The sequence below is a fragment of the Cucumis sativus genome, chromosome 3 (assembly GCF_000004075.3).
Source record: "Cucumis sativus cultivar 9930 chromosome 3, Cucumber_9930_V3, whole genome shotgun sequence".
Classification (NCBI taxonomy): Eukaryota; Viridiplantae; Streptophyta; class Magnoliopsida; order Cucurbitales; family Cucurbitaceae; genus Cucumis; species Cucumis sativus.
In genome coordinates, this window is record NC_026657.2 from 19,013,113 (window position 1) to 19,085,201 (window position 72,089).

Consider the following 72,089-nt stretch of genomic DNA (forward strand, 5'->3'; position numbering starts at 1 on the left):
ATATGGAAAGGAAAAGTATTATAAAAGTCCATGTTATATGGAAAGGAAACATTATAAGGGATGCAATCTTGTCGAGTGCTGATGTGCATACATCGTCGTGCATGACTGTGCACGGTGAGAACGCAGTGAAGCATTCAACGTACACTGTCCCTTCACTTTCTCTTGCCAACCCATTGAAATATTGAATGATGGTGTCAGGAATAGGAGCAATTGCTGTGAGGGTTGTTCTCTGTCAGGAATAGTCCAAGTGGGAGTTTGTTGGTATTTATGTTCTAAAACTCGTAGATTGTAAATATAATCCATTGACCGTTGTTAATAAAGTGTTATTACGGTAATAATTGTTATTGATTATATTATTAGTTTTGTCTTAATAACCTAAATCCAATAAATTAACATCCTAAGTTGTTTGATGAGTCTTGAACAGTAAACTATCATATTTAGATAGACACTCAAGTTTTGCTACTTCGACGTTAAACATGTTTTGAATTCTTTGAACAAGCACGAGTTGACTCTCTATTTTATATGAGCTTTTTCTAATGCATATTGCATATGTTTTTCTTTTTTTATAGCTCTTGATTGTCTCAATTTTTTATGTTTTGCTTTTACAAGTCACTCTTTTCATTCTTTGGTATGCATTGTAGTAACTAGGTCTTGCTAGAATCGGTGGGTTAACCGTTCTATGGTTCTACACTTTAATTTCTCAGTTTGACTGCTCCCTTCGAAGTGACAATAAGCTTTGTTAATGCCCGCCTATTTTCTAAAGGGATCTAGTTCATTGTGTCTAGACAATAGGCTCCTAACTCATATTTCACAAGACAAAAGTGCTAAAACCGTCTCAACTTCTAAAGAACACCTCTAATCTTTTTTGAACTTTATCTAGGCTAGATTTGGACTAAGTACATGTATATACTCATTTCGAAGACAACTGACTAAAACTACAACCATAAACCATTGTGAACAAAATGATATAACAAAAAATGAATGATACTGATCACAAAGAATGTAGCCAATTCATCCAATCACATGTTATTTTGATAAAAAGTAGGATGCTGAAATGCTTAAAATTCAATATAATAAATATTTGCTCTCAAATAGATTGTCCTTCATGTAAAGAGAAATAAAATGCATGGACAACAATAGAGGGAACAAAAAGCCTTCCCTGAGATTAGACTAAATGAATGCAAATGAAAATGATGAATACCATTTTATGAAGTCAAAAATCAAACCCATTAAATAAAAAAATAAATCAAATTTCATAAAATTCAAATTAAAATTTTAAAACACTTATGAAATGTATTGTGAGGGGGTTTGCCGCCCTTGATTCGGGCGCCGTTAGGGCTAGGAGAAGAAGATGGCGGTGGATCAGTTAGATGGATATCTCGAAAGATAAGGTTTATTGGCTGCAAAAAGTGCTTCAATTTAGAGAATGGAAATTGAAAGATAAGAAGGGTGAAGATTTTAAGGAAGACGAAGGAACATTAAGAGAGCGAGAGAGAAGGGGAGGATGAGAGAGAGACAACTTGTTTAATAAATGTTCAAGGCCTTCTCCAAATTACATTTTTTTTTATTTTAATTCAAAATTTATAGGATGAAAAATAGAGCTAATTTAAAAGAATTACAAATGTAGTAATTAAAATCAAAATATTAATATGTACATATATAACCATATTTAGCTAAATTATAAAAGAATACTCTTCAATTTTGTAGTTTGAGTACAAAATAAATCTAAATTTTTAAGAGTTTCAAAAATATTCTTAAACTCTTAAAAGTGATTAAAAAACACTCTTCCTGTTAGTTTTGAATGGTTAAAGTTTTGTTTCAAAAATAACATTGAACTTAAAATTCAAGAATATTCTCATTAATAAAAAATTTATACCAATTTTCTCGCTAACTAAAATAAAAACTTAAATTTTAAGTTAAAATCATAGTGTCAGTGTATATTTGGTTGAGACTTTGAAGTGTATAATTTTGTCAAAAAAAACTATTTTGAAAAAATTTGCAATGTTTGACAAATTAGAATAATGCAATTTTTAGTTCATTTATAAAATAATTCATTTTAGAGAAATCATTAAAAACCAAATTTTTAGAAAATAAAGTTTAGATGATTGATCGGAAAATTGACATTTTTTTCTATATTTGTGAAAAATTACAAAACTACCCTCTATACACGCTCTCCAATCTTATTATATTATCTTCTTGAAAGAAATAAAGTATTGTTAAAAAAATATCTCACTTTTTTCTCTCTTTTATTTTGAATAATTACTGAAACAATACAACAAGTCAAATAAATATTTTGATTATGAATTTAAATATTAATATACTTCTAATTTTAAAATAAAACTATCTAAACAATTTAATATGAAAAAAAGATAATGATTTTAGTTCTAACTTTACTAATTTCAAAATTTTAAAACAATTTTTTACAAGATGTAGTGTCGTTAATTTCAAAGCATATTTCTTTTAAAAGAATTAAAATATATGTTTTTTTTTTTTTTTATCAAATTAGGTCATAGTGAGTTTAGTAATCATTCACGTTAAGTATAAACATTTTTATATCTGACAAACTAAACAAAATTCACATATTTACATTGATAAAAAAAGTCTAACCAAACATTTAAGTGTTTAAATTTAGACTCATTTTTAAGAAATTAAATTATTTAAAATGAAATGTATTCTTCAAAAACATTTTGTTCTTAATTATCCAAACGAACCCTTAATTTTATTTGAATATTAACACACAGTGATTGATCGCAAACACAACCAAATTTTATAGTCATTATTGTAATCAACACAGTTAATTGTCAAATAAAAAATGTATTTGACTATTAACCTTTTTTTGTTTGCTAAATATAGAATGTTCTAAGGATAAATTTTCGTTTTAGAACTTTGTAAAATATGGTGGATTCTTATGTTTTAACCAAGGTTTAAAATATTGATATTGATGGATATATCAAAGTCTTGATTTTTCGCTTTTCATGGATATTTTTTTTTAAAAAAATATTTAAGAATTTCAAAATATAAAACAACTTCATTAAATAATTTTTTTATTATTTTCAAATAAGTAAACATGTTTATTATTTATATTATATTTACATTAGTATCATTTAAGGTTTATTTTATGTGGTCGTATATTTTTTTAGGATGCATTGAAAATATCGATTCACCCCTTTTATCAAATCCATGAGAATGTGAAAATATAGACATATCGATGAAAATTTAAAAGTACAATTTTAGTTTTAAAAAATTTGTTTTAATTATAAGTGTAAAAAAAATTAGTGTAAGAATTGGATCAATGAACAATTTTTTGAAATTTTTTTAAGCTTAAAGGATATTTATGGAATTTTCAATAATTCATCAATATTTTTTAAACAAAACTTTTTAATATTTGAAAACTATTTTTTAAACAAAACTTTAGTGATTTTCATCCAAAACAAAAAAACATGATATTTTTGAATCATTTTCGAAAGTTTAAGGGCATCTTTCAACTTTTAAAAATTTAGAGACATTTCTGACTCAAACTACTAGAAGAAGTATTCTAACATCGATAACACTAACAACCTAGACTACTCATCCCAAATTTTGAATATTATTACAAATTATATTTTTTAACTTGTGGATATGTTGAGTTTTAATATTATGAAACTTTAGTAATTGATACGTTTGGTAAACAAATTTAAGTATTTAAGTTAATCAAGAATACATCCATTTACAAGGAGTCCAAATAGATATTAGTTGTGTTTGAAAAATTATGAAACGATTAACTTTATAAATCAACCGCTAATATACGATTGATTATTGCTTCCACAAATATGATAATTATAAATAATCAATTATAACAATTTTCATCCAATCTTTCATAACTTTCGTAAAAGAATTAACAAAATAACATCACCTAAAAAATCAGCCAAATTTAGAGTATCTCCCTCCTACTCCTTTATAAACTAAATTCATTTAGAAATTGGAATTTTTTTTTCTCTTTAAATAGCTTAATTTCCTATTAAATTATTCAAAACGTGCAACGTACAATTTACATGTATTTCAGCCAAAATTAAGATATCACTTGAGAGGGTGTGACTAAATTAAGATTTAGGAATTAGTCATAAATTTTTTCAAACAATTGAACAAAGTCATTTTTTTTAAAAAAAAGTACAATTAAGTGTTAAATTTCACAACATAGTTAATAAGATAACACAATATTATTTACACATATATACATATATATACTAGTGATTAATCTAAAATTAGATTTGATATGTGATTAATCTAAAATTAGATTTGAATGTAAATTTAAGCTAAGGTTATGCTATTCAACTAGATTAATAAAATAATTAAAGAGCTCGACAAAACAATAAATGTATTGGTACTTTGACATCAGATGCTCAACCATATAAAGGAAAGTTTCAAAACCATTAATAGAAGGAAAATGATACTAAAACACAAAGAAAACGAGAGGATATATTTTTATTGTGTTCCATTATCTAAAAGTGGAATGCAAAGGAAGCAATGTAAAAGCACCCTTCAACACATCTAACTCATTTATACAAAGGGTAAATAAGACACCAATACAATTCTAAACCTTCTCCAAAACATGATGCAACATACACTCCATTAATGAATAGTGTGATGTTATGAAGGCTAAAGTATCAAACTTGATTGGCCATTAAGTTTTGCTATCAATGATCATTGGTTCTGCCCCTTGCTTTCCACCTGATTTCTGCAAAATCCTATAATTACAATGTCTTATTTCCAAAAGGGTTCGTTTTAGAATAGAATAAGATTGAGAAATTAGCTATTTGGTTTTGTAATCTACACCAGACTCAACATGCTTCAATTTGTTCATTTTTGCTAAAATGTTGCTGTAAAACTGTGCATCTCTCTTGGTGTATTCCCTCACTTTCTCTTTTAGTTGTTTGTATTCAATCTTCACATCCCTGCATTGACAGTATAATGATACACGCATGAGCACTGTGCCAGACCTCCAATTGTGTTGCAATATAGTAGAAGAAAGAAGAAAGATAAAAGCCAGCAAGAGTGAAATTTGTCTTCCACTCTATGTCCCTAGTTATCCACTCGGTCTTACTCCTGAAATGGAAAGTATGTTGGGCAATGAATTGTCCTTACCTATACAAATCTAAGAACAATCTCGAGTAATCAAAATTTCATAATTAGCTCATGAATAGGATCGAGTTACCTATGTCATTGAAATAATTAGTTTTAATCGATCATCCATGTTATAAAGTAAAAGTGATTATTGAGATTACTCTATTTGTACTAACTACAATGTACGCCGTATCTATAGTGTTCCTATATTATAGATCATTTAGACTATCACTCGACCTTGATTCACGTTTATGTCTCTCCACATAGAGTTCAAGTACTTATATCATGGTAAAGGAATCTTGTTTGTTAGATTATGAGTTTTATCGTATGCAAGTCTCTTAATTCAATAACAACTAATTGAACAATACTTAAATAATTTTATTGAATAATATAATAGTTTAACACATTAATTTACTCAAATTATAAGTTCACGTTATATTGATCGCATACCCTAGGGTTTTAAACAGTGACATTTATAAAAATTCAAGGTATCAATTGATACAAATATTAGTTTAATTATAGATTTTGATTGAGCAATTCTCCTAGTTTAAGGGTAAAATTTGATTCTCACCCTAAGAAATATAATCAATTTATACCCTTGAATTTTTGGTCGTACAGTTATTTTTGGCAAATATCAATTTATATCTCTAAATTTTAGGTTGTGTCAACTTAAACACTGAACCAATAATTGTATTAATTTGAAACATAAACTATAACTATTGTATCAAGAATTGTATTAATTTGAAACATAAACTATAACTATTGTATCAAGAATTGTATTAATTTGAAACATAAACTATAACTATTGTATCAAGTTATGTCTATTTTACATTTTGTTCGACCATTATGATATGAAACTTTTAATTTGAGTCAATTAAATCTCATTGTTTTACAAATCAATCAATTTAGACCATTCATTATAATTACATTAGTTAATAACTGATCATCAATGTATTGGCCTTATCAAACGTGTACAGTTTTCTTTAAAGTTTTCCTTAAGTATCAATTTTTCAAAATGAATTATTAGAGTAAATGGTGAAAATTTTAGATGGAATTTTGTTGTTTAAAATTTGTTAATCTACTAACGTCTTAGGGGATTAATTGATACATAGTTTCTTATGAATCTAACCCTAATAGGATATGTAAATTGATACACTTAGCAAATTACTACCATCAAGTTGCAAATCCAAAATGATATAATTACTACCATCATAATAAATACCAAAAAAAAAAAAAAACTTGAACAATGAGTAGGTTTTTGCATAAGCCCAACTAGGAATAACCCCAAGACCACAAATACTGATGTAGAGAGCACTTTTAATCCTAAATTTTGGAACATCTTTAGATTAATAACCCAATATTGAAAGGTTGTATTTTGTGTGTTTTCATTTGGTGGAATCATTCGAAATGGAGGACCAAATCAAGCATGGGTGTTATTTATTGGAGAATTCATATCTCACTTATTAACCATTCTTCACCATATATAACTCTAAGTCTCTAACACTCTAACCCATTATTGAAATATATTATTAAGAAAAAGAACTCCATCCATTAAAGTTTGTACTTGTTCATCTCTAAGTTGTTCACAATATCTAATATATCTTTGATGCTTCAATTTTGTGTTTAATTTGGCATATATTATAGATTTTAAAGGAAAACATTTATAAAATTTATTGTATATAAATAATTTCACGTGACAAAAAAAATCTAAATTTCATTCATTTTCTTCCATTTTTTTTCTCCCAAGTTTCTTACATTTCCTTATTTTAGATTTCAATCAAAAAAAGCCCAAAACAAAAAATCTTAAAATTTCTCAAATATTTGAATATATATAATTTATTTATGAATCTTATTCATACTATTATTATTTAAATCATACTCAAATATTTACTTCTCTCGTCAAATCTTTATATTATAATGTATCAAATACATTATATTAATTGTATCATATACAATTTATTCTCTTTAATCAATTTGAACCATTTAAATTTAAACCAAAATAAATTTGATTCTCATTTATTTTTATTGAGCTAATAAGGGGATCGTATGAACCTACGAATTGTGATATGAAATTAATTAATTAAACTCTTTAATTAAATTAATCTTCATTCATTCATTTTCAGTTGTTCCACTAAAGACTAACAATTGCACTTTTCTTATTGTACATATATTTTTGTGTTCATTAGATATAACCAATCAACAGTGCAATGATCTTTCACAAATTGCTCGTAAGTACAGCTAGGTCAAAACCTACCATTTTGCTCCTATAGTTACATCTAACTCCTTAAGTATTATTGATTCCTCAAATGAACAACAAGTTATAGTCTCACTATAACTGAACTCCTCTCAGGCCAAGAGAGAGTGTGGTGCCACATTGTTCAAGCCCTGGAATCAACTCTTAAGAGAGCGATAATTTCTTCTACTTACTCTATCTGTAGAGAATGAGTCAATTTCTTTTTGTGTAGTTGTGTTTCCAGCTCCCTAATCAGATGAATCCCTAAAATGGTAGGCATATTGAGTCGGCGAATAGGCCACTCTCACTCATGCAAATCAAATTAAGGATGACCTTCATAGACATTAGTTCACAACTCACTCAGGATTCAGGTCAAGTCACTTATGGTCATATTCTTGTGAGATTATGTAGTCTCAACTAGTAAGGGTGTTAATAAGAGAAACTATTCATTTCATGGTCCAATCTTATACAAATTCTTTATATAGAATACCCTCACTCTAATGTCTCAACATGAATGATTATGATCAAATCATTTGTAGCACTTTAGAATAATTGTAACAACTACAAAACAAATCGTATTTGTAGTGTTTCCAACCTTATCCATCAACTAGATATGATTTAGGAAGTCACCTAGAACAATTATATATAATTAGTTTGGTTTAAAGATTTAAGGTTTATGTTTCCCTCAAAGGAAAGGAAACATAAAAAAAGTAAGAGGGCGATGTATAATTAAAAATGAAAAAAAAAACATAAACACTTACCAAAATAACAAGAGAGCTTGTTTAAGATTGGCTACAAAATTGTAAGGAATTACAAGAGAGCTTAAGGGAAAATAAGTGAGTGAGAAGTTGGAGAAAAATGAGATGAAAGTGGAAAAAAGCAGACTTCACATTTTATTTTTTAAAATTTGTATGTAAGGGCTTTATGAACATTCTACATCCTCATTTGTCCTTAAACTCAAATTTCAAAAAACAATCCCAAAACTCATTACATCCTCTAATTTTGTCTTATTTTTGACAATTTTCCCTCTTCATGTTGAAAATTCAAAATCGGTACTAACAAAAAAGAAAGAAAAAGCAAAAGAAAAACCTCATTTTCTTACATATATATTTCCTAAAGAATATGTTGGGAAGTGTCATGTGAGATTTGTTGTTGTTGTATTACCAACAAAGAAGTTCCAGTGTTGATGTCACTTGAGGCGATCAAATCTCCCAAATGTCCAAGCTCTGGAAACTCATTCCATTCGTTGAGACCATCAGTTTGAGGTGTTTCCAATCCATCTCTTCTTCCAACTATCATTAGATCAAACATATCTACTACTTTTCTAAGTACGAATGCTGTTTCTTGTCCATCTCTACAAACCTCTTCTTCATATACAACTCTCTCATCTCCCAAACATTTTCCTTTAAAATCTTTAACAACTTCTTCATCCATTATATATTCCCAACTGTTACGTAACATTGATCTATTTTGATAATCTTGTGGCGCCTTCAGTCGAAGCACAGTTAGCTCCACTCTCAGGTCCTTTACCATGCGTTTAGCATATGATAGTGCCTCCCTATCATCCTTCCCTCCCAGGAAAATAACACACACCGAGTAACTACTTCTCTTTCTTGCTTTGATATGTTCTAATTTTCCTCGGTCAGCAAAGATGCCTACTGAACAAGGAGCCCTCTTGAGGACGTTGTAGTTCAATGTCCTCACATTGTTGTCAACTCTTTCGATGTAACCATCCATGGTCCACGTTATATGGAAAGGAAGTATTATAAACGATGTAGTCTTGTCAAGTGCCAATGTGCATACATCGTTGTGCATGACTGTGCATGGTGAGACAGCAGTGAAGCATTCCACATACACTGTCCCATCATTTTCTCTCTCAAACCTATCAAAGGCATGAATGATGTGTCGGGAGTAGGAGCGCTTGTCGAAGGGGTTGTTCTGCCGCTTGTGCGAAATGAAGATGGGAGCAAATCGACCAGGTAACTCGATGAGATGGAATAAATGAACAATGATTGGGTTCTCGATTGTAGGGCACGAGAGATTCAAAAGATGAATAATGGCATTGACGTTTTCATGTTGATGAATGCAAGCGAGGAGTTGAAGCTCGTCATTGAAGCGATTCAAATGCATGATGTTTCTATTTTGATAGCCAGCATATTTCCTTGAAGGATCATACAACCCTTTCACTGCAATTGGCACTATGGTTGCAAACAACAATATGTAAACAATGAAGCATCCAAAAAGCTCATTGTCAACAACCTGCATTAATTATTGGCACATTTTGAAAGTAAGAAACAGAGTACAAAGAAATGAAGAATGAAAGAAATAGTATACACACATACATTGTAGTCTACGGACATTGTGTAGGAAATCAATTCCACAGGACCTTTGGAGCACATAATAAGAGAAAGTGCCAAAGCATCCTTGAAGGGCAACTGGCAATACTTAGAAGACGAAACAGAAGCTACAAATTTGACAGTACAGGCCAAACAAAGCATTGTTATGTTCAATTTAGTGAAAACAACATCAAATGTAGTGGCTGAAATCTTTGACAAATCAGCTCTCAAAGCACAGGTGGTGACAAAAATAGGCATAAAAATATTTTCAACAAGGCACTCAATTTTGTTCACAAGTGTTGATGCTAAAGGAGCTCCAGCAGGAATGGCCAACCCCAAAACATAAGCTCCTATAATGCAAGCATGACCTGTAAAAGTCTCCAAAACAGTGTACAAAAGAGTTACAAAAATAACTCCTTCAATGTAACAGTTCTTCACAGGCATTCCTTGAGGGGTGTGTTTGATAATCCAAAGCATTGTAGGTCTTAGCACAAACAAAGCCACAAGTATGAGCATTATATAGACACATATTTCAGTCGAGATTAGTGAGGGGTTTATACGGTATTGTAGGATTTGCCCTTTTATGATCATAATGAATGTACCAAAAATGTCACTGACTAAGGCAGATGAAAGACCTAAACGCCCCAATTCTGAGTTCATAATATGAAGCTCTTTTACAAGTGAAGCAACAACAGGAAATGAAGTTGTTGCATGAAAGCTAATCAACAAGGGGAGGGATTCTATTTGTATCTCTGTTAATTCCCACTCTTCAACAACCATACTTTCAACCAACGTCTGTATGATTAGAGGGAGTAACAAGGCTGACATTCCAATGATTAATGATGATCTTCCTGTTCCCATTATCATTTTTAAATCATATTTTGCTACAGTTAGTAATATGTACAATGTGTACCCAAAATTTGCTAGTAACACTAGCACATCTTGACTCCCCACATTCAAATGCTTTAGTTTTGCCTCCTCCTCTTCATTCCATGACCACCCGAATGCCAACCCGACCTAATTCATGGCAATGGTTAGCATTTTTAGGACTAATATTTAACTGTGTATAACAATATTTTTAAAAAATTGCAAATATAACAAGATAGACATTATTGGTGATAGATGGATGTACATTTTATTATAATATATACAAATTATTTTGTATTCTTGTGCATCCTCATTGGTCTCTTAAATTAAACCTTTTAACATAAGAAAATTAAAAAGGAAAATTATTTGAAAGTTGTGTTACTTACAAGAATTTGACAGGAAAGCTTGGAGATCCCAAAACGCTTGAGAAAGAAGTATGTAATTGCCAAGGAGAAGCATAACACAATCAACTGAAACTCAAGAAGAGGTAAAGAAGGATTCAACCACCATTCAGAGTCATCAAATTCAACCCACAAACCTTTAGAATTTACATAAGGTGGAATATCTATACAAATTGTAGCTGTCATATTTGGATTCAACTGTATCTCTTCTCCCATCACAATCAATAACCAAAAAACAGAATTTATGGTTTTGCTTCCAAAATAATATATTCAACACGTCTCTCTTTTTGGGTTATATAATTTGTTTTTTTCTTTCTCTTTGACCAAATATAAAAATTCAAGGAACACTAAAAAAGACCCTTCTAAAAAGGGATTTGACAGTTATTTTTATTTTGAAATTGACAGCAAAAAGGGGTTTTCTCTCATATATCTGATTTTAACAAATTTCATTAAGAAATACAGCAAAACATAAGGATTTGCTGTTTTGTTTTTATCCCTTTGTTTTTGAGAATGTAATTGTTAGAAGGCCAATCTGTTGTATGATATTTGAAACGATCAAGTAGGGGAGTTTCTATTGCCACACACTACAACGTATTCGCCATCTTTAAGAAAGAACACTATATGATCTTTTTTTTAAATCCTACTAAATGCTACCACCAATGGTTGCTATCAACTCTTACTGATACTTGTAATCACTAATCTGTTTAAATTTAAGAAATTGTTTCACACATTTTTTCTTGATTTTCTTACGTACAAAGCTATCATCAATTCATACTATCACTAATAACTTTCTATTTACTATTATAAGTTGCTCTCATCGATAGATGCTATCCATGATAGATTTCAATTTTAAAAATGTACTCTTATTAATTGTTATTATTAATAGTGTCTGTCACTAATAATGATAGTCATGAAGGGTAGACTTGACATTTTAAAAAACTAACTAGCCAACAGATGCTATTTATGCAAATATTTTATCCTTGTGTTATACTTTTAGTTTATTTCCTAAATTGTACTATTTGCTATCATTTTTCGTTATATAATTTATATTTACAAATCCTAAACTACACGATAATGAGATTTATGATACTAAATTCAACAATATAATCTATTGACCCAAAATTTAAGTGAATACAAATTTAATTATATATCACCTAACATTTCCTCTCAATGTATCCAAAAGCTGACGAAGATCTAACAAGTGAAAATCAATTTTAAATTGAAAGGAATAACATTGCAAGAGCTTGAGTGGTACCATGTTAATTCACCAATTGACCCAAAAGTTTAAGTTTAGTTGATGAAAACAAATTTAATTATATATCATATTCAAACGTATGCAGTAAAATTGGAGTATTAAGATATGGCAAAACAACTAAAAAAATCGTCATTCATCTTAGCTTGAATTAAAACAAATGAAATAATGAATGAATTTATAAGAATGTAAATACAAATTAAATATGGAAACTTAGCTTTACTAAAACAAATTAGCTGTAGTTGATACATATATCTTTCTTTTCTTTGAGGTTAGAAATTCAAATCATTCATTCATCTGTGTTTTACTAACAAAAATGAAAAAGAAAATTCTCTCCTTTAAAAAAAAATATCATTTTTTGATTTCTTTACCATTTCAAATCTTAAATTTCCAACATTTTACAATTTTTAATTTAAACTATCAACTAAATTTAATTGATTGATTGATTTATAATTAATTTTTTCAAATTCCCACTTTCCTGTCTAACTTATTATTTAAGAAATGAAGATGTTAAAATATGAAAAGTTATCATGTATACTATAATTTTCAAAATTTATAAGTATATATTAAGGATGAGATTCAAAATAGTTTTGTAATTTTTATCTTCTACAATTATATAAAGAAATCTCTTCAATCTTTTTTATAAATACTTGGGTTTGTTTTTCTTATTCTTTTTACTCACTATGTTTTGTTTCTCTATTACTTCGTTTAAATTTATATATATACTTTTTTGTGTTATTACAATTGCAATAGATTAATTGTGAAACTTAAAGGAAGACTTGAAGAACACATGTAAGGGGTACAAAATTGAAACAATGCCCGTTGTGAAATTCAAGTCCAAGAATTCTAAGTTCTTTTTATATATAATTATTATATAGCAATAAGTGCTTTGAATTAGTGTTTTGAGTTAAAGTGTACAAACATTCTTTCTTATGATATATTTAGCTTCTTTTAAATAATAATTACAATAAACTAATGAACTTTTCTAAGTTGTATGAATTCTTCAAAAAAACCGCACATGATTATAATCTTGATTTCTCGAGAAAGTAATCATCTTATTTTTATCCTTTTAAAATGTTTTAGGTAGGTAATTAGTATCTACCTTTTTTTAAAAAAAACAAAAAGTTGATATAAGTTGAAAAGTTGCTTGTAACGTGGAAAAAAAATGGTAACATTTTTAGTTTATAATAAAGAGAGAAGTTAGAAAGGCACCCACATATACCCACGTATGGCCAAGTAAACAATGTGAGTGAATAATATTTTTATAAATCATTTAATTAAAACATTTAACACTACAAAATATAAGTTGATAAGTTATTTGTAACATGAGGAAGAAAAATATTTGTAACATGATTTCAATATCTATACTAAAAATGATAATAAGCCCACTACTATAAATTTAGTCTTCTTTGACATGTAAAGCACGTCAAAAGAATGTCTACCTTGATGGTCCACTACAAGAAATTGAGACTCTTCCGATGCAAAAAAAGGTGTCGACAAAAGCAACGTCGGAACAAAGGTTCATCCTCGACGCATAAAATGCACATTGGTCGAGACAAGTATTCCTGACGCCGTAGTTCAAGACATCGGGAGAAGGTAAATAAATATTTAATTCTCACATTTATTTTTCGATGTCTCTTTGCATAACGTCGAGAAAAGTTCATACATTTCTGGTGTCATAAATAAAACGTCGGAAGAGGTGAAAACTATTTCTGACATTTTACTTATGACGTCGGAAATAGGGGGTGTCTCTTGATGTTTTCGATGTGCGTTGAGAATTCTCGTATAAAAAATCACTTTAGTTTTGTAATTCACATAATTGAAACGAGAAGGCTGAGAGAGTCGAGAAAGAGACCGAGAAGGAGAGATCAGATCCATGCTGCCGCTCGCCGTCGTCCTTGTCCAACCGTCCATCGTCATCTATCGCTATCACTCTTCATTACGGTATGTGGTTTGGTTTAGTTATTGTTTTGTTTTAGTTAATTAGTTTTAGTATTTAGATTTCAAATTAGTTTTAGGTTTTAGATTTCAAATTAGTTTTAGTATTTAGATTTTGAATTAGTTGTAGATTTTAGTATTGAATTCGAATTTGAAGGTGTTGTTAGGATTTAAAATTGAAGTTGAGATTGAAGTTGAGTTTGAATTCCTATTTGAATTTAGGAATTATATTGAATTCGAGGAGGGTAATATTGAATTGGGGGTAAGGGGGGTTATATATTGTTGATTGTAGACCACGTTGCCCTAAATAATTTGTACGTGGATGAATGTTGTTGGTGAATGTTATTGTTGTGTACATTTTAGTTAAAGTTTGGTTGAAAAGTGTTACAATTAACTTTTATAATTTATAATTAGTTTGTGATTGAATTGGATTTATATTTGATTTTGTAGTTAGGAGTGGTTGAATTAGACTTAGTTTATGGATGAATGTTGTGGAATGTTGTTATTGGTGTGAGATGTTGTTGTATCCATATTTGTTGTTCAACTTGCTACTAAGACTACTACTTAGTTGATAAGTTAGTATTTTTGTTTAGTAATAAACTTCTTCAAGTTGTAAGCTTTTTAGTTCTTTTTCGTTTATGTATATCTTTTATCTTTCGAGCTTCATATTTCCATCAATACTAACTCATTTTATGCATATGACCACTTGATTTGATACGTTTTTTTCATGATCTTTACATATATTATCATAAAGTTAGCATTTTATTGACGTATCTTGACATTAAATTCTCTTCAAAATTACATAAAACTATATTTAAACTTTTGAAGTCCATAACGTTGAGCATAGTTTCCAAATTGGGATTTTTTTTTTATTCCATGTAACTTTTCGAGATCTACATCCTTGGTTGCTTATGCCTCCTTCATCCCAAAAACATCCGTTTTGGCCTCTAAATTGGGTTACACAATGTTTTTCATCAAAGATTCGGTTTTTTGAATTTTGAAACTAATACCTTAAAGTTCCTCTATTGTATCTTCTTTCTTCTACATGTAGTAACAACATCTGGCCACATCCACGTTCCATTACAGCTAGGTCATAAATACTTGATTTGATTTGAAATTACTCATTGATATTGATGAAATTGATTTGCTACAAGATATTGGATACACTGAGATTGTTTAAATGTTTGAATATTTGGATGCTTGATGTTTGAATGCATATGGGTTAATGAACAAGCATTTTATGAAAAATGTTATATTTTAACCAACAATATTTTCATCTTAGGTTTAAAGAATTATAGATGTTGATGAACGAGAAAGTCCATACGACATAAAAGAATTACAATATCCCTGTAAGGTAATTCTTTTGCCCTTCAATTGATGTGAACTTGATTTTAATAATGAAAGATCTTGTAGTTGTATTTGCTCTTTTATTTCCTTAATTATCATTTTATTTATTTATTTATTTATTTTTAAAATATAATGTTGAGGGCAATTTAATAAAAGTTTTGTACTATTTGTATACAAGTCTAAGGGTGATGTATATACCTTCCATTATTAAATAAAAAAAATAGAGGCACAATATTCAGTGTCGGGAGTTTCTAGACATCTCACGACGTTAGTTTAACAGCGTCTTCGACATTCATACAACATCGGGAGATGTCTAAGAACTTCTGACATTGAATGTTGTGCGTTGGGAGTTTCTCTCCTGACACATTTTTTCCAAATTGTATCCCGATGAATATTTATGCGTCGGAAAAGACTTTTCCGACACTTTTTGTATATCTTCTGACGATTTTGTGCATTGGAAGAGCCCCCTTTCTTGTAGTGGTCTTTGCCCATTAAGTAGCCAGACATCAAGAAAGCCCGACCATCAAGAAAACTAGTGGTCAAAACATGTCATCAAAAACTCTTTCTTGTTTTTTGCCCATTAAGAAAACTGAAAAATCCATCAAGAAAATAGTTTTCTTGATAGCCAAAATATGTAATAAAAAACTTTTTTCCTATTTTATGAAAAAAATAGATTTCCTTTTATTTTCTCACACCCACTTTAGGTTTGTGCTAATTGGCTTCTTCATGATCTTGATTTCTTCCTCACTGTTACATTGATATCCAAATAAACAGCTTCTACAGATTTTTAATGGACAAGATATATACAAGTGTCGCAAAGCTCATGTTCTACAACTTCTACAAATTTTAAAAGCCCTAAATTACAAACTTTCAATTCAACTCATTAAAATTGGACACAATAACTAATTTAATTTTGATAAAGTCGTTTATTTCAATCTAATTATAATTACAATAGTTAACTTTTAAAAAAGTATTATTGTATTATTGATGTATAGACACTAATAATTGGAAAGAAAAAAAAGTAAAGCTTTAAGAATATTATTGATGAATATTGTATTTTCTAAGCCCGTTAATGAGGGTTTGAATTCCGTGCTTCGTAGAAATAGTTTTCTCTTAATGGGCAATGCTCATCAAGATATCATTTTTCATGAGTCTTGCCTATGATCTTATCCTAAACCCAGAATTATATTTTTTTTTTCTCTGATATCATTTTTCTTGATGACCTGGCCCATGATTTTTTATTTTTTGTCGTTGTCCATGAAGAAACCCTAGAACCATAAAGAAAATTCCAAACTCATCAAGAAATCCAAAACAAATATATTAATTTTTTCGATGATGGTCATTGTAAATCAAGAAAATTCATTTCTTGATAGGTCTCGTCATCAAGAAAACATGTCTAACTTGATGAGCATTGCTAGTCAACATTTATTATCTTTGATGTTTAATATTCATCGATAAATAGCTTTTTTGACGTTGATGGACCATCAACAAAACTAAGAGAACTTTGTCCATCAAGGATGTCGCGACGTGATCGCTATGCGAAGCGGCTGACCTCCCTATTTATTTAATTTAATAAATAAATAGTTTTGGAGTCGCCACCAACCATATTAAGGTGTGATTGGTCATCCAAAAAAAAGAAAAAAATGGTCTGCGTAAATTTATGAGATTTAAGTTCGGGAGTCAGTTGTGGGAGTCAGTTGTGTGTAGGGAAGGTGTTAGCATCCTACAACACCCCTAAAATGGTTACCCAATTTTATTTTAAAAGAAATTATAGATGTTCACAAAACAAAGTTTTTATTTAGGTTTTATTAAAATGTCCCAAGTTTATCAATTCACATCAAAGAAAATAAAACCCAAGCATGAATTGATAATTATGAGTGGCATAGGAGCCATTAAAAAATGAAGTTTATTTTTGTTTTAAAAGTTTTTTTTATTCATCTTAAAAATATTAAGATACCAAAATTTGATATTTTAATCTCTATCATAGGTGTTTAATGAGAAATTTCATGTATATAAGAATTAATAAATTCATGGAAAACACTACTCAGCGTCATTTAAAATATGAAATGTGTTTATTTAAAAACAATCTATTAATTAAATTTCAAATGGAAAATTTTCATATATTCATGGAATTTAAATTATAAAATCCATAAAAAGCAATACTTTTTATCCAATTTACATTTTTATATTTAATTGAAAATGAATAATAACAATGACAAAACATTATGAATTTGAAAAATACTTGAAGGATAATATGCTGAGATAAAATAAATACATGGATAATATAAGCAAAATGCAAAATGTACAAGAGGATTAATTAATGTAGGATGCAAGATAATTAATTAATACAACACATGCAAGATAATTAATTAATGTATGAGAATGCAAAATAATTAATTAATTCAAAATGATGCAAAATAATTAATTAATGCAGAACGTGAAATAATTGATTAATGGCAAAAGAGGCAAAATAATTTATTAATGCATAAAGATGCAAAATAATTAATCAAGCTAGGCCAGAGTAATGAATAATTAGACAATGATGCCAAATGGATATCAAATAATAATTAATTGTAGAATGACAAAGTAGGTTTAACGTAATATGCAAATAAATAATCACCGTAGTCAAATGAATGTCAAATAATTATAGCAAGATGCATTAATTAATTAATACATCATGCAAATAATTAGAATGAGTGAGTGCCAAAATAATTAAACAAAATTAAAACGGTCAAATGAATAATTATTTTCAAATGCATAATTAACACATATGTCAAATGGATAATTATTAACTCAAGATACCAAATGGATACAAGCAATTAACACAGAATGTAAAACGAGTGCCTAAATAATTAAAAAAGATAGCAAATAATTAAATCAGCATGTCAAATGGGTGTCAAATGGGTGCTAAATAATTAGGACATCAATCAAATAATTAACAGATCATTTAATTAATTAACCAAATGAAATAATTAACATAGCACCCAAATGAGTGTCAAATAATTAATCCAGAATACACTAATTTAATTAATTAAAGCAGTAGCCAAATGGACGTGAGATGGGTGTCAAATAATTAAAATGATGCAAATAATTAAAAGATGTCAAATGGGTGCCAAATGATTAACTGATTAATGAGTGATTTAAATGAATAATTAAAGACAGGACCCAAATGTTGGGTGCCAAATAATTAAGTCAGTATCATCAAGCATGAATAAAAAAAGAACTTACAGGTTCTGTGTTGATCCTCTTTACCTCTCCCCAAAAAAATTTCTTTTACATGTCCCCCTTCTCTATCAAATAATCCTCCCACCAAAAAATCTCTTCCTCAATTGAATCTTCTCCTTCTCTTTATAAAGGGCAATGTCTCGTTAGATAGTGAAGTAGAGTAGTTTTAGATTGAGAAGTGGAGCTAGAGAATGTGAGAGATTGAGAGAGTGGAAGCGTGGTGATCAAGAAAAACGGGGATGGTTGAGAAAAATAGGGAGAAGAAAAAAAAAACTTTTACTTTTAAATTTTAAATATGTTTTTATTTTTATTTTTGTTTTAAAACATAAATTTAAAATTTAAGAATTAAGATTTAAATTTTAAATTTTAAATTCAAATTCAAATTCAAATTCTTTTAAAAAACAATAAATAAAAAAAACAAATAAATAAGGCATGACAAAATAAGGTATGTACAAAGGAAATAAAAAATTTATATTTTTTACGTTATTTTATATTTCTTCAACAAAATAAGGAGATTTTTCTTGACGTACATGACGTCATGATAAACATTGTATCAAAAAAATGTTTTTTTGATGGTCCTTTGTCATGACCATCAAGAAATCAAAATTTGTGTGCGTCAAGAAAGACCAAATTTGTAGTAGTGGTTGTCGCCCACAAAATGATTAAAGCAATATGGTAGATTTGATGGTGAACACGCATTTGTATTATATCAATCATTGATTTTTTTAATAAAAAATCATGTCTTAAACAAATTTTAGATTTACCATAGTTTATTTAAACTATTATATGGTTACTAATACATTGTGGTAAATTTGTATGATGGTGAATATTCTAATAGAAAATTTGAAACTTTTTAAAATACTTTGAATTTCAATAAGGAAGTTGAAATATATAAAACAAAAAATGAAGAAGTCGTTCATGTTTTGAAAGTCATTAATTATAATTAAAACGACAACCATACATTTCATATTTATTTATTGTTTATAATTTAATAAATTAAGTTACTTAAATTACCGTGAAAGTAGATTTTTTTTTACTCACTCTTTTAGTCTATTAATAATCAATACATATATACAAAATCCAAACTTTAGTTTAAAAAAATTTATAGAGTTTTGTCCACCTTGATTCTATTATTGATTGCACAACATTGTAAGTTAGAGTTAAATTTAAGTTCATGCAATTCATTAAATTAATTTTATTGTTTTTTTGGTTTTAATGCAACTTAATTTTACAAACATCATTAACAAATACTTAAAACACAAACAATACTATATATATTGAAATTTATCTTTCTACTGGATAATTATAGGTATATAGTGTGATCTTAATGATAAAAAAAAACATTTGTTAAATTCAAATGTTGAAAATTTAATCCAAAAAAAAGTTTTAACTCATTTTATTATTATCTTCTCTCACTTTTATAACAAGTTGTCACCATGAGTTTCTACCCTTCTGAAGATTTTGTAAAAATTGGTATTGATTAATATTAATGACTCGTGGGAATTTTCTTCATAATCTTTTAGGCATTTAGAATTTCGTTCAAATATTGTGAGTATTTCAATTTTTGGAGTTTTGTCATAAGTATGTATTTGGTGTATCATAATTGATCTTCTCATCACCATCACTCATCTTTTTTTAATTTAAACATGGAATTAAAAGAAGGTGGGTACTTTACTTCAATCATATAGGTAACTTATGTGTTTGCAAATTGATTGTTAAAACGTATTTGATATTAAATTTTACATTTCATCTAATCAAATTGTAAAACTCATATAACGTTTTATGTGAGCATTATTAACTAAAATCTTGAGTTGTGGCTTAAAAGACATTTATGAATTCTTTCCATAATAAGAAGTTGAAAGTTAACGGTTGTCACCTGGTGGACCAAGTAGGTGGTAGGCTCAATAGTGGTCTCTTACCAGCTATTTTATATACTCACTCTTTCGGGAAAGACAAGGTAAAATAAAGCTGACGAATAAAAAGTTGTGACAGTTAAGGACGAATGAAATGAGTTGTCACATGATATACTCACCCTTAAGGACTCGTGACTGTGCCACTGGGATTATTATGATGATGTTTCTACTACCTATTTATTTTGTAGGGTGCCTAATAAATTAATTCTTTATCGGTTTTTAATGTATTTTGCTAAACATTTAGTGATTTTTAATGTATTTTGCTAAATATTTGGATTTCTACCTAGATTGTTTTATTTTTATTCTTCATTTAATAAAATAAGTTAAACTTGGTATGGTTTTGGATTTTAAAATGTTACTTTTATATTAGTGACCTCATCTTAAGTTTAAAAGTTAGGTCGTTACAATGATTATTAGTCTTAACCGTTTTCTACCATTAGATGTACGAGAGAAAAGTATGCAAAGATTTTATATGTGGTGGGTATTAGTATTAGAAAGCATGCAGATTTTTCTAATCCACATCAACAGTTGTTACGAGACAATTACATTGTGACATCAACGGTCTCATTGAATAATTTGTCATTTTTGGTACATTAAATTAATCAAAATGCAGTGATGTTGAAAAAAATAAATGCTCTCCACAGACAGGATAAACTTTCCTTTCAGTAAATTATAAGATGTATACAAAGTTAGCACACCACTGCAAAAAAAAAAATGGATCATGAACTTAGGAGGGGGGATCCAAAAGAAGACTTGAGCTGTCACATGATATATATACATCTAGAAAGGTTTAATGTATATTAAGATTATGAGTAATGTTACTTCTGTTGCTGTATTACCAAGACAGAAGTTCTTGTATTGATATCTAGTGATGCAATCAAGTCCCCAAGAACTCCAAGCTCTGGAAATTCATTCCATTCACTAAGACCAGAAGTTTGAGGTGATGATTCCATTCCTTTTCTTCTTCCTACAATCATAAGATCAAAATCATTTACCAATTCTCTAAGTCTCAATGCTGTTTGAGGTCCATCTTCACTCACTTCCTCTAAAAATTTCACTCTCCCATCTCCCAAACATGTCATTTTGAAATCTTTAATAACTTCTGAATCAAGCATTTTCTCCCATTTACTTGTCCCATTATCCTCCACAGAACTCCCAAGTTTCAATACTGTTAGTTCAATCTTTATGTCCTTGGCTAAGCGCTTTGCAAATGAAATTGCTTCTCTATCGTCACTCCCTCCCAAGTATATCACACACACCGTATACTCACATCTCACTCCTGAAGATGCCATTGAAGCAATGCTCCCTAAATGCCCTTTATCTGCTAAGATGGCTACTGAACAAGGAGCTTTCTCGATCACACTGCAATTCAAATTCCTCATTGTGTTGTCTTCTTGGTCTACAAGTCCATCACTTGTCCATGTTATGTGGAAAGGCAATATTATGAGAGATGTGATCTTGTCCATTGCTAATTTGCATATTTCATTGTGCATGAACTTGTGTGGTGAGATTGAAGTGAAGCATTCAGCATATACTGACCCTGAATTCTCCTTCTCAAAGTGGTCAAAGGAAAGTAGCATATTTTCGGAGTAAGTTTGGTCTCCAATTGGCTTGTTTTCTATTCTATGAGAAATGAAAACCGGAGCCGTTCGCCCCACCAACTCGATCAGATGGAGAGCATAAACCGCAACCGGATTTTCTTGTGTTGGACATGAGATGTTGAGAAGATGAATGAAGCCATAGATGTTCTCATTCGTGTGAACACAAGCAAGGACTCTTAACTCTGAGTTTTGGCTCAAATGCATGATGTTCCTGTTCTGATTGCTAGCTTGTAACTTTGAAATATCATTCAAGAATTTCAACACCATTGGCACAAAGGTTGCAATTAGTAATAAGAATACTGTGAACCATGCTAGAATCCCCCGACTTAAAATCTGCAAACAGAACAAAAAAGCACAAGAAGGTTTTAACACTATTAACAACTAAAAGAAAATATAATTAGAACTTAGGAATATAATTTTTCTAATAAGTCTCTAGACTTGTAATTAACTGCGGTGAGAGAAAGATGGAAAAATGAAAGGAGAGGAAGAGAGAATACATTGTATTCAGTGAAAAGTGTGCAGAAGGACAATTCAACAACTCCTTTGGAACTGAGAATGAGAGATAGCATCAAGGATTCTCTAAAGCTCAACTGGCAATACAATGAAGTAAGAAAGGTGCAGACGAATTTGGTAACATAAGTTACAAATGCAAGAATGATGTTAACTCTTGTATAATTATCCAGAGCTGCAACTAATAATATCCGGGACAGATCAACCTGTAAAGCACAAGTAATCACAAAAACAGGCATGAAAAAATCTGAAACAAAGCATTCCAATTTCTCAATAAGAGAGAATCCCGTTGGTCCTCCATCAGTAAGTGACAATCCCAACAAATAAGGTCCAACAATTGCTGGCTGTCCCAATAAAGTAGATGTAACAGCAGAAAGAAGAACCACAAGAAACACTGTTTGAGTTGTACCGCGACTCACTGGCTTCCCTTCTGTTGTTTGTTTCATAATCCAAAGAACTACAGGCCTAAACAAAAATGATACCAAAAACACTTGCACACATAATCCTCCAATTGAATAATACCCTTTTGCAGCATTCTTTCTTGATATTCTTATTTGGTTTGCAATGGCTACTGCACATTGGCTGAACATATCTGCAACTAATGCTGAGGACAGCCCTAAACGACCGAGTTCTGTGCTTACAATCTTTAGTTCATTAAGAAGACAAGCAATGACTGGAAATGAGATCATACTTTGCATTGAAACCATTAAAGGTAGCTTCCTTATCTCTGAAATTGTTAGCCCCTCTAGCAGAAAAGAACTCACCAAAAGACCACAAGTTAGAGGCAAAAGAATTGAAGGTAGTCCAATTATCCATGCTCTTTTCCCTGTTTTCAATGTCATGCTCACATCCATTTTCACTGCTGTTATGAACATAAACAGCATGTATGCAAAATATGAAAACAATCCTAAGATCTCTTCACTCTCTACTCTAAAAAGTTCGAATTTTCCTTTGTTCAACTTGCCCCATGAACAGCCAAATATCAAACCAGTCTGTTTTCCATTGGAAATATTAAACCAGATGTTAGTTAGTATTATTATACGGTGTATATATCAAATAATTAGACAAGAAATGGGAGATTGTACATACAATGATTTGAGAGGAAAGTTTGGAGACGCCAGAGCGCTTGAGAAGAAAATGAATAATTGCCATGAAAAAACAGAACAAAACCAGTTGTAACTCCAAGAGAGGCAAGGAATTGTTGAGCCACCATTGAGGCCTATGAATGTTGATCCACAAACCACCGGAGTTTATGAAAGGTGGATGAAATGTACAAGTTAAAGTTGTGGAGTTCAATTCCATGTCTTGTTTTGATTCCATCTTCTTCTTCTTCTTCTTCTTCTTCTTCTTCTTCTTCTGTTTTTTTCTTCTTCTTCTTCACAAAGGTAATAATTAAACACAGAGAAGATAAGAAGGAAGAACAAGAAGAAGAAAAAAACTTAATGTTATTTGGTTTCAAAGTTTGGCGACTTTTCCAATTTGGTTTGGAAGATAAGTAGTTACCTATAACCAAACAACGCGTCAAGGGGATAAAACAACAAGACCAAAGACATAACAAAAAGATGTAGATGTAAGTTAAGATAGTTAATTGAGAAAGAGGTTTCTTTTCAGTTGATGGATTATATATATATACCTATATTTGGACGTTATTCAAACATGAACACGTGTTGCATTTTGCCTTCGTTTTGCTTTTTTTTTTTTAGTAGTTTGTTACTCTTAACAAAACTTACATATCACCAAGGTTAACTTAGATAACAAAAAACTTTAGAGATTTCAATCAACGATTCATAGATATATGTTCATCAAGATTCTGTTCATTCATTTCCATGGTTATCTACCTGTTTTATTCGGTACCAAATCATTCATTCAAACACTAATTACGGTATAACACAAGTGTGTGTGTGTGTGTAGTAGCTAAACTCTAGCAAATGGGTTGTGCTATCATGTTTTAGATTATATTGTTATGTATAAATTAATTTAATGATTCATTTCTAACCAGACATTGATTTCAGATAATGATACTAATTATAACTTAATTAACAACGTTGAAATCATCAACTTACCATGTTTTTGTGTGAGGGGTTGATAATTAGCTTTAATTGATGTTCTTCATAAGGTTTAAAGTGCGAAATGTAGATGGAAGTACCAATCAAATCATCCATGTGATGGATCTTTTTAGAAAAATCATACAACAAAATTTTTAAAAAACAAAATAATTAAATATTTCAGTTTAATAATTAAGGATTCCTATTTTTAGGATTGGAATATTTTACCATTAATTTGTATAGTCCTCACATATTTACGTATTTAAAGTAATAATTAATTTATAGGTCACCCACTATTGTATGTACGAATTACAACAAAAGATTGTTTGATAATAACATTTTTTTATTATTATTATGCATCGAAAAACTATCAAAAACTTAAATTATCAAATACAAAATAAGTCTTAATGCAAGTCAAAAATGACATAGTTTGACATCGAGCTTGTTACACCTTGCTTGTATTAACAAGTTCGATGTCATAAAGTTGGATACCCCACTCCTAGTATTTTTTTTTAGAGAGCGTTGTACATAACTTTAAGCAAGAGGCCAAAAGAAAAATTACTTCTTTTTTTTTTTTTTTGGTAGTTTCTCAAATTACCAACAAAATAGGAAATTAAGCAACGAAAATGCGATCAAACAGAGACTTCATTTACTCTATAAGGAAATGAGTAATATTAGTATTTTTAAAAATTGAGCAAATTTAAATGAATGCCAATGGTAACATTTTTCCTTTAAGCAGCAAATATATTGCACCTTGTTCTTATTACTATTATTTTTCTTTCTCTAGATTATTGCGAGGGAAAGAGAGTAAAATTATATAGTCCATGAACTTTGGATACGTTTCAATTCATATATGTTTCTTTAGATAGAATTTGAAAGTTTTATCTTTTACATACTGTCATTCATTGGAAGACACGTGATATTATTTACAACTACATGAGAGATTAAGATTGACATTGAGATCTTCGTTACAATTCACATATTAGTATGAAGGAGAGAAAATGTATATATTGAATAAAAGACTAAATAGGAGGAGGCGTTTGTTGTATTGCCATTACAGAAGCTCTAATGTTAATATCAAGTGTTACAATCAAATCCCCAAGAATTCCAAGCTCTGGAAAATCATTCCATTCACCAAGTCCACAAGTTTGAGGTGATGATTTTTCCAACCCTTTTCTTCTTCCTACAATCATATGATCAAACTCATTCACCATTTTTCTAACTCTCGTTGCTGTATCAGTTCCATTTTCACTAACTCCTTCTATATACTTAACTCTACCTTCTCCAAAACAGTTCATTTTAAAATCCCTTAATGCTTCTGAATCAAGCATTTTTTCCCAATTTTGTTCTTTTTCTTCCATTCTTGAACTCACATATAATCTCAACACTGTTAGTTTCACTCTTGAATCCGTTGCCAAACGCTTTGCATATGAAATTGCTTCTCTGTCATCACTCCCTCCTAGAAATATTACACAAATCACAAACTACATAACTTTCACAATTACTATTACTCCCCAAGTTTCCCCTATTTGCAAATATCCCTACTGAACAAGGCCCTTTTTCAATTACGCCCCAATTCAAAGCTCTTATTGATTGGTCATCTTGGTCTATATCCCCATCAGCTGCCCATGCTTGATGGAATGGTAATATTATGAGAGATGCTGATTTTTCAAGCCCCAATTTGCAAATATCACTTAACATGAACTTGTTTGGTGTGATTACTGTTCCATGGGTGTCTCTCTCAAAGTTATCAAAACAGAATACCATGTCTTTAGATGAGGGTTGTTGTTGATGGGTTAAGGGATAGGTGTGATTTTCTTGTTTATGTGAAATGAAACTGGGTGTGATTCTACCAATTAGTTCAACTAGATGAAGAACATAAATGGTTAATGGATTTTGCTCTGTGGGACATGAGAGATTGAGTAAATGAATGAGGCCATGAGTGTCATTGTTTCGATGAACGACCAATATCAATATCATTACTGTTAGCCATATCAGAAGCCCATCAGAGATGATCTGCAGAAAGAAAAAGAAAAAAGATCATTTAGTTACAAATTTGATCTCATGGTATGAAAAAAAGAAATAGTTTCTTCATAGATTGTCAATGTAGTTTGATAATATGCTCAAACGTAGTGACTGCCAAAGAGACTATGTATGGAAGTTGTATTTAACCAAAGATACCGATTGTGAGATGGAGTGAAAGTTTAATCATACATAAAAGAAGAGAAAAGGTTTAAAATATACATACATCATATCCTCTGAGAATTGCGATGAAGAGCAATTCCACGACGCCTTTATTACTCATCAAGAAAGCCAAAATGCCAAAGAGTCTTGAACAGGGAAGTTAGAGTACAATGATCCAACAAAGCTGGAGATCACTTTGACCGGAAATGTTACGATCCCAACAATTATATTGAATCGTGTAAATCCGGACGCACATGCGACAAGCATCTTCGACAAATCTGCTTGTAATTAAAGCCGAAATAGCAATGAAAATCGGGGCGAACAACTGGGTAACGATTAAATCGAGCTTATCAGCATTATGATAGTTTGATTTTAACCAAATATTTAAGTTAAGGAAAACAGCAACAAAAGGGAAGCAAAAATCTTGGTGTCATATTATTACATTATGATAGTTTGTTTTTTGTTACTACAAAATGAACCTCTCTAATGAAATGATCGTATTATCCAATAAAACTTTGGTGATTCTGTGTAATTTAACTAAATAAATATATGTTATTGAACCTGAAATTAAGTTTATGGTTATATTTAAATGTCTAAATTAAATTTAACGTATTTAACCATTTAAATTTACACACAACTCAAACATGAAGATTATATGGGCTGTGTTTTTCCCTTTAGTTTCATTGTTTGTTATTCATCAAATTCCTCTACGGATTCAAAAATTATACATCTATTAAACAATCTTAAAAGATTAGAGTAAAGATTGAAAGATTAGATATTTATTAGTCATAATTTTAAAAAGTAAGTATTAACTTATACCAGCTTCAATGTAATTTAAAATAAAATAATAATATTAAAGTAAATAACAAATATATAAAGTAATTTTAACTAAAATAATAATATTAAAGTAAATTTTAAATAACCAAACAGTTATAAAGTAAATGAAGATTTTTAGATTCATCAATTGGTTAAATATAACAAATGTCAAGTTTTGCAATATTTTATAAACATTTTTAACAATCTTATCATTTACAATCATTTTTTAAAAAATAAATTTAAAATATTTCCCCACATACATAAATGCATACGTAATAGAATTTAATAGATAAAGATTGAATTTTAAATTGAATTTAGTTATATATATTTGAAATTTTAGGTAAGGAAAAATTTGGTTAAAATAAAGAAAAAACAACAAAACAATCTTCTTCTTCTTCTTCTTTTTTTGATTAAACAGTTTTCCCTTAAATTTTGTGCATTAGTTCTACTAGTAATAATAAAGTCTACATCCATATAAATATAACAAAATCTAGGTAGACTCTAATATTTGTTTGTAATATAGTCGGATATATAAATAGTTATATTTACAATTTTTTAAAATTATTATTATATATGCTAATACTTTAATTTTTTAAAAGTTTATAAAGAGCAGTGTTCTTTTCCATAATCTTAGAGTTTATAATCTTGATTTAACTAGATTTTACATAATTGATATAGTTTCCGTATTTATTCCTTAATTGTGTGTAAAGTCCATAACTGTAGTTTAGTATCTATATATATAATTAATGCTAGTTTTTATTTGGTAACAATGGGATAGCTAAAAAGACTATTAGAAAGGACAATCTTGTGTGAAAAATAATATGATCACAAATAATTGTTAGCTATATCTAAAGTTACTAACGGCAAAAATAGCTAAAACGTGAAAGCAACAAATAACGCAATAGAGTTTGATAACTCAATTCGACAAATACGATCAACATTTGAAGAACTTCTTCGCTCAGATAATAAAAAATATTATTGAGATTCATAAATTTATAACTTAAATACTAAAGCTACAATAATAAGTTATCTTCACAACTTAAATGTATAAACTCAGGCTCCCCTGAAGACAATTGTGAATCTCTTTATAGACAAGTCCAGACTCCTCCCTAAATTAATTGATTTCCTCAATCATGTGATCTTCATTCATATTTTACCACACCGTGGTCATATTTTACCGCATTGGTTGAATATCTTTACTGTACCTTCAACGAACTAACTTGATGAAGCAAAAAATTGTCTCAATGAAGTTCGGTGTCCACACCCAATCACAACAAAAACAATATATATATATATATAGTGTATCTTCGGATAAGTATTTAAAAGATATACTTATATTCCCAAAATATAGGCAAACCAATTATTTGAATCTTTAATAATATCGTTTCATATAAAAAGAAATTCAAATTAAATCTTTTTTTACAAAAATCTCAGCATTGTGTTTTTCTCCTTGTTTATTGTAAGATAATAGTGGCAGATGAAAGACTAAATTTGTATAAGTATCGTTAAATTAAGTTTACTTACCTATGGTCAATTATTGAACCCTTACTAATCAAATATGTGAACACAATTTCAAAATATTGATCACTATATCACCTTAAAGTATATCATCATTTATGACTATGGCTAAAAATGGTTTGCTAAAAGCTGCCATCTAACTTGCATGTGACAATCTATAAAGTTTATGTTTAAGCATACACAAGTACAGATTTAGTATTACTTAAAAGGGGAAGAAAAGTATAGATTTACTATTATTCATTAAAAAGGAGGAATAAAAGTATAGATTTAGTAGTCTTAATGATGTTACATAAATTTGTATTAAATAAATCTATAAAGTTTTTGAAACTTGCTTTTTATACTAGCTCCTACATGAATTACTATATATATGACTTAGCTTCTATCTAGTTTTTCTTTTTTCTTTTTACTTGTTTTATTATTGAAAAGGAAAAGATGCTATGATTTTGTTTTTTCTTGAGTGCAGAGTAAGTTATTTTAGATTACTCTGTTCGGAATATGTATTAGGGATGAAAATGTGTTATTTATTTTGTTCTTTTAGAACAATTTTGGAATCCTGAACGAAACGGATCGACTTAAGTTGGTTTGTTTCTTCTTGCAGATGTTTTACATATAGCTTTATAGAAATATGAATGAGGTGTAAATTTCTTGTGGTGGGGGTGTGTTTAGGAGAATAAGAACACGTACAGAAAGGAAAATAATGAACATTCAAGAAAAAAGAATGAAAAATATATAAATAAATTATAATACAAAATACAACAGATCACTTTCTACAAATGAAACCTTTGCCAAGCTTCAAAAAAAAAAGAAAGAAAGAAAGAAAGAAAAGAAAAAATGGCAAATATATAGAATAACACAACCCCACACCCTCTTTCCTTTCATCTCTCACAGACTTGAAAATAATGAAATTCATAGTAATTGTTCTTCTGTTTTTTCAATGGATGATATAAGTTAGCACTAAAGCCACCAGCATTAGAACGTATGCTATTCCTTGGTCTATTGCGGTTCCTGCAACATATCAAATCCCAATTGTTATTTTTGGGGTTCTACCGGAGCAACCTTTCTTTAAAGAAATAAAATAGAAGTTCTAAAATGGTAAGACAGAAAGATGAAAAATGTTGATTTTGTATTCCAATCTTAGTGGTTGGCTGTGAAAGACCAACAAAAGTTCTTCTTTTTCAGGTTAGTTCTGCTGTTCCCATCTAATTCCAGCAACTCAAATTTGCCTTTGAAATGAACTCTTTTCTTCAAAATAGCAGAGGCCATTTTATTATTTAAGGAGATTCAACTTTGTAGATATGAAGATGAGAGTTTTAATTTCAAAGCCATTCTCATATTCCTCTCCCATTCCCCCCAGCAAATTTCTCAAGAAATCAACAGAAAAAAAAAAAAAAAGAAATAGCAGCTTCTAGAGGGAGAAAAGTGGTAAATTTTGTTTCTTTTTCAAACAAGGATCCCATCCAAATTCCCCAATCCCTATTTCCAATTAAATTTGAAACCCATTTTCTGGATTTTGTATCTTTTTCCCACAAAATTTCTCGAGAAACAAACAGAAAAAGTAGAAAACCAAGAACAGAGAACTAACCATCACTAGTTGGAGCTGGAGCTGGAGCTGGAGAAGAAGAAGAAAGTTGAGCTGAAGATAGAGGCAACGCAACAACATAAAAGACAGCAATAAGCAGAGCAGCATATATTCCAAAACAAGAAGCCCTCAAAACAGCCATCTCTGTCTCTCTCAGAAGAACCCTAGAGAGAGACAGAAGAAGAAGAAATTTGAAGATTATGAATGAGAAGAATGGAAATGGAGGAATTGGGGATTTAATACTGTTTATGTTTGAACTGTAAGCTTTGGGAATCCAAGCAAACCCATGTGATTTTGCATTCTCTCTTTGTAAAGATTCCTTATTTTTTATGCTTTTGCTGTGCTGGATAGACAGACTGTTAAGTTGATTGTGCTGGAACTCAATCCTTTGCTGGCAAAGTTTCTTCACTATTTTTGGCTTCTTTTTTCTTTTGTGCTGGAACCCTTTACACCAATCTTGTGGCTGTTTTATGACTGTCTTCAAACAATCGTATTGGTCCCTTCTGTTTTTGTGTTATAATTTGAAATTCTAAGGGTCAAAACTGACAAGAGAATGTTGTTTGAGTTTGTTACCTAAACTAAACATTTTTTTTATCCCCAAAATATTGGTATTTTTGTATGGATGATTTCTTTCGACTTAGTTTTCATAAACGTAGGAGGCTTTAGATCGTCTAGTAGAGTTGATATGAGTAATATTTTTGAGTAATTAAGTTTGTGATAATTACAAAAGGTAGATTTAGTGATAGTGCGAAGAAAATAGGTAAAAGAGATTTTTTTTTTGGCAAATATGAAAAGTACAAAAGAAAATAAAAAAATTATTTTAATAGTGTTTATTATGAAAGTTGAGTTGTTTATACCAACCTTCAATCAAAAGAACTTAGATTTTGTACGTTTTGTTTACATCATCCTTGAGTGAAATTACCAAAAAAAACTAACACATATGATTGGATGAGTTGACTTATGAATTCTCAATGTGGTTTGTGTATTTAGATCATTAATTTACATTGCTCTCATCTAGTTTCCTCTATGCTCCCCCATTCCCACTCTCACTCTCCATCTTCTATTTTATCAGGATAAAGAAATATATGAGAGGTTGAATAAAAACGGGTGGTTTTGAGTGATTTCACCATAAAAGTACGTTAAAAAAAAAGGTTTTAGAGATTATACAACTTTGTTTTTACTAAATCCATTATTTTCAAATTTATATGTTTTTATGTAAAACATAGATTACACCAATCAAAGTACCTAACTCAAGCTTAAGGAAGCTAAAAAGTCAAACATCCACTTAGAAATCAAGCACTTTCACTTTCACTTTCACCTCGGGTCCTACGTTTTACACCCTATTGATCCTTTTTCATGTTGTAGAATAAATTCTTGTTGCCAGTTCATAGAAGCCTTTATGTTTAGTGTTTTTTTTGCCAGTCCATTAGAACTTTATATTGTGATTCATCCATAAACAAAGTTTTATACATAATTCCCTACCTTCATTTCACGATGTTTTTATCAAATTTATCAGCAAACTGTTTGTTGAGACCATTCTGTCATCACATGGGCTAACTACCAACCCCAATCATTCTCATTCAACAAAGATTTTTTCTTTCTTTCTTAACGAGTATGAGTGTCTGGATTAACTTAATCAACACTTGTACTTTAGCATCTACCATAAACTATGGTTTTAGCAAATAAATTCTTTTATGGCTATTGAACCTCAGTTATAAATTCTTTTACAGGCCTCATTTGCCTCAATCAAACTACCAACAAGGGTACCAAACATGTAACATAGACTAAGATAGACAACAGGAATAAATAATTACCCTAAATGCACAAAATTTACAATCAGATCCACAGGTTACATGTCATGTCAACCAACTATGGTCTATCAATATAGCTTTCCTCCTAATAAAGGTCCAACATAACTAAGTTTTATGCTTTATGCTATTTTCCCACAAAAGACCCTTTTTGGGAGTTTCTTCAAGCGGATGACATTGACTCTTACATTTGAGTATGAAATTGTTTGGCAGTGGAATCAATGACATGATGTCATGCAGGTAAAAGGAAAGGATCTTCTTCATTTCCATAGATCTCGAACAACTGCTTGGAGTAATGTGTGGCTAAATTTCTGCACAGCTCAATGGTCTTTGGGTCATACTCCTCCAACTCTTTAACAGATTTGTTGAGATTACCTTGTAGATCACCATTGCTGAGAAACTCAGCCAGGTGCTCCTATTAGAGAAATTACAGGGAGTCGACAAAATTCATCAACAAGTACCTTTGGTGTAATCTCACTTCTCTACTTGCACAAAACACAAGGAAAAAAGTTGCTTAGAATTCGATTACCATGCTCGAAACGAGATTCTAATATTCTATAGTACCACGTTTTTCCCTTGCCCAAAAGAAACAGTAGGATTGGGTGATGAGCCATTCGGAGATGTTCCTATCATTAGAGTATATCCACCAAACACAAGGAAAAAAGTTATGTAGACTTCAGTCATCCAGGAAAAATCAGGTTAAAAGCAACAAGAAATTCACTTAACACATGCGCAGGTTAAAACCTTCATGAATACAAATCAAAGATATTCAATATTTTACAATCAAATCCTTCATATCACTGTTTTTTTGAGCGGTTGTCTTAGAGTCGGATAAGTGTGTTATGGAGTTGATAAATAAAGAAACTAGAAAAACGTAAAGCAATAGAAAATCAACGCAAAGACACACGGGGTTCATTAATGTGCGTTAACTATGTCAAAGGGTAGAGGGAAACCTAATACTTGGTTATTTCAAAACTCTAGATCACAGATTCAAGGAATTCCAACAAATTGTTTTTCAAAAAAATTATTTTTATCCAAACTATTTGGATTTTTAAAAAATAAGAGACTATTTATAACAAACTATTTTAAGTGGTTGTCCGAACTAAAGACTTAGAAAAGTTATTCCAAATAACCTTTATGCAATTAAGAGAAAACAAAAACAATATTAAAGAAAAAGAATACCTGCTTCAAAGTTTCTAATTTCTTTTATCAGTGGCCACACCATCCAAACCACGAGTTTCAGGACTCATTGATAATCCAATTACCCCTTCAAACTTCCCACAAAGCACTGGCTTCCCATCACCTTACCTTTCATCCATTTTTGAAATCTGAATCTCCAATTGTTTGAACTTACCTTTCCACAGCTCAGCTTCACTTTCAGCCTTCTTCTCAACAGCCAGAACATTATTCTCAATCAGAAGCTGAACAATCTCCTCTTTCATTTCATTATTTTCAACTAAATTCACAACTTCCATCTTTCCATCCTTAAAACAAAGATTTCTTCCATCTTTAGCACAACTAACCTGCTATCCACATTCATGACTCTTCTCCATCCAAACTTTTATCTCCGTTTCAATGACTGACTTTTCTGACTCCAACTTCTTCATTTGGCCCTGAAGTAATTCATACTAATCTTTTTTATTTGAATCTTCAACTCTAACTCTTCACACTTATTTTCAGCTTTTTCACACCTCAATTTCAGTTCACTGCACATACATACATCTTTTTGTTCTGCTCTATGTCCAACTTCCTCCACATCCATCTTCACATCCAACACAAATTTGTATGTTCAGAACAAATAATAATAATAATTACAAGGATTAAACAAATTGATATGTTTGTGTGTATGCTAATTACTATACTAAATAATTTTATTATATTAAGTTTTGTTGTTACCTAAGCCAGAAAGACGTGAGTTGTCTACTAACAAACTCTCACTTGAGATATAGGATCGTTTCGTTTCCACTAGTTCCCTTAGTATATGATCCCTTATCAATTTACTAAGTTGAGAAACATGAAAAGGATCAAAATATTTTGTTGGCAATTTCTTTTTATTGCAATGACAAGCTAAATACACCAACTGATAAGGGTCTGAGTTTCAAATACACCATATCTCCCACTGTAAAGTTAAGATCACGTTCCTCTGTAGTACTAATTACACATTTCTTTTGGAAAAATGGCAAAGCAAGATTTTTTTTTGCAAGCTTTTTTTGTTTAATTATACCAAAATGTCTCACTTTGCACGAGTTACAGTTTTTTGTTACCCTAAAATGCTCTCGAAGTATCTTTATTAAATTTTAATTATATTTTGGCTTTCCTATATTATAAAATCACAAAATCTCATATAGCATATATTTTTTTTTTTTCACTTAAGAACTTGGGAAGGGTGCGTTAAAAACCTCCCTCACGCCGACAATGTCTCCAATCTCCATAAGTTCGTTCGTCATCTCACCTAGTATTTTCCCCAATTTGGTTTTCAAATTTCAATGGAATTGAACTTTTTTCTCACATTTTTGTTAAATCTGAAATCAAATCAAATATTCTTTTATTAAGATCCCAGCTCAAGTGAGTGAAGTGAGTTATTACAACCTACTCTATGTTCGAAATTCCAAATATAATAGTTGGTGTACCATGTCAAATTACCAATTCATATTAACCATTTTTCCCTAATCATCTCTATCCCTCTTTGTTACAGTGTTTACTATTTCCAATTAAAATAGGTACCATCCCAACCACATCTTTCTTATATTCCTCAAACTATAACAGCCACCTACCAATAACCAACACAATATCTCGGAGACAGATTTTCTTAACTACCCTTAAAACTCTAAATTTTAAAGTTTAAGAGTAGAGTACAATAAAAGCACACCTTCTATTGCTATAAAGAACTTCTAGCTGAGACCATGTCATCATATCAAATAGAAAGGTAATCATAACCAGATTTTCTTTATACCCAAATCAAGAGGTACAAAGGAAAGAATGAGCAGACATTGATCTCATGTTCATAGCAAAAACAATGAATATCTTAAACTTAAGGATCACATAGTTGTTCTGTTCCAAATCCAAGTAGAAAAATCATCGATTTCTTCGACTAACTTTAGATGTGCAAGTTTCTGTCAAGTGTAGCTCTGAGGAAAAATTTTTAGATTTGTTTCTTCTTTTCTAAAATCTTATTGATCTCTCTCTCAGTCAAAGATTAGGCTATGTGATATTTCTTCCTATGTGATGTTCTTAGGTTAGGCTATAACCCAACACAGTTATAACTCATTTGACAATGAGAGGCCTCTAAATTTGTATAAATATGGTATAAGAAACTTCACGATAATTAATTGATCCAATTCCTATATATCTATACCAACAAAAGTCTGAAAAAGTCATAAATTGGACGATCTCTTCAGAAATTCTATGTGGGCTGAACACAAATTATGTGGAATAGACCCCATTGCTGTAGTTATTATAATGTCACATAAAGGAAAATTCAGAATCCAACACGAACAGTTAACAAATGGAAGAAAACTTTGATGTTCCGAAAAGGCATTTCGATTGCAATTATCTCAGTAATCAGAAACTCAAGCCGCGAATAAAAAAATCTTATACTACAATCATAAACGGACCAAAAATTTCAAATCCAAGGTAATTGGAACAGAAAAGCAAAAAATAAATATTACACCAGAAACTTGATTGTCTTTTTTAGAGGTATTAAAACCAAGGGTGCTTCTAAACTTAAGCAAAGAAAAAAAGAAAATCTCGAATCCAATATATTCTTTTTTGATATAAACAAGCGCTTTCATTGAGAAAGAAGGAAGAAATATAAGGCATACAAAAAAGGGGGCCAACTAAGAAAGTTATTGCGCGAAGAGTAATTATAAAAGATTTTTTATTTCGAAGCCTAAAATATAACATGGAACATCACCAAGGACCAATCTTGTTCCCCATATAGAATCCAAACATCCGTTAGAATTCATTCTTTGAAATTCATAAAGTGATTTATGGAAAACAAACTTTTAACAAAAGCTAAAGCGTACCTTATACTGCAGGCATAGAAATCTTGAAAGCCTCAGAGATACCGGCAGCAGCCTTCGAGAGGCAGCTTTCCATATCTGAAATTTTGCAGCTAACAACTGCTTTATATTGTGAGAGAGAGTCAAGACATGAAAGTAGTTCACGAGCACACATATGAATTTCTTCTTCTTCTTGCTTTATTGCTTCCTGATGCGCCAATTTGGCATTCTTCACAGAACCAACAACAGATCATAATAAGAGAGGAGAAGATTCTAGCATCAACTAGAAATTAACTAAGCAAAACTGAGGTGGTGGAAAGTCTTGTAACAGTTAATATCGTTAAAGTGATTTCTCTCCTAGTTTAGGCGTAAGAAAAGATACGATGATATGGTACAATGCGTACTGGCTTGGTTGTGTTAACAAAAGATTATTTAACAGTCCATCTAGAGTTCTTCCAAAATCTAGAAAGAAATTTGAACTCCAAACATGCATTTGGTTTTTAGTTTTTAATAAATTGTACTTGGTTTTTTACAATTTCTTAATCATAGTTTTCATGCTTTCAAGATAAACATTTGTACAAGCCAAATGCCGAAAACAAAAATAACTTTTTAGAAACTACTTTTTTCAGTTTTCAAAACTTGACTTGAATTTTTTAAAACACTCTTAAAAAGTAGACAGCAAAATGAAAAATCGAGATGGTAGAATTGTGTTTATAAATTTAGTTCTCAAGGACCAAAAACCAAATGGTTATCTAACTTCTAACGGGATTCAAGTTATCAATCAATCTTTATTCTCATTGCCACTAAATATGAGAATAGAATTTTGTTTGGTCCCTTAAGTTCAACAACTTACATTCTAGTTCCATCACTCCAAGAAATTATTCTAGAAGATCCTTGGGCTTGGACTGTTAGTTAACTATCTAAATAATGATTCGACAGTTAACTTGCTGACTAGATTTGTAGACATGATTTTCTCTTTTCTTTCCCTACCCTTCTTATTATGCTAGCATTGGATTGATTTCAAAGGGGATAACATCTTATATGGAAGGATAAGTACGAGACCATGGAGCCAATCAAAGGTGAATGTATCTCATCGGTACAAAAGGGGCAGCAGTGGCGAGCTCAAAAGAATTGGCAGATAACATTCCATATGAGTAATAGTTATTCCTCAATCCTCTTCTTAAAACCTAAACTCAAAATCCTTCTCTCATTCACAACTTGCATTGACAGAATACAAAAAGTCACACTTGACTTCCTCATTTATCGCCATCACACTCAACTCTTAAATTTATCTCAACTTTGTATGTCTCTCTCGCACATGGATTCTTCAACTCTTAAAAGTCACACTCGTGTGCATGTATCCTTTCCTCACTCGCACAAATCTTAGGCGTGTAATGTTTGGAGTTTTATAACTTATTTTCTTATATGAAGTGTTGTTGGTTGAAAGCTTTGGGAGAAGAAAGAGTGAGAGGTATGGGCAAAGACAAAGTGTACTTCTTAATGAAAGAAGGTGAATGAATTTTTTGCACTCAGATAAAAGGAGAAGAAGCAAATGTCAGAAGGGTAGGGAAATAAAGAGAAATGTCACATAAGCTAAAACAATTCCAACTCATTTGAAAAATTATATTACCTGCCAAATCATCAATCAAATAGTCAACTAAGTTAAGTACCATTTCTTAAAGGCATAGGACTAAAAATATCAGTAAGGGATCAAATAGAAACTAATTTTGAAATTCAAGGGCTAACAGTGTTATTTACCCACAGAAATAATAGTCCTCTGCAAAGCCAACTGATCATCAGGGTTACCAAAAGAAAGGGAAAAAAGGGGTCAACTCCCCCCACCCAAAAATAATAATAATAATAACAATAATAAATAAAGGGAATAATTGTGGTAAAGCATTAATACCTTCAAACTCTCCTCTGCTTCTCCTTCCACGAGATCTAAGTTATGAGCTTCTTGTTGAACATCCTCCACCATTTTCTTGGATTCCGTGGAGCATCTTAAAATATAATCTCGCATTTCATCTTTTAAGGAGATTAGTTGTGTTTCATGCTGGAAGAAAGAAACCATTTAAACGATCAGAAAAACATCTTGTACGAGTTAATTCCTACCAGCCATGCAAACCCCTCATTTATTTTTTCATGTCCTTACTTCATTGATATGGGGTTGAAGAGAAGCCATGTGACTGCGTTTAGACTCAATTTTAGCAGTATTTTCATTTGATTGCTGCCGGAGAGAAATCAACTCTTCCAACTTCATCATGGAACTTCTCCTTATGTCCTCTGCAAAGGAATCAAGTGCAGGCTTAATGGTTGTCTTATAGTCAATCCCCATCATATCAGCTGGTGTCGACCCCTTTGCATTCAGAACATACTGATGACAACTATCGAGCTTTAATCTAATAACAACGAATAGAAGTTGTATTAACAAAGTAGTTAATCTAATAACAACGAATAGAAGTTGTATAAGGGGCTATTGAATAACCCTTTATACTCATAGGTATCATTTGAGATGGATAAGTACCATAAAATGTGAAATTCACAAAAATAAAATAAGAGAAGAAATGCATTACTAACGTAACAATCAAATCAAGAAACTACAAAAATAAACTACATTCTTGCAAAGCAATAACTATAATTCGAAAAAAATCAGATTAAGTAAATGTTGGATACAATACCTTAATTAACTAGATGAAAACATTTGAATCGTGAATGTAGAAAGATTCAACAAACTTCACAGTAGTTCAATTTTACCAATAGTATGTTTTAAAATTTCAATTTATCAATATAAATGATAAGTATGATTTGGGATGACCAATACTTCTAGTATCTTTACAATGCTCGACATACTTTCCCCTGAAAATGTAGAAGACTATGGAAGTGATATACCATAGCTATGAACATTAGATTTTAAAAATGTTCTCGTAGTGCAGTCGGCTGAAAACATTAAAAGGAAAGGTTGAAACTTGATAGCAGATACCCCAAATAAATCAATACATTTAAAACTTCTTCTCAATTGATAAGATTCTTGTCAAGAATGATTTCAAAAGAACGAACTAGAAGTAGTGGAAATAAAGTTAAACTTGGTCTTCGTGATGAAAGTATTAAGTTTGAGATATTTGAAAACAAGAACTAAATGATGATAACAATAAATAAAGAAAAGTGAAAGAGGAGCAACCTTCTCATCGCCTGGTTACATTCCATTGCAATGGCCTCAAGCCCCTTAAATGTATTTCCTAGAGTTGCATCAAGATCCCGTGACTTCTCCTCCCACAAGTTCCTCGAGACTTCGGCATCACCGATGTCCCTCTCCACAGCCTGCAATTCTCTTCTCATCCTTTCCACATTCCGATGGAAGAAGGGCGGCTACTGGCAAAGCAGACATCGGAATCGCGGAGAAGTGGCGGAGGATTGAAAGACGCCTTTGGACGGCGGCGGGCTGTACCCTTCATATATGTCTCCGGCGGGTAGTTGGTTGCGTTTTCAAAATTTCAATTTGAGAGAAGATATTGGTAAAGGGAGGGAAATTTTATTGTCATGGGACTGCCAATTGTTGAAATTACCATGACAGGAAACCACTTTTGCTTATTTACGAAACCGCCATCCCATTCCTCTATTTCATAATTTCATAATTTATACTCAAATTTTTAATTTTCATTGCTTCGTCGTCGACAATTACAAAAAGAAAAACTGGATCAACTCTGAAATAAATAAGACTGCAAGTATTTACTATTTAGGCCACCAAAGCCATCTCCAATGGCATACCTGAACATTAAAATGAATCAAAACCATAGTGAAATACAAGAGCTTATAAGCTGATAGTAGTATAGTTCAGTATTGGAGAACATAGTATGTATGTAGCCAAGCCATGCTTCGAGAAGAAGGAAAGCCCAATGCTCCTATCCAAACTTCAACGTATTTCCAATATCATTTGACACAGTCTCTACTTCTTCCATGTTGAAAAGTCTGAAAGACCACAAATGTTCTTTAAAATAAGGAATATTAATTTTAACAACAAAAGTGTTACAAAATATTTAAATATAAGAAATATTATCATCTAACTAAACAAGTAGATATTTCAATTTTAAATATTACTCTGTTTGTTTGCACTTCCCTCCATCACTATTTTTTGTATAAAAGTTTATTTGATTAGCTAAATATTTAAATACTATTAAAAATATTTAAATTTGTTGAATTTTTCTTTTCAGATACAATTCATCTAATTGGTCATTAGTCATTACAATTAGTCATTCCACATGATTAAGAGGCAATTGGTTTCTAAAATCAGTTAGGTCACCAAAATTAGTCTACTCACTTATTGTAGCAAGTGTAGTTCACTTTGGGGTGGTTTTTGGAGTTGATACCAAAGTTGGTCATTGAACGTGTATGACAACGTGGTTGTTGGACGCAATTAACAATTTTTTCTATCGAAAATTGCATATGATATAGCAATATAGCACATTGTTTTAGAATTTTGCAAATATGGCAAAATTTTCAATTCTCAATCTTAAATTTGTTATTATTCATAAACTACCATTAAATCACTTATTTCTCATTCTCTTATTAACGTCCTACTCGTTATTTATTTATTCTCTCACATTTTAAAGTCCTAATTATTTGTTTATTCTTATACTAGAAAAATTATTTATTCTTTCTATCTTAATCTTAATTTTAAAACATTCATAGTACAATAATTGCAATATAAAATATAATATAATGGTTGTTGATCGGAGTAATTTAACTTCATTTGTGATTTTTGTTTTACTTTATTCGATGTTTATTTTGAGTTGAATCTGATTCTAAATTATTTTGTTTTATTTTTTACATTGATTTTGTTTTGGTTTTACTTTGACTCGGTTTTGTATATTAGTGTTGTGTTATACTTATATTATATGTATTAGTTGGTTAATATGCTTACTACGTAATTTTTTCATTTTCTCAAATTTTATGCAGTTCATTAGAGTATTATTAAGTATATGAATGGTGTAATTCAGTGTATCATTATCAAGTATATCAACAATATATTGTTTACATGAGTTTAGCTCAACTGACACTTATATCTTCTCTTGGACAAGAGGTCTTGAGTTCAAATCTTCACCATAGCATTTATTACAATCATTTTACGATGGGTGAGGTGGATTTCGTTTTTGTCATTTTTGCAAGTGCCCCTTTAATAAATGTATCGACAATACAACAAACGTATTATACTCAATGCATCAATATATTTAATTAATTTAGTGTATTTGCAAAGTTTAACAAATGTATCAACAACATATCAAGTGTATCAAGTGCAACAAGCATAACAAGTATATCAAATGATGCGTGAAAATGTTTATAATTCTAGAGGGTAGATTTGTAGTTTTGCATTTTTCAAACATGGACTGGGCTTGAATTTTGTCATTTTTGCAAATTCAAAAGTAGTGTGTCATAGGCCTAATTTCTAAAACTAATTTTGTTATATTTGCAAGAGCTCATTTTTCTATTGGAGTAGGTTGCCAACATTAGTAATCGAAAGCGGTGGCAAATGGCGATAGCAGTCAACTACAACTACGATGAAATTGTGGTAGCGAAGTAGTGAGGGTAGTTTGTAAAATTAAATCACACACTATAAATTTGATTGACAATATACTAACCGACAAGGACATAAACCTCCACAACTTTATTTTTTATCTTAACTCAGAAGATCTTAGACCAATGAAGATAATTGTTTTCACTTCTAATGACTTTCTTTCCAAACTAAAATAAAACTTTGTTTGCCCTCTTAAAACATCACTGTCAAACTTAATTAATATCAAAGACACATCTAAACTTGTAACAATTTTTTTTTCTAGTTCATGTCTCCTTATGAATGTTGTGGATGCCTATTTAAGAGGTAAGTGGTTTATAAATAGTTAGAAATATGCTTAGGTGACATTACTGATTAAATCGGAGTTCGAGAAGCTACAAAACGAACTTATTTTTGAAAATTAGCATCATAAATTTCTTGATCGCTAACATCTCATGGAATAAGGGATTTAATTGAATGATACTTCGCTCTATCACCCACTCTTCGAGAGCAAATCCCTTTTCCTTCATTCTTTTTCCCCAAGAAAAACAGTGCCCATTTCAGAATGAATGTCTTCAAATATCATCACCACTGTCGCCCGCAGATTCTCGGTAGCCTTCTCCTAAATCATTTCATTGGCGAATGCCCTTCTATCAGTTCCCGATTTGGGTCCAAACAATGCTTCGCCACTCACTCAGAAGACCAACACATGACCCAATTCATGGAATATTTAGATTCCCTGAAAAACTACGAGAAATTGGGTGTACCCAGAGGTTCAGGCACTGATTCTGATGATGGGTTCGATCTGGGAAGGATGAGAAGGCTGATGGAACGACTGGGTAATCCGCAATCCAGGTTTAAGGTTGCATTGCCTCTTATTTTTCCTAGTCTTCACTAAATCTTGCATTTTTGGACTGACCCATTTCATCTGTAGCTCAACTGAGTTAAATTAGTCTTAAAAAGCCGGTAGATTTGTAATCTTTTATTCATACTAATACTCATCTCATGGGAAAAGATACTACCCATGTTTGAAAATTTCACATGAAAAGTTAAGCTTATAGTGGCTAAAGGTAGGACAATTGTAGGCAATTCACATTGCTGGAACGAAGGGAAAAGGGTCGACTGCGGCATTCCTTTCGAACATTTTACGAGTAGAGGGATACTCTGTTGGTTGTTATACTAGGTACAGCCTTTTTGCAACAATTATCAAATTTTCTGTATACTCTTACTCGGGATTGATTTGAGAAGGTTTAACTTTGTGATTGTGAATTTCTTCATGTGTAGTCCTCATATTGAAACTATAAGGGAACGTATTTCACTTGGAAGATCTGGAGACATGGTCTCTGGGAAGGCACTAAATTCTCTTTTCAAAAGGAATAAAGAGGTCTTTGATCAGTCAGTAGAGCTTGAAAATGGACATTTAAGTCACTTTGAGGTATTAATTCATGCTGTCTGTTGTGATTGGAAATTCTCTAGGAACTCAAATGGCTTATTTGCTGCTTCTGATTCTTCTACATGATTTTATTGAGCAAAATGATGTACCGTGTCTAGGTTTTCACTTTGTAATTTGTGTGTCACGTGATCTTTAATAATATATCCTGCATCTTTTTCTTTTTTCTTTTGGTTTCATATAGGAAGATATAAATTGTTCGTGTCAATGATAAACCTTTGAACTCTTAAAGGTCATTGGACCAATTCAGTCATTGATGTTTTCTTAATCTTTTAGACGGGCTGATGAAATTATCCCAGGTCCTTACTGCTATGGCGTTCTCGCTCTTTGCTCAAGAAGATGTTGATGTTGCAGTCATTGAGGTTCACTTTCTTTTAACTAATATTTTTCTTTGTCAAGTATTTTCTTTTATTTCCTCCAGCAAAAGCTTGCAAAAATAGCAAAAACAGAGGCTCTTGCAAAAGTTGAGGTAAGTCATTGACAGTTTGGTCTTATTTTAGGGGCTTTTGCAAAAATAGCAAAAAAAATTATGATAATAGGGCTCATATCACTACATTTTCTAAATTGTAAAAGTAACAAATTAAAAAGTTGATAACCCTATGATTACCGATATCACTAATTTTTCCATATTCGCAATATTCAAAAGATAGGCCCATAAGCTGTTTTTTTAAAAATGTTTTTGTCATTTGATGCAATTACCCCTTATTTTAACTAAAACAGGCTGGACTTGGTGGTGCACGGGATGCAACAAACATAATTTGCAGCTCTGAACTTGCTGCTGCAGTCATAACTTCAATTGGAGAGGAACACGTGGCTGCCTTGGGTGGCTCTTTGGAAAGCATTGCAACGGCAAAGGCTGGAATAATTAAACGTGGTTGTCCAGTTAGGTTGTTTTCATGATGTAATTTTGATGCTGTTTGACTTTGTTAAGCTTTTGATATTCATTATCCACGCATTAGTTAGTTTTTCTTTTCTAATGAGTTGAAATTGTTGGTGATATTATAATTAAATTTGCCGTCAACCACAAACTTAAGCTTTTGGATAAATTGGTGGTTTAATATGGTATCAGAGCAGGTGGTCCAGGGAGGTCCTGTGTTCAAGCCCACAAGTGAGAGGGAGTGTTGGTGATATATAATTAAATTTGCCTTCAACCACAAGCTTTCGAGCTTTTGGATGAATCGGTGGTTTAATTGAAATAACCTACAAGAAGTGAAGAGTTGACTAAAGTCAGCTCGAACTTGCATAAGATCACAGAAATGTTTTCTGCTTGGCTGTAATTATTGTTTGAAATAATTGTTGTGGTTGAAAGACTAAACTGAAGTTTTTGTCACAATGAACTTCAAGCACAACACAAGAAAACTAAATTGCAATCTGTCTTTCAAATTATTTTGCCATATAGAAAGGCATCAAAATTGGTCTATTGCAGTAAATGAGGCAGAAGCAACCTGAACTAAAAGGTCTTAGAGGCTTCCAAAGTCCATTGCCTTTATTCTATAGACATGATCTTGTATAGTTAGACTCCCATTCTTGTAGAAGGAGTCCGCTTTTTTTGTACGCCTATGGATTCTTTCATTTTTTTCTTAATGAAAGTTGTTCTTATTAGAAAAAAAAAGGCCCCTAATGTGATTGAATTTTCTCATATAAAGTTGTTGATGTTAGTTTATGTGTTTGTCTTTGTCTACGTGTGAGAGAGAAGTTTATTCTCCAACCCCTATTGTGATATTATTCTCCTGATTCATTCTTCCTTTTCCCTTCTGAAATTTATTCCTAAAAGTTTTCTGAATTTGATGTCAGACAATTCTGGGTGGTCCATTCCTTCCAAGAATTGAGTACATTCTTCGCGATAAAGCATTGTCCATGTCTTCGCCCGTAATATCAGCCTCAGATCCTGGAAACAGAAGTACCATAAAAGGTGTAAACCTGCTCAATGGAGGACTTAGCCAATGTTGCGACATAGTAATTCAAATAGACAATGAAGTATGGCTAGCTCATGTATTCTTAAACAAATATAATTTTACTCCTTGAACTTCAACCAAGAGTTCCTTAATCTCTTTGTCAATGCAGTTCATCGAGTTATTGGATGTCAACCTCCGCATGCTTGGACCCCATCAACTTCAGAATGCAGCAACTGCAACTTGTGTTATTCTTACTCTCCGTAATTTAGGTATAATATCATTTTGTATATTTGATTTGATATTCGTACTTTCATTTAGAGAATAAATATGTGATGTGTAATTTATTTCCGTGACACGTTTACTTAAGATGCATTTTTGAAGTGCCCTTTGCATGTGAGGCCTGTGCAGAAGACAGAATACTTTAGAGACAAATGTATTTAAGTCTTAAAAAGAGATACTTAAAATTTCTTGCTTTTAGATGATATATGATGCAAGATAGATTGTACTTTATTTCACCGAATACTTTCTTTTAATATTTCCCTAATGAGAAATAATTCAGGCTGGAGAATTTCGGATGCATCTATCAGGAGTGGACTAGAGCAAACATTCCTTATTGGTAGGAGTCATTTCTTAGCAGCCAGGGAAGCTGAGGTTCTTGGACTACCTGGAGCAACGATATTGCTGGATGGAGGTGCATTCATATTTCTATCTACAATGCATTCATATTTCCGTTTACTAATGTCAAGTTTGGTCCGTTGGGACCTGATCATTGTGCTCATGCTGTGTCTTCTCTACCGTATTGTACTTAAAGATTCTTGGTAATTTGATGTTCAGTACATGGGCTCTCTTTTCACTGTCGTTGGTAAATGTTTATAATTGGTCTGCTGATGCCTGACACTTGAAGGTTTGCAGAATATTGTAGATCTGCTTAGTGTTTTCAACCTACATCAACTGATATATATTTGAGTTATGTTGTTCTGGATATTGGTGCCATGCCTTGCATTCTTTTAGACAGTGTTTTCTAATTGGTTCTTGAATGTTTTCACAGCACATACCAAAGACTCTGCTAAAGCATTATTGGATACCATTCAAATGGCTTTCCCTGAGGCTCAATTGGCTCTTGTGGTTGCAATGGCCAGTGATAAGAATCACGTTGGTTTTGCTAGAGAATTCCTTCAAGGTAAGCCTTCTCCTCTGCAAAGAGTTCGTCTCATATTTTCTTCAGCATAGAAATTTCTTCTTGATCGTAAATTCTTCGATATTCTTGAAACTTTTGGATTATATAGGCCACATCTGGTTCTTATAACCATGGTTCTTTTGAATCATATGAGAATGTCTGCAGAGATAGATTAGCTAAAGTGTGCACATTGAAATAGATGACTGGAAGAAAGTGTGTTAAGAGAAGTTGGTAAGAGAAAATATGTCTAAAGAGTGAATAAGCGAGAAAACTGTTAGCGACAGTTATGTCAAGTGAACTTATGATAGGTTCTAGAAAATTTCATTTTAGTTCTTGAATATTAGTTGAAGTTTCAAATTTTAGTTAAAAGAAGCTTAACAAACGAAAACAGAGAAAATTTTATCTTCCTTTCTTTATCATATAGGAGACTGAAAATAAGGTGTGGACTCCATCAAATTGCATGCTTCATCTTCTACCTTTGCTCTTCATTTTTTTAAACAAAAAATAAAACCTTTAATTGAAGTAATGAAAAGTAACAAATAAACTTTCACAAGGGAGAGAAAAACAAAAAGTAAAGAGAAAAAATATAAATAAAGTGAGCTTACTGAGCACCAAAATTAATACGAGTATTCTGAGAAGAAAAATCAATCAATAATTTAGGAAAATGATATCATTGATAAGCTTTTAATGTGTAAGTATTGAAGCCCTCTAGGCAACCCTGCTGTTTATTCTCTAAAGTCTTTTGATTATGGTCAATCAAATCTTAGAAATGATTGCAATTTAAACAAAGCAATAACTTTCCAAGAGATTTTATACATCTTTCCATATGTTATACAATGTCATGTAATTTTGTTCATATCTGTCTACTTTGATGATGTGAGATTGAGATGTAACAATAAAATGCTGACAGTCGGCAGTTAACTGACTTTCAGGTGGAAAATTAGAGTCCGTTGTCTTAACTGAAGCCCTTATTGGTGGAGGCAAATCAAGGACAACTTCAGCTGCTTTTCTAAGAGACTGCTGGATCCAAGCATCCAATGAATTGGGGATCCCTATTTCTTTAGAAACTAAAGATGCAGAAGTTTTCTTCACAAGCAAACTCGGAAACAGACCGGTATTGACTACTGAGACCTCGTTATTACATGCCATAAAAATTGCTGCCGAGATTCTCAAGCAGAGAACGAAAGGACGGCAAGGTCTTGTCGTAGTATCTGGCTCTCTGCATGCTGTTTCAATGGTGTTAGCTTCTCTTCATTCTTGAAGTCTTTATTTATGATAGGCACTTCTTTCGTATGTACTTTGAGCATAGTTCTTGAATATTGCCAGATTATTTTCTTAGCATATTTCTATGAATTATTTGAAGTGTGACATTAATGGCAGGGAAAAGTAATGAAACAACCCTCTCAAAAGGGTGAGAAACTAGAGTAGAATACTACGGAACTCAGCATGGATGATCCAAATCTTTACAACAGCGATAAAATTTTCGATAATCTTCTTTGAACAAACTAGAATTCACTACAGGGAATTTTGCGACATAGGGAAGTGTTGGAAAGAAAAAAAAAAGTCAAGCGAATGAAAAAAGTCATTGGAGATGGTTGTTGAGAAAACTTCATCAGGAGACTTTTTGCCAACGACGCTAACAAGTGTCAAGAAGAGGGTTCGGCAACCTTCAAAGGGATCAAATGCAACGTACCAATCCAAAAATTTGGGGCATTTTGTGTTAGATTTTCACATGAAAGTATTGTGTGTGAATATTTGTGAGATACATATTTTATTAGAATAAGAAAAAACAAATGGTTATCATGGATTCAAAAAGACAAGATTTGAGAAAGAATGGGTTTAAAAGTATAAATGCTGTTTGTGTTGATTACTCGATGGTTTCAGAAGTTGAAAGCTATTCTGAACACTATTATTGACATTCCAATTGCTGTGTACAGAGCCATTAGTGAATCATAAAGAGCAGACTGAAAAAGAGAGGTCTAATGGTGGGTAGCCATTATCTTTCACTTTCTCTAAAGCTTTTTAAAGCTTCTTTCCCCATTTTCTTTAATGCATTTTGATATATATACTTTTTTTTTTTTTTTTTTTTTTGTCTATTTTACCTCTAATTTGATATATATATCTTTTATAGCTGAGATGGGTGGATTTTAATTTCTAACTTATTAGTTGATATCATATTGATCGGTTAAGCTTCAGTCCAATTAGTTATCATTTTATTTTTAATGTTCTACTTATGTCACTTTTCTATGCATTGGGGCACAAAATCTTAGCCAGATTTAGATTAAAAGTTGATTTTTATCACTGTTTTTTCGTTCATTTAGTAACTATTTGATTTTTTTCCGATGATATTTCTAGGTGTATGAGTTAAGCTTACACATCCCAACTAATCATAACTTGTCTTATCCTACTAAATTTGATGGTTAAGAAAATTCATATTTCAAAAAAATTCATAAAAATATTAAATTATAAATACGTGGTTATGGTAAATTGAAGTACTCCCTCTTATCCTATTATATTTAGCAAATCAAAGTCTTTTATTTAGTGCCAAACCAACCTACAATTGTAATCATTGATTTTTTATTGGTAGTTTAAAATTAAACTTATAAAAATTAATTTTACCTCTTGTCTTGCTCCATCATCTTACTTTCTTGCTTTCTTCCAATGTTAACAGCAACCGTCAACCAAGACCCAAATTAAAAAAAAGGAACAAAGAACTTGTTTTTGTTTTTGAATTTCATGTTAGAATATAATGTAACCTTTTACTCAATATTGATGAAAGCTATGGTTAGCAATTGGACTTACTTTTCTAAAGAAAAGAAAAAAGAAAAATTAAAGTTTCCATAACACTTGACTTTGAAAATTAAGCATATAACAATTCTAAACTTTTGTCTTGAACGATAATTTTTCTAAACAACTTATATTTAGTTAAGATCTCAACTATGCATAACACTATAAAAACATAAGAAGAAACTAATTTAATTTTTAACAAAAAAAACAAAGACGAAATAATATACCAAATAGACCATAGTTTTTAGTTTTAAAAAGTGGAATAGAGTTGCCAAACGTCTGTGAGAAGTATTTGAATAATAATTATTTTATTTAATTTCAATGACACTTTTAAATATAGCAAAACCAATCAAAATATTTTTAAAAAATATATATAGCAAGTTTTCATATTCTAATATAGACATTGGTATGTTTCAACCGTTTATCATTTACCATAATTTTTCTAAATCTTACCGTTTTACATTTTTATGTCCCAACGATATAATATTTTGATCCTTCGTGAATTAATGCACCCAATTTTTGTAGGTTATATTTTTCAAGAAAGAAAATTACTTTAGGTTAATAGTTATAGTATATATGTTTCTCTGTCTTGTTTGAAATTGAATTGGCATATATATATATGTTTTGTTATGTCGTTGCCTTCTCTCATGAAATTGATTAATTACAAAAATCAAAAGTACTTTAAGTTTAAATACACCATGAGATTTGTAATAAAAGCAAATATGGCATCATATAATGATTTAAACTCTTACCAAGATTTAAATATAACTTTCAATGTTATTATTACCTTACAATCCAAACATATATAATTTAATGGATTAATATAATTAATTTACTATCTTATCTTTTGTAATTGTTGAAATACAAACCTTTTAAATCAATAATTGGAAAACACAATTAATACAAACAGAAACCAACCAAATTCAACATTTTTTATTCTACATTTCTATATAGAATTGGAAACTTTAGAAAAAGGAAATTAGACAGGAAAAAACAACACAAAAAGTGTTAAAATGACTTAACACTTTGTTTGAATTTCATTTTCGTTTAAACAACTTTGAAATTTTTTATTTAAAATCCATTTTGAATGATTGTACATAATTTCCTTTTTCTCCTCTAAAATAACTTGTTTTCAAGATTAAACATTCAAAAGTTAGTCCAAAGATAACTGGGTTGGGTTGACAACAACAATTTTATGTTTTGAAGATAGATTGATGAAACATTTTTAAATACAGTAAAATAAAATAAAATATTTATATGTTATAGTAAAATTTTGGATTCTACCATCAGTAGAAACTGATAAACTTCAATCTCTATCTATCAATGTCTATTATTGATAGAATTTGAAATTTTACCGTATTTATGTAATGTATTATGAATTATGTTCTATAACAATATATACACAAATATTAATGAATATATTCATATTTAAGGTTTAAATGCCAACTATTATTTAGTAACCCTACAACTAAGCTTTATGTTTAAACAATGGTTTAAATTAAAATTTTGTTTTAAATTTGCTACCAAACACATGCAATGAATTTTGTTGTTATTCTATGTTTATATATAAAAGAATAAAAAAGTTAAATAAAATAAATCATAATGATATTTGATATAAATTCTAACACAAAGGATATATAACCCAACCTATATTTCTTTATGAATTATTATTTCCATGCATGCAAACTCAAAGTTTACTTATAGGTCTAAAAAGAATAATAATATATCAATATTCACCTTACTTTATTTTATTGGAATCATTATCAAGTTACTTAGTAGTACAAGTTCGTAGCGAACTTCTTCATTTATCCGTCGGATGTGACTAACAGTTATATTTTTACTATATACTATATTTTCCTTGGATAAAATTTACCTCTTCTCTTCTCTTCTCTTTTGTTAGATTAAAAAGGTTAAAATATTACAAGTTAAAAAGGGAATAATTTATAGGTTTTTAAAATTAGGAATTGAAATCCAAATATTTTAAACACTGTTGTTAAAAAAAAAAAAAAGTCTCCAATAAGTTTAACTGGACACTGCAATGAACACTGTTATAGAAATTAAACACTAAATTTTCTACAGTTTTCGAATGAAGGTCAATTGGAAATAAAAAGGAAAAGAAAGAAGAAAAGTAAAAATTATTCTGTTTATTTATTTATTTATTATTATTTTGAAAAATGGGTATTAAATATGAATGATCATTCTCAAAGGACCCACAATCCCAATGAGCAAAGTCTAGAATACTTGTAAGTTTTAAATGATGAAATGACTCAAACTCCATATGCCATAGAATAATCTCATCAAGTTTTTTCCTTTTTTCTTTCTTTCTCTTTTTCAATTTAAAAATTATTCTTGTTTGTTTACATCACTCAAAAGTGACCACTGATCTCCTCAACTTCAAAATATATATATATAAAGTTATTTCTTGTTTATTACAGATAATTAAGATTCTTTTTTCTTTTTGTTTTTGGTAGCCCATGGATGGGCCTCTCTCTCTTTCTCTCTCTATAATTTCAAAGAACTGATCATCCTCTTTATCATTGGAGATTCCTTTTTGTATAGAAAAAGTCAACTTTTGATGCTCTCTGTCACATTTTGATTATTACCATCGAACACAACAAACAAAATCTTATAATATATATATACATACAAACCATATAATATAATGGAACAATTTAAAACCCACCATTTTCATCCATTGTTATTTGAGTATAATATAATGGAACAATATTTATAGAAATGAAATGATTAGAGGGATATATCTGAGTATAATTTCTTAGTTTTTTCACTGTAAATAAAATGTGGTTTTGGTTTAGTTGATTTTAGTTTATTCCTGTGCTAGTTTAATTAATATGCCTCCTAGCTTTTAATAGCGTTGTTTATTTTATTCTTTTTAACTTTTAGTTCTTAAATGAGTTTGCTGGTACTTTGGCTTGTATAACTTAGGGTTTTAGATAGTAGCAACTAGGAACTAGCAAGTTTATTTGTTATTTTGTTCAAAATTAATTGCTACAAGTCATAAACCTACCAAACTAAACATTTATTATATGAACTCTCATGTTTCTAAAATAAATCAAATTTTCAATCCAAATACATACAAAAGTGTGATACACATACAAAGATGTAGTATGTAAACTCTAATTAAAATATTACAGTGCATCTCGTGATTATTAACTCTCTTGTCTTATTCAAAGTTTGATATAAATATTAACCTTCCAATCATATCCTATTCATACATAAGTTTTCTAACCCTACAACAGAAACACACAATTTATTTCTTTTTTAAAATGATACAGTGACTCTATTGAATATGTATATAGAGAACACGTATCTTTCAAATACCAAAGTTAGATTAAAAATATGTTTGTTAAAAAAAAAAAAGTCATGAAAGAGGAAGCAAAGAGATGATTAATCATAGTGTTTGGGTTTTTTATAACATGGTTAAAAATTACTCGTATTTAAAATCACTTATTTTTACACTTTTAAGCACATTTTTCATACTATAATTAAAATCATTTTAAATTATTAAAAAAAATTAACTATTTTTTAAAATGAAAGAAATATAATTTTAACGACTTTAAAATTACTCCCAAATATATCAAACCAAATTCAAAAGCTTAACCTAAAACCATTTTATTCTTTTCACACTATTGAACATACTTTAGAATCTATTCAATCATATTTTACATAATGAACCACTTTTATGGTAACAACTATATATATATATAATCATTACCAAATTTATCTAATATCCATCTCATATACATTATCACCGATACCAATTTTATAAAGTAAAACCCAATTAATGCACACATCATGATTCATAACCAAACATTAAGTTTCAAAAACAAAAATAGAAACTACATTTCTCCTGTGAAAGAAAGGAAAGCTAAGTTACAATAACTAAAGCCACTAATACCCAAAAAAGGGATTAAAAGTTAAAAAAGTGATGAAAAAGATGGATGTTTTGATAGAAAAAGATATAGATTATTGAAGAAAAAATTATAAAAAGAAGACATTCTTTTGGTGAAGAGGAGGGTGGGGCTAAATAGGTATAAACTCACCACTGCATTTTTCCAACCACCAAAAACCTGACTGGTCATTCCTCACTAAATGAACAAAAAGTAAAACCCTCTCTATTTAAGTTCTTTTTTGTCTTTTACTTTCAGAAAAATTGTACCAAAAGAAAAACAAAAAAACACAAGAACCCAACAAGAGTATTGGGTATTAATATTAGAAATGTGTTAGATTTCATATGTTTGGTTGGACATAACAAAATTTGAAGCCTTTCAAACAAACACACAACTACTGCTCATTATAGCATGCATGTTGTGTCCCTTTTCCCCCTCAAAAAAAAAAAAAATCACATTTTTACACTTTGGATTTGTCATCTTATGTATAAAACAATTGGAAGGGTGGGTGATTTTTAATTTTTTTTTTTTTTTTTTGTTCAGTTTTGAGATGCTCAAAAAGTAGGGCCTTTTGAATTTGTGAGAAAAAGAAATATGATGAACCATTATACAGAGAGTATTGTACTATTTTATAAAAGTAAAAGAAAGTGGTGGAAAAATGGTACATTTTGCCTACTCTCTCTAAACTTATAACAAAGAGTTTGGTCCTACACCTTTGTCTCACCCTACTATATACATTTAATTTTGATTTAAACCAATTCATTGGGAGAGACCAATATTCTTTACCCTTTCGTTTATCTTCATCAAGTCGAGATATCACCTTTTATTTTACATTTAAACATACCCTTGTAAGTGATTTTGAAACTTTAAAATAAAAATTCATTTTAAAAATTGCTCTGGAAATGCTTTTAACCAGAATAAATTTTAATAATATGAGGAATGTGTTTAACAAAGTTATAATGTAAACGTTAAATTGATTTATTCTTTCAAAGTGAATTTAAACATCATGACAAATGTTATTATAATTATTTCAAAATCAAACAAAACATGACGTTTTAATGATTCATTTTAGACTTTAAACACAAATTTCATATTATTAAAATTGATTTTAAACAATTAAAAGTATTTTCGAAATAATTTTAACTATTTCTTTTTAGCTTTTTTTTTAAAAAAAATCAATGTCAAGAAATTAGTATCTACCCCGCCCAAATATCTCAATTATTAGTATACATCCTTAACGCTCTGGTCACGCATGGTTCCAAAAGAATGTCATTAATAAATAAATGCACAAAAAGATTAAAGAGAAAATTGTAATTTGTAACTACTTCTTAATCACATCAAACATGTCATAATTAGTACTATTTTCTAAGTTGCAACCCTTTGTGTCTGCAAAATTGTGAGGTTTTCATGGGGGGTGGGGGGTTGTGTGTTCTAGGGCTTTGCATGGGAAATTTAATTTTAAACAACCATATGGGGAAACTATGGGGAGAAAAAGCGAAGATTTTTTAGTGAATGAATGTTAAATAAAGCTAAAATGAATAATAATAATAATAGATAATGAAGGAGGGACTAGCAGCTTCCAACGGTTACAGGACATGAATGGGGACAAGTCATCCCAAATGGGACATCCAAATCTAATATGCAATCAACATTGTGGGACCCAATTCCACGTCTGACACCTGTCCGATCTCGGCCACACACAATTCCCGAGGTTGTCTAACATCTCCCCCGAAACCCTAAAATCACGACACTAAACTCCATCTCTATAACATATCAAATAAAAATCAATTATACATTCAACTAGATCACCACGATATGATTATATCTTCATATTAACTTATTATCGTGGTATATTTTACGATGTAAAATCGTCAGTCACATGCTATATGTTTATGTTTTAGTGCGTGTAAGATTACCTTTATGTTTTAGTGCGTGTAAGATTACCTTTACAAATAGGAAGGAAGGAAGAAAGATGATGAGAATGAAGAAGAAAGAGGAAGGAAGGGTTTCAATTAATGGAGGGAGAGTAATGTATAGCTCATACATTTCGTGGGTGCCTATTCAATGAGGTATTCAGGTTGGGAAATGAATGAAGTTTTTGTTTTTATTATTATGATTTTTAAATTTTTAGAGTGAGAGGACCCATTGGCCCATGCAATTAAATATATTATAATTACTACTTCTTTTTATTTATTTATTAGAAAAAGAAAAGAAAAGAAAAAAAGAAGAAGAAATTCTTGTTTTTAAATTTTGTCCCACATTCCACATCCATAATGGTGTAGGGGGTGCTATAAATGATAAAGGGACCTTATTGCTTCAATCTTAATGTAGCTTGTTATATATATGTTCATATATGTACAAAGTTTCTAGCTTTCTTACTTTTATTTCCCTATATTTATTATGCCTTTTTAAAGTCTATCATACATACGTTGTGAAGATGCTTTTGTATATATTTGAACAAACAAACATCCCTTTTATTATAGAATGAGATAGTTGTTCGTAATTGTTACATCGAAATTAAAACTCATATTTGTTGTAGTGAAAATTAATATACAAATGTATTCTCTAAACTTTCTACTATTTAAACTCCTATTTTATATTTTAAGGTTCCCCTTCCTACCCCTTTATTTCTTCATTATAAACTTGGTTAAAGTTTGAATGTTTTGTACTTGGACATGAATTATTGTACCCCCCTCTTTTCTTTTCTTTTTTTACTTAGTACAATGGTTAATTAAATGAAGAAAATGGATTTAATTAGGGTTTTCTTATACTAAGTTCTTTGAATAATATGTGTTTTAATTAATGGTTGATAAGGGTTCAAATTTAATCATTCTTATTTTTGTAGAAAATATATAATGGAGAAAAACTCTAATAATAATGCTTCAAACCCTAAATCTTAACTATCATACAAACTACCCTAAACCCTAACTATCATACAAACTAACAACTATTGAGTTTCTAAATATCTAACTTTTTTTATGTAATGATTATGATCTGAATATATATAATTATATATTAATCGAAAAACTTATGAAGTGCATTGTAATTTGAAGGATTAAATTGATATTTATAAGTGACTAAATGTGAACAGAGAGAGAAGAAGAAGAGGGTTGGTGAAGATGGTAAATGTCAAAATTGATGGATGCTAATAAGAAATGGACTCATTTGTAGTGAGAAGTAAATATGAGAGAAAATCCAAAGATTCTATCTATGTAACTGAGAGAGAGAGAGAGAGAGAGAGAGATGATTATAAAAGAAATACAAAAAAAATATTCCCTCTTTTCCTCTCTTCTTCTTTCTCTATCTCTCACTCAAAAACATAATTTTTTTTTTAAAAAAAAACCCATATTGTTGAAAGTTAGCAATTACTTCTCCTCCCCATTTGTCACTGACTATTGCCAGCCCTCCCCCTCTGCCACCTCTGTCCCCTCACCCCCACGTATTATTTATACTAAAATGATTAAACTAATTGAAATCTAATACCAATAGAGTCCAGAGACTCTGTCTGATCAATTGGATTGAACCTAGTAATGTTTTCAAGTATAAACGTTGTCTCTGCAAACTAAAACAGTTGAAATTAATTAAGCAAACTATTTATAGGAAAGTGTGATCGATCATCATATGTTATGATTAATTATATTAGTTATATGATAATAGGGAAAGAAAATAGAAAAGGGGGGGGTGAAATAAATGAGAATGGCAGGTAGGGGGGGGAGAAGGGGAAGGGAAGAGGAAATGATGTGATGAAGATGGGTGTAAAATGAGAGAGGAGCAAGTTGTGTTAGTTTTGTTAGAAATATTGAATACCATATTACTTACGTCGCTTTCATCATTAATTATTATGTGTTATGAATTTCTGAACCCCTCCTTGAATGTCCACAATGCACGCCATCTCCGTGCTCTCTCTCTCTCTAATATATAATATTATTATAATGTATTTTACTAATTTTACCAATATCCCTTTCTCTCACCTTTTCTTTCTTTTCTTTTTCAAATATATATGCATGCATGCTCTACTCTTTCCTTCTTTCTTTTCTAATTATTTTATCTCATCCTATCATCTACCAAAATTATTTTAAATCACAATATACCATCATTTACATTTTGGTTTTCTATTTTAATCTATACCATAATATTTTATTCTATTTTAATTCACATTTTACTGTATTTAAAATTAGTTTTAATTATAAAAGTAGTAAGAGCTCGTATATATACCTTACGTTCAAAATGGTAACAAATATAATTATGAAATTATAATTAAAATTTTATTTTAACGGTGATGAAAATTTAAGGTTTAAAAATAATCAAATTAAGGTTTAAAAATAATCTTCATACTTATAACCTAAATTTAAACAAAATTCATAATTCAAGACAACAAAAATATTAAAATTTAAAACCTACCTAATACCAAATTTAATACTTAGAAACTTAAACGGTAACATTTTAAAACTTGTATAATAGATTAAGCACCAAAGGTTTTGACTGTTTATGTAGCTCTCTCTTGTTCTATTTTTTATATATTGATTAATATACTTTTAATAATGAGGTAAAATGATAGTGCTATTGATTTGTGGACGTAGTTGAGATGTTTCAATATTGCCTCTACTACCGATTCCTAGGGTCTCTAGTAACTGATTCCAAATAAATGTTGAACTACGTACTCTTAATTACTTGAATTAATATAATATATTTGAGTTGTATATATCCATGTTTTTATTTTGATATTTATATTTGAGGTTCAGTAAAATGTAATCAAATGAGTTTTTTTTTAAGTGCTATTAATGAGCTGGGGAGTCGTTTTTTTTAGGGAACTAAAACATTATACAATACAAGAAAAAAAATCAAAATTTAGAGCAAAGTTCACTCATTACTAGTAGAGGAAAACATTCAAAGCCAATTCTTTTACACGTTGTGATGCTTTTACGTAAAGCTAATTCTCGAGTCACCACATTGTCTTTACGATCGTTTGACAAAGAGAAAAGCTAAGGATTACATTTTACAATGGAGACCACAGATATAATTAAGCGATAAAAGATTGAATCTACGAAAGTTTACCAAGAAAAAATTTCAAAGTTTTTTTTGTGCGCTTTGAAGAAGAAGCAATCATTTTAACTTTTAGTTGTACTAACTCCAACCTTAAACTAGGTAATAACTTTAATACACCATTCAAAACCTTTAATAATCTATTAATAAAGTATCATTTTTTAAAAATAAATTTAATAAATAAAACTTACTAAATGTTGTAGTTGGTTATCTGAACAATTAAAGAGAAATGTTTTTCTTTTTTCTTTTTCAATATCCAACAGATAGATCCAGTTTTGATATAACAAACTACTTTGAACTTTGCTATGTATATTTCTAGCCGATGGATGATCTGATTAGTTTCAATGCTAAGAATATATTGATCTATGCTAGAGATGTTTTAGTACGTCTATTGATTGTTAATTAATTATAGAATTGTTGTGATAAGTGAGAAGTAAATGAGATATTCCATATTAAGTAGTAGTGTTTTAATCTGGGGGAAAATGGAATGGAATTGAATTGAGTGCAAGAGAATTGAAGCTTGATAAATATACAAGTGAGAATCAGAAAATGGCAGAGAGAAAACAACAATTGCAAGTAGAGGAAGAAAGAAAAAACAAAAGGGGATTTTGAAGAGTGAATGAAAAGGCATATAGGTTAATGTGAAAGCTAAAAATTAATGTATTTTTAATTAAATGCTGCATTCATATATACCCAAAACTATGAGAGAATGTTCTCATTGCTATTATATAGATTTCAGGACCAAATATATTAACGCTTTACACTCTCACACTTCTCATTTTCTAACCCCTTACCCATGCAAATTATTAATATTAACAAAGCACACATATACGTAAGGGACACACAACTTTCATCTAATTATTTTTGCATCATGAATTTTTTTCAATTTGATTCAATACACCCAATACAAATCATACCAACCTATCTTACTAAATTTTTTTATATTTCATGATTTTAATTGTTCAACCGATCAAAATCTAAATTCTTTTCATTATGCTTGTCAAGCTCTTAGAGTTTATTGGTAATACCTAGATTGATGATTTTTTGTTATATTATAAGTTTTAAAATCTTTTTTGCTATACATTTAATATTACCCCTAAAAAATATTATCCATTCCAATAATCGGCCTATATTATTTTGTTTTATTGTTTTTTAACATGTTTTTCACTTACATAACTATATATTGCCCAAAAAAGAATTGTATTACATAAGAAAAACACATAAAGTTATCATCTTTAACATTTAATTATTGAACATTAATCAATCAAGTAATAATGATTAGGAAATAATCACAAAATCTTCGACACATTAGTCATACTTTCTTATTTTTTTTTTTTAAATTGGAAGATTTTTCTCTAGTTTCCTATTAACTTAAAAAATGGTTATGAAACAATAAGAAAAACAGCAATGATTAGGTAAAAGTGGGTTGAAGTTGATGATTATGAAATTATTATGTCACAAATGGTGTCTGATTTCTCTCTGTGTCTCTAGTACAAAAATGGTACAAGAACAATTAAGCTTTGCAAGATGAGAAGTGAAAAGCAAAGCTACATTTTCCAAGGTGATAAATATAGATACATATAGTGAAAGAACCAAAATTTTATCAAACAATCTAATAATGCAAACAATTCTTCAAAACCATTTCACTTCCATCTTTATAATAACCCTTTTCATCTTTGTATAATTTGGATACATAACAGTATAATCTCATATTTCAAATCTTTCTCCTTGTTGAGCCGTTTGATCCTCAAATATCCAACGGTCAATATTTCAAGAAATAGCCTAATAACTAGAAGAAAAGAAAAATGGTGTTTGATGGTGATAGTTTAGTCCCTTTCATATTCTCCCCTTCCCTCTTATTTACTTCCCTTTTAGCCATCCTTTCTTGATCTTGACAATATATCTCTTTTCATTTCCTCCCTTTTTTCTTCCTATCTGGGTCATTTTCCTTGCCTCTTCTTTTCCCCTTTTTCTAGACAACAAAAAGATTCTAACTTTGTGTTTTTCTGTAAACATACAACCATGGTTGATACTTTTGCTGATCTCTTCCAACAAAATGATGAATTTGTCGACCATACATTGAATCCCCATTTTGAGGGAGACGACCTCTTTAGCATCTTCGAGAGTTTGGAGAACGTTGCTGAGTTCACTATGATCGAAGATGATATTGAGCCTGTTAAAGATGGCGAAGAAACTACGAGCTTGGTCTTCTCTGAGACAGAGCTTGAGACTTCGCCAAAAACCAAGCGGTTGAAGACGATAGCGGCGACGTCTCCTACTGCTGCAATGACGTCGACCGGTCTTTCTTCCTCGGAGGATCCAAACCCTGATGGACCTCAAAGAATGTCGCATATTACGGTGGAACGTAACCGTAGGAAGCAAATGAACGAACACTTGACTGTCTTGAGATCACTCATGCCTTGCTTCTATGTCAAGAAAGTAAGTAAATCAAAATCTTAACGTTTTTGAGTTGAGTAGTGATTTAACCTAAGAAGTCATATTGTTGAAATTTTTTACAGTATCTTCTCCTACTTATCTATATTTTCAGCGAAAAGGGTTTTTGATATATATTTAAGGGTTTTTGTGGAAGATTTTTTCACTTGTGAATCTAATAAATGTGTTGAATAATAATATTCTTCTTCAATGTTCTTAATTTAGGGAGATCAAGCTTCAATAATTGGAGGGGTGGTGGAATACATCAAAGAGCTGCAACAAGTTCTCCAATCATTAGAAGCCAAAAAGCAAAGGAAAGTTGTTTATAGTGAAGTATTAAGCCCTAGGGTTGTTTCAAGTCCAAGGCCTAACTTAGCAATGAGTCCAAGAAAACCACCACTAAGCCCTCGCCTCAACCTGCCAATCAGTCCAAGAACTCCACAACCCACTAGCCCTTATAGCAAGCCTCCTCCAAGGTTGCAACAACCTCCCTCCGCCGCCACCGGTGGTGGTGCCTATAATATACCTTCAAGCAGCTCTAGTACCACCAATATGGCTAATAACAACTCATTAGAGCCATCTCCTTGTAATTCATGTTCGACCACAAATTCCTCAATTGACAATAATAATAATAATAATAATAGCAATAGCAATAGTAACAACAATAATGATCTTGTGGCAAATTCAAAATCAGCCATAGCTGAAGTTGAGGTGAAGTTTACAGGTCCAAATGTGGTTTTGAAGACAGTTTCTCCTCCAATCCCTGGTCAAGCTTTCAAGATTATTTCTGCACTTGAACAACTCTCCCTTGAAATTCTCCATGTCAAGATCACCACCCTTGATGAAACCATGTTTAACTCCTTCACAATTAAGGTAACCCCTTTTTGTTTACTTTATATTCACTATTTCTACTTTTTAAAGCAAAAAGTTGTTTTGAAAAGAAAAATATATAATAGCTATCAAATACATACCTCTAGGCTCTAGCTTTAGACATCGAAAAGACATATTTGATACCAGTCGAGTAATGTTAATGTCGTTTTTCTTTAATTTCATAATTTATTTTAATATTTTCTAACTCATTCTTTAATTGAAATTAGGAGAGAGTTAAAGAGACCAATTTGAGTCAAAGATTTTAAAATGTTTCAATCTACTTGATGCGTTATCATTAATTATCTTCCTAAACAAATTGAATCTGGGTTGAAAGATTTCATCTGGGGTCTTACTTAAAAAAGAAAGAAAGAAAAAAAAGGGAAGAATAAGAGAGTTATGTGTATAGTAGTTGTATAGGGATAGTTACAAAAAATTGATTGAAATGAAATTTGGGGTTACTTCTTGATTTGTGTATTGAGTATTTCCTTTTGTGTATTAGAAACTTTTTAGCACAAACACCAAAGCACTCCATTTTTTGGCATGTTCAAGGTTTGTTTAAGCATACACATGGCTTCCATGCATGCCCAAAAATGGCTCAAATTTCCACTGTTGAAATCATAACTTTTTTTCTTTCTCTCTTTCATTTTTTGCATGTTTTTTCAGATAAGAAAAATTTCAACTTTGTAAACAAATTTTGCAAAATCTTTCTTTTATTATGATTAACTTCAAATTTAAGTTGAACTAATGAGTTAATTTGTTGTGTTGGTTTTGTATAGATTGGAATTGAATGCCAACTTAGTGCAGAGGAATTGGCTCAACAAATTCAGCAAACATTCTGCTAATTGAAAGTTTGTTTGAATGATTATTAATTATTATGGAACGATAATTTATGCATGGAAAAATCCCACTTACTCTTTCTACACAAAAACAACAGTACGGATCATCAGAAATAAAGGAGGAACTTCGTGGTGGGGAAACCATTTTTAATCACTCTTTTTTAACAAAAATTAATATATATGTAATTCTCTCTTCTAATTTTATAATTAGCTGCTCTTAGTCTCTCTTTTCAAATATGTAATTGTGTAAGGTAATTCATAGATCATGTCCAAAAAAGCTACCAAACTTTTTTGGTTTACTATTCACATTTTCACTACATGTTTTTGGTTTAGCAACTCTCTCTCCTTATACTTAACCTTTTTCTTTTTCAATTTTATAAAACAAGAACTAGTTTCTTTGTGTATATGTTTAGTTGGCTGAATCATCAAATGAAATAGTGATAAATTTGGTTTTTGAAAATTGTATACTTTATTTTTTTCTTCTTCTTCACGTTCCTTCCAATAGTTTCTTTTTCTATTTTTTTTAATGAAATTGTTACTGAATCCAAATTTTAAAAAGAAAAAGAGAAGTTAGTGATGTTGTTGAATAACTATTTTAATTTTTAATTTTCTTTTACTTTTTTGGTAAAGGAAAGAGATAGAGGCCACACCACAGTTAATATAGGCTGTAGTTTTCATAGAAAATACCATTTTTTTTTGTTGTTTTTAAATATACCAAAATTTTAGAATTTATTAATGATAAAAATTGTATCAGTATTAAATTCTAATACTTTTTTTCTTTCATATTTTTAAGTATTTGTTTTTAGTTTTTTTATCCTTTAAAATAATTTTATTTTATTTTTTAAAATAAGTAATTTGTGTGACTGTGTTTTCAAAGATTTTTTTTTAAAAAAAGAAAAAAAAACCAAATTATTTTGGATGAAAAGTATGATAAGAAAAATTGAAATAGTTGAGATATTGGGTGTACTACTGCTCTCTATTTCATGTACAAAAGTTACAGGAAAAAAAATCAAAACGAAAAACAAGTAAGTAGGTAATCGAATTAAATTTTGAATGTTTAAATTATTATTATATATATAAAAAGTGCTTAAAATGAATTATTTGATATCAGATTTGTAATAGAAAGAGGAAAGTGAATGAGTATTTCGGGATTTTATCAGTATCTTACCAAATTAGGGTTTCTTTCTTTCTTTTTTATTTTTTTTAATTATTAAGTTAGGGTTTAATCACATAAAATTATAAATCAACATTTTACCAGAATTAGTTAATATAAAAAAATCTATGAAATAGTAGGATGACTCGAACAAAACTATTTTAAATTGTAGAAAAATATCACGATTTATTTACGATAGATCGTGATAAACTATTATATGTGTATCTAGATAGACATGAATAGTATCATATATCGTAGTTAAAAAAATAATATTTCATTATATTTGCAAATATTTCCAATAATTTATCTTTTGAAATAACTTTTAATATTTGATATTTGATATTTTATAAAGAGAAATTTATGAAATTTTTGTACAAAGGAGAGATGAGGTGCAATAGTTCATTTATCTATACAAAGCTTAAATAAATCTTACGAGGCAATCATTTTTTCAACAACTTTTTTGTCACGTTACAAGGCAAGTATTAGGTATGATATATAGGGTTCTATATCGAATTTCAATTTCTTTGTATTGGTTCGAATAATTGTTTAATCTCTTGGTGGACTTTAACAAATATTAGTGTTCGAAATCAATTGACAATGATGAAAGAAATAACTCATTTAACCAAATATATATAAAAGGTGTAAAGTTCTTCTATTTTTATGTAAGAAGATACAATCACCTCAATTAAGTAAGAATTAAATAACTTCGCCCTCATAAATTTTATCTAAAGAGATGTCATCTCAATAAGTAATTAGTAAAATGTACATTTTTAGAGTGTATTTTACCACATTGAACCATGACCAATTGATGCAAATTGAAAGATGTTGATGATACTCTCCCGTATTCGATAAATTATGGAAAATTTATATGAAAAAAGTTTGGCAAGCATGAGAGGTTGCAACATGGGTAAGAGTCATTAAAATATGGAAGTAATAATAATGAGTTTGATAAGAGACGAAGGTAGGGAAAGAATATAATGTAGGAAAAATGATGATGAATATAATACAGAACTGTCAAAATTAAAAGGAAAAATTAGTGGAAAGTAAAAAGATTCATTACTAACAAGGGGGTATAGATATATAACTAACTGTCAAGATCTCTCCCAATTTTCTTTAGGACTTAATTGGTTTCCTAACACTATAGATCATATGACAAACGTAAGTTTTCAAGTTTCAGTATATATGTTTGGAAGCAAATTTTTTACTGATTGGTCAAAATATGTTTGTGGTAAAAAAGAAAATTTAACTGTCAATAATTGGGTGCCAACTTTTGTTGGAAAAAGGAAGCTAAGTTTAGGTTGGCAGAGAGCAATTAACATAAAGGTGAATCTATGAGCAATATGCATATATATAGCCTTCTGTGTGTGTTTCTGTCAACACAATTTAATTTCCCCCCAAACCCTAGTGAAAAAAATATGTGGGCCTTTTAAAAATCAATAAAATTATAATAAATAAAGCTAACCTAAATCCTTATCTCATTGTCTTTTTTTTAAAAAAATGATTTTCTTTAGTTTTCAAATTCTTAAGTGTTTTGATTTTTTAAACAATATTGGAGAAAATAGTAGATAATGAATCTACTATTTGTTAAAGCATATATATAGTTCACCGTGGGAAAAAAGATGAGGGATGCAGTGAGAACAAATATAGAAGTGGGTATGTACATTATATTGAATTAAGCTATTAAATGTCAAAGCCTTTATAAGGTACAACCAATATATGATATGAAGTGAAATAACTATCTCCATCTCTATCTTTACTTTACCTAAGCTAGATTCTATGATATATATATATTTATAGGGTTATGTGGGCCAATGCCTATATTATATACCCTAAAATAAAGTATCAACTTTATATAATTTATATACACTATTATTTTTATTTCAATTATTTATTCATAATCTACATATTCTGTTTACAATCCTTTCTCCTTTTTGTTTGAATATTACGTTGATTTTTACATTTTCTTTACATTTTGAGAATACGTACGTTTCATGATAATCATTATATTGGTTTTGAAATTGTGTTTTCCTTTTAATTTACACTTTTTTTATTCATAATAGGAATGGTTTGAATAATTCATATCCCAAAATGAATTCATAAAACATCTCTAGAAACTAAATAAATAAAAACAAACAGATAAGTACATGTAGATTTTATAGAGAAGTAATGTTCTAACCTAATTAGCTTATTTAATTTTCAATTTTTCAAAAGATTATTAAAGAATCTTAAAAGCCTCGGTTTAGATCACAGTATAGATTTTGTTTTACGTTTTAAAGATTTATTGAATTAACAAAATCTATTTTTAGCATACCATCAGAATTTTTTTGTTTATAAAAATTATTTTTGGATGATGTGATCCAGACAAACTTGAAACAACATTTTTAGCATTTTTTAAATTAGAAAAATGTTAAAACTATAAACACATTTCAGTTTTTCTTTATATATTGCATTTGTTTACCACTAAAGATAAAGTTTTTTATTCCTAATTTGAATTTTGAAATTTAAAATGCAATATGGTTAATGGAGTTCTTTTTTTTTTTTTTTTTTGAGTTAATGAAGCTTCACATTGCATTTACAATTCTCAATTTCTTCCAATAAACAAAGTCCAGCAAACTTTTTTTTGTTAAAAAAAAAGAATATTAGAAATAAGAAGTGTGTAACAACTTTGAATTGAGAAAAGAAAAGAGAGTTGTGGCTTTTGAGTTTATCATTTGTATTTGAGCACATAAAAAGAACAAATAATGAAATTAGTAATTAATTATAAGGTAAGGAGCGTCAGTGATAATAATGTGTCAGAATCCGTACAACATCAATTTATTTACTTCTGATTTTGACAATACAAATAATAATAATAGAAATCCCTAAAATGGCCTTTGAGCCAAATATTTGTGTGGGTTTCCTCCTTGTTTGGCCCAAAACATAATGGACTCACAGCTCCATTATTATTGTAGATCTGTAGTGTTCTGTACTACTTTGTGGGCCTTCCTGGCCTCACCCAAACAAAAAAAAAGAAGTATTTATACAACAATGACAAATTTCCAAAGACAAATTTCCAAAGGTGGGTTCGATTGAAGATTTGTGAAAGGTTTGAGTCATTTTTTTTAAAGATAAAAATGATTAAATAAGTTTGGTGAAAATTTGGAAAATGATAGAATCTCGATCTAATTGTGTACCCAAAAATCCAAAACAGTCGATAAGTTAGAAAATTTTAACATTTAAAAAAAAATTTGATGGTTGATCATGTTCGAGAAAAATAATTTTACGAGTTTTAAAAATATGTGCTATTTTTTAAAATAAAAACCAAAAGTGTATTACTTTTACCAATTTTTCAATGGCAACAGTAGGATTTGGAGATCCAACCTTCAAACTCGGATTAGGTCAAGAGCTCACTTTACAATAATTAAAAAAAAGAAAGAGAGAACCACAAATTAGAATTTTACTTATAATAAGTTTTAAAATAATGATAATTATAATGAATAACAAATTAGAATTGTACTTCTAATAAGTTTTAAAATAATGATAATTATAATGAATAATAAGTTGAGGGATAATTATTAAGATTATAACAACATTTTAAGAAAATTGTAAATATAGTTAAATCTATCGACAATATTCTTTTATCGTCTAGAGACTCTGATGATATCTATAAATAATAGATCAGGTTGTGATAGATTCCGATAAACTTTGTTATATTTAAAACTAAATATCAACCCATATCGAATGGTTTCATAAATTTCACAAATAATTATGTTAACATTCTAAAAAAAATGTATTGCTATTCAAATTTTTGTAGAGATACAAACCTACATATCTTCAAACATGGGTAATAATCATTAAAAAAAAAGAAAAAAAAAGACAGTACGAAGGTTTTTCAAAACTCTATGAAGAGCTTCCAAAATTAGAAAATGAGGTTTCCATCATTGTTGAGTCTAACAGAACTGAGGGAGATTTTAGGAGAAGAAGTCTGTGTTGTCAAATGAAAAAGTTGGTTCCATTTGAAGTTCGCCAAAAGAGAAATCTAAGGCGGTAGTAGTTTGAGTGTTTAAAGCTGAAGTTGGTGAGGAAAAAATCTCACAATTGTTTGGCTGCAAATTATTCAAATTCTGATTCCCAACAAACCCTTCACTCAACCCACTTGATGAGGCAGAGAAATAGCTCAACCCAGAACCAGATGTTGTTGGGGACAAGAATGAAGAAAACTCCGCGAAGTTCACGTCCACAGTCGACGCTGAAGCAAACTCGACACGGTCATAGCTCAAAGGAGTTGTGTCAAGGTTTTGAGTTATAACTCTTAAGGATGACCATGAGTCCAAGAGAGCATCAGGTGCTGTTTGTTGGTTATGGGCCTTTTTTTGGTCAGTTAATTCTACTACTACACCCTGATTTTGTTGTTGAAACTCTGGTGTTGTTGTACATGGAGTGCTGAGGTTTGAAACTTGGCTGCAGCTATGCTTCCCTCTGTACGTTATTTCGAAGATGGTCGGGTCGTCGTCGGATCGTTGAACTTGTTTGGTTGCTAGACAACCTTGGAGGTTCCTGTGTGTGCATCTGTAATACCCTCTGTACGTCATTTGTCAACAAACACATTAATTCTAAAACCGCTTTTAAACTAGTGACTTAAAAGTATTATTAATATTATACCATTTAACATAGAACCTGACTAACCATATACAAATAATATACGTATATATAAATGAAAACCATTGTTTGAAAACAGAGGAAAAAGGGTTTGACCTTGGATGTTTGGCACCAAGAATCCCTTTTTGACCATATTTCCTCCAGGCAAATCCATCATCAAGAGACCCTTCAATGGCCATCCCAGGACTAACTTGGAATTTCTGTGTCCATGTTGGAAGAATGTTCCTGAAATTACATTAAAAAGAAGAAAAAAATCTCTCAACTTTACCAACAGTTTCTAATGGACAGAACAAAGAAAACAAGTTGTTTCTATTTTTCTGTTTACCTTTTGCGAAAAGAATTAGCATTGGTTAGATCAAATGGGTCTTTAAATTCACGGTCAGAATCTTCACTCCTTGGACTTCCACCATTGAAAGAGGAAGGAGATTCATACATTATTTGAACTCCGTATGAGTTAAGCAAAGACAGTGCCTTTTCATATGAACATATAATCTTTTGAACTAATAATTCACAACCATCACTTGAAGAAGAAGAAGAAGAAGAAGAAGAAGAAGCAGCAGCAGCAGCCATGGATGATGATGGTGTTGGTCTCACATTGAGTTGAATTTGGAGTTGCTTTGCTAATTCCATCCCTTTAAGTAACTCATTTTTTAGCTTGTTCTGATCCCATTCCCCAAAGTTCTCCATTCCTTATTAAAAGTCGTTGTGATATGAATATCCAAGGAAAAGAGAATGTGTAAATTGTGAAATTTGAGGAATAAAATGGTGTGGTATTTAAACCAAAGAAAAGGGATGGAGGGGGGGAGAGAGAGAGAGAGTTTGAATGAGTGATTAGTCTTTGGTCATAGATTCATTGCTTGTAAATTGATTTGTGAGAGATTATATTAGGTCCAAATGTTGACCAATTCCACTTTATATATATATAATATAAAACAGGGCAAATTAAACACAAAAAGTGAAATATTATGCTTTCCAAGTTTGATTAAAACAGTGGTTTTGTGGCTCATTGGTAAATTATGGTAAGGAATCGAAGAAATGATTCAAAGCCCCTTTCTCCACTATTCTTTCCATTTATTTGTACTAAATTATTCAATCACAAGTCATCACATCATAATTTATCTTTTTACTTTTTTTAAAAAATATCTTAATTTATCTTGTGTATTGGATGCAAATAAGTGCATCTCTAACACTACTTTTATTTTAATTTTTACTTTTTTTTAGTTCAAATACTTTTAGGTTTGATTTAAATTAACGGGTCCATGTAATTCTAAAATATATTTTTCGCTTTTGAACCTTTAAGAATAATTCATTATTTTTTTCAACATTATGACTCTCATTATATATATATAAAAGATATATATAAAGGATATATGAAAACAAACTTTAACTGTATGGTTGTTTTAAATGTAACATGAACGAAAGATCATAAAGAAAAGAAAGACAGAGGGAAGAAAGTGAAAGGAAGATTGATGAAATATACAAAGAAATGAAGAGAGAAGAGAGAAGAGAGAAGGCATAAACGCGTAAAGATATATATTTGTGTTCAATCAAACCCCTAAGGCCCTAAATTTTGAATTTGGTTGGGGAGCGATTTTGCCACTTTCTTCTTTCCCATATTAAACCTTCCCTTACGTCTCTATCCCTTGCCTCCTAAAATTCTACTTTAAAACCCTCTTTTCATAAACAGAAGTGTAGATTCAATTATTAAAATTTATCTATCATAAACTATACCACTACTAAAAATCTATAATCATTCATCATTTTTCTATATTTCAAATTATTTTAAAATGTTGTCATTCTCCGATTGTCGACTTTTTTATTTTGTTGATAAACTTGATACACATTATTGATATATATACACTTGATAATGACGTACTTAACTGGTAAACTGCTGCTAAATTTGTTAATGATTCACTTGTTTATATTATTGATACTTAATACATTTGATTGATATATTTGGTAATTATATATTTAACTGATACTCCTGATAAACTTTGATTATGATCATCATCAGCTCTTTTATAATAGTATATAATGTTGATACATTTAATTGATATACTGTTGATAAACTAGACTGAGTTGATGTACCTTAACTTATAATTGTACACTTAGATCAGGAAAAAAAGGAATGAACTTCATCTTTGCAGGCAACTGACTATCCCAAGGTCTCTCTTTCACCAACCAATACTCCTCCACAACATATGTTGTTGACCACCGCTCCACCTTCCTGCTGCTTATATTTTCATTCATTATCGCACATCCATTTGCACGCGCTTCTCTTTCTCTCTTTTAAAAATATGTAAAAACAACCATTAAAAATCCAAATTTGAAGTTTTTGTCATATTTGCAAGATGTCAAATATGAGTGACAACTACAACAAAATTACATATTCAAATGCGACTGATCATAATTTTTCTAAATTTAAACAAAACTCAAAACTTACAAATAAAATATTTAAGTCTTGAAATTTGGACGCCAAATTGTCACAAATAAAAGTGGAAAGATATCAACTTTGTACCACATTTATTGTGTAAAAAGAAAATAAAGTGAGTTAAATTAATTACCTCCAACCTTAATTTGGACAATCAAATTTAAACAATGTGCAATTTTGTTGAAGATACTCACTGCATTGATCACAATATAAATTTACCTTCCTAAATATTTATGAATTTCATTTTGATGTCAACAAATTTCTTGATATCAACAAACTTCACCATATTTTTAAAAATATGTTATGCACGTAGCATGGAAAAAATATCATATTAGAAAAAAAAATCAAATTTTGTCATTGATTATCCTTCCATTCAACTTAAACTATATCATTAGCAATTTTTAACAAAATCAAGTCATGTTAATTTATGTAAATAATGTTAGTCGATCATAACACACATACGCTTTTTATTATATTCATATACATTAAATGCTTTGTGTGTATATATATATATTGGACATTAAGGAATTCTTGAGCTCAAACCTATGACTCTGTCCTACAAAATTAAGAATGTGTAGATAGATATAATTGGGAGGTGTGATTCATGGCCCCATGCCATCTCATTAAAATTCTTAAGCTTTAAAAAACGTTCACACATTTGTTTTTCTTTTCTTAAAGAAAGCAATGACCAATGAGGTAGCATGTTTGAAAGCAGCCTAAAAATGTTCTTTAGTTAAAGCATAAATAATTCTATTTCTAATTTTATTAATATTATGGTAATAAAATACATTTTCCAAAAAAAGAAAAAAAAGAAAAAAGAAAAAAGAAATGAATTGAAGGTGTAAACGTGGACTAATTCAAATGCAAATAATTGGAAGGTAAAAAGAAAAGGTGAATCAAAAGGAGAAAGAAAATGGGAGAGAATAAGTGATGAAACTAAGAAGAAAAATAGTAAGAAATTAGAGAATCAACGAGTTGACTTATGGTTCTTTGTATTTTGTTTAAGCTAAGGCGTGTGGTGACCATTCTAATATCAAATCTCATTCTCCCTACTCTTTTCTTTTGTTATTATATTAATCTCTCTACTACACTTTCTTCTTCTTCTTCTTCTTCTCTCTTTATTTATTGTTTTTAAACATTTGTTCAAACACTTTCTTTTTATCATTATGCTTTTCACCAAATTTTATAAAACCTTCTTTTTCTAAAAAAATAATAGTACTAGAAATTCATGATGTAGTCCTTCTTCCCA

General features: G+C 30.1%; 6 protein-coding genes and 1 long non-coding RNA gene across 19 annotated transcripts; 2 read left to right on the top strand and 5 right to left on the bottom strand.

Annotated features, from left to right (window-relative positions):
- Positions 1-8,159: 8,159 nt before the first annotated feature.
- On the bottom strand, positions 8,160-11,153 carry LOC101210870 (cation/H(+) antiporter 12). Its single transcript, XM_004149417.2, has 3 exons — positions 10,923-11,153; positions 9,676-10,686; positions 8,160-9,592 (listed from the first exon to the last, which is right to left on the bottom strand). The coding sequence occupies exons 1-3, from the start codon at positions 11,151-11,153 to the stop codon at positions 8,447-8,449; spliced, it is 2,388 nt and encodes a 795-aa protein (XP_004149465.1). The 3' UTR covers positions 8,160-8,446.
- Positions 11,154-21,430: 10,277 nt separating this feature from the next.
- On the bottom strand, positions 21,431-23,577 carry LOC101211118 (cation/H(+) antiporter 4). The gene is made up of 2 exons (XM_004149418.1): positions 22,711-23,577; positions 21,431-22,546 (listed from the first exon to the last, which is right to left on the bottom strand). Exons 1-2 carry the CDS (start codon positions 23,575-23,577, stop codon positions 21,431-21,433), a joined length of 1,983 nt encoding a protein of 660 aa, XP_004149466.1.
- A 6,413-nt stretch (positions 23,578-29,990) lies between these two features.
- Positions 29,991-31,474, bottom strand: LOC101208101. Its single transcript, XR_968984.2, has 2 exons — positions 30,869-31,474; positions 29,991-30,291 (listed from the first exon to the last, which is right to left on the bottom strand). It is a non-coding gene; the product is annotated as an uncharacterized LOC101208101 (long non-coding RNA).
- Positions 31,475-32,523: 1,049 nt separating this feature from the next.
- LOC101211369 (kinetochore protein NDC80 homolog) lies at positions 32,524-40,186 on the bottom strand. 12 transcript variants are annotated; one of them, XR_004215493.1, is made up of 7 exons: positions 39,853-40,185; positions 38,827-39,073; positions 38,581-38,727; positions 36,699-36,903; positions 33,856-34,435; positions 33,238-33,299; positions 32,524-33,088 (listed from the first exon to the last, which is right to left on the bottom strand). XR_004215493.1 is itself a non-coding variant. In XM_011653118.2 (5 exons), exons 1-4 carry the CDS (start codon positions 40,008-40,010, stop codon positions 36,700-36,702), a joined length of 756 nt encoding a protein of 251 aa, XP_011651420.2. In that variant the 5' UTR covers positions 40,011-40,186; the 3' UTR covers positions 32,524-33,155; position 36,699. The 12 variants fall into 12 exon arrangements, 2 of the variants coding, with proteins under 2 accessions (XP_011651420.2, XP_011651418.2); XR_004215490.1 differs by having other exon boundaries at positions 32,524-33,155; XR_004215492.1 differs by having other exon boundaries at positions 33,203-33,299.
- Positions 40,187-42,611: 2,425 nt separating this feature from the next.
- LOC101208344 (dihydrofolate synthetase) lies at positions 42,612-48,751 on the top strand. Of its 2 annotated transcripts, XM_011653113.2 has the most exons (11): positions 42,612-43,081; positions 43,305-43,402; positions 43,504-43,654; positions 43,969-44,031; positions 44,390-44,551; positions 45,464-45,646; positions 45,734-45,833; positions 46,124-46,255; positions 46,613-46,744; positions 47,674-47,978; positions 48,122-48,751. In XM_011653113.2, the coding sequence occupies exons 1-11, from the start codon at positions 42,785-42,787 to the stop codon at positions 48,167-48,169; spliced, it is 1,671 nt and encodes a 556-aa protein (XP_011651415.1). In that variant the 5' UTR covers positions 42,612-42,784; the 3' UTR covers positions 48,170-48,751. The 2 variants fall into 2 exon arrangements, with proteins under 2 accessions (XP_011651415.1, XP_004149457.1); XM_004149409.3 differs by having other exon boundaries at positions 42,614-43,081; positions 47,674-48,613.
- An 11,464-nt stretch (positions 48,752-60,215) lies between these two features.
- On the top strand, positions 60,216-63,022 carry LOC101211617 (transcription factor SPEECHLESS). The gene is made up of 3 exons (XM_004149420.3): positions 60,216-60,918; positions 61,138-61,785; positions 62,559-63,022. Exons 1-3 carry the CDS (start codon positions 60,502-60,504, stop codon positions 62,622-62,624), a joined length of 1,131 nt encoding a protein of 376 aa, XP_004149468.1. The 5' UTR covers positions 60,216-60,501; the 3' UTR covers positions 62,625-63,022.
- A 4,497-nt stretch (positions 63,023-67,519) lies between these two features.
- On the bottom strand, positions 67,520-69,183 carry LOC101211855 (probable WRKY transcription factor 53). The gene is made up of 3 exons (XM_011653112.2): positions 68,735-69,183; positions 68,506-68,634; positions 67,520-68,331 (listed from the first exon to the last, which is right to left on the bottom strand). The coding sequence occupies exons 1-3, from the start codon at positions 69,094-69,096 to the stop codon at positions 67,722-67,724; spliced, it is 1,101 nt and encodes a 366-aa protein (XP_011651414.1). The 5' UTR covers positions 69,097-69,183; the 3' UTR covers positions 67,520-67,721.
- Positions 69,184-72,089: the final 2,906 nt, after the last annotated feature.

Excerpts from the sequence above, each read along its gene's own strand:
- LOC101211118 (XM_004149418.1), bottom strand. The coding sequence starts at position 23,577 with ATGGATGTGAGCATGACATTGAAAACAGGGAAAAGAGCATGGATAATT. Across the intron at positions 22,547-22,710 it reads CACTTTTCACTGAATACAAT|ATTTTAAGTCGGGGGATTCT; the intron begins GTATTCTCTCTT and ends TTCTGTTTGCAG.
- LOC101211617 (XM_004149420.3), top strand. The coding sequence starts at position 60,502 with ATGGTTGATACTTTTGCTGATCTCTTCCAACAAAATGATGAATTTGTC. Across the intron at positions 60,919-61,137 it reads CTTGCTTCTATGTCAAGAAA|GGAGATCAAGCTTCAATAAT; the intron begins GTAAGTAAATCA and ends TTCTTAATTTAG. Across the intron at positions 61,786-62,558 it reads TTAACTCCTTCACAATTAAG|ATTGGAATTGAATGCCAACT; the intron begins GTAACCCCTTTT and ends GGTTTTGTATAG.
- LOC101211369 (XM_011653118.2), bottom strand. The coding sequence starts at position 40,010 with ATGAGAAGAGAATTGCAGGCTGTGGAGAGGGACATCGGTGATGCCGAA. Across the intron at positions 39,074-39,852 it reads TGTAACCAGGCGATGAGAAG|ATTAAAGCTCGATAGTTGTC; the intron begins GTTGCTCCTCTT and ends CGTTGTTATTAG. Across the intron at positions 36,904-38,580 it reads AAGCAGAGGAGAGTTTGAAG|AATGCCAAATTGGCGCATCA; the intron begins GTATTAATGCTT and ends GGTTCTGTGAAG.
- LOC101211855 (XM_011653112.2), bottom strand. The coding sequence starts at position 69,096 with ATGGAGAACTTTGGGGAATGGGATCAGAACAAGCTAAAAAATGAGTTA. Across the intron at positions 68,635-68,734 it reads GCTAATTCTTTTCGCAAAAG|GAACATTCTTCCAACATGGA; the intron begins GTAAACAGAAAA and ends ATGTAATTTCAG. Across the intron at positions 68,332-68,505 it reads CTTGGTGCCAAACATCCAAG|AGGGTATTACAGATGCACAC; the intron begins GTCAAACCCTTT and ends AATGACGTACAG.
- LOC101208344 (XM_011653113.2), top strand. The coding sequence starts at position 42,785 with ATGAATGTCTTCAAATATCATCACCACTGTCGCCCGCAGATTCTCGGT. Across the intron at positions 43,082-43,304 it reads ATCCGCAATCCAGGTTTAAG|GCAATTCACATTGCTGGAAC; the intron begins GTTGCATTGCCT and ends GGACAATTGTAG. Across the intron at positions 44,032-44,389 it reads TTGATGTTGCAGTCATTGAG|GCTGGACTTGGTGGTGCACG; the intron begins GTTCACTTTCTT and ends TAACTAAAACAG.
- LOC101210870 (XM_004149417.2), bottom strand. The coding sequence starts at position 11,153 with ATGGGAGAAGAGATACAGTTGAATCCAAATATGACAGCTACAATTTGT. Across the intron at positions 10,687-10,922 it reads AGCTTTCCTGTCAAATTCTT|GTCGGGTTGGCATTCGGGTG; the intron begins GTAAGTAACACA and ends GCCATGAATTAG. Across the intron at positions 9,593-9,675 it reads CAATGTCCGTAGACTACAAT|GTTGTTGACAATGAGCTTTT; the intron begins GTATGTGTGTAT and ends TAATTAATGCAG.